The sequence below is a fragment of the Mangifera indica genome, chromosome 8, assembly GCF_011075055.1.
Source record: "Mangifera indica cultivar Alphonso chromosome 8, CATAS_Mindica_2.1, whole genome shotgun sequence".
NCBI lineage: Eukaryota > Viridiplantae > Streptophyta > Magnoliopsida > Sapindales > Anacardiaceae > Mangifera > Mangifera indica.
The window spans coordinates 18,094,602-18,166,690 of record NC_058144.1 but is presented as its reverse complement, the minus strand read 5'-3'; the positions used below and the strand labels follow the sequence as shown (position 1 = coordinate 18,166,690).

General features: G+C 30.1%; 6 protein-coding genes, 1 long non-coding RNA gene and 1 pseudogene across 9 annotated transcripts; 5 read left to right on the top strand and 3 right to left on the bottom strand.

Annotated features, from left to right (window-relative positions):
• Positions 1-28,738: 28,738 nt before the first annotated feature.
• LOC123224044 (probable transcription factor At4g00390) lies at positions 28,739-29,218 on the bottom strand. Its single transcript, XM_044647521.1, has one exon. The coding sequence runs from the start codon at positions 29,216-29,218 to the stop codon at positions 28,739-28,741; it is 480 nt and encodes a 159-aa protein (XP_044503456.1).
• A 10,900-nt stretch (positions 29,219-40,118) lies between these two features.
• On the top strand, positions 40,119-46,883 carry LOC123222772 (lysine-specific demethylase JMJ25-like). Of its 3 annotated transcripts, XM_044645724.1 has the most exons (10): positions 40,119-40,249; positions 40,338-40,401; positions 40,496-41,246; positions 41,962-42,291; positions 43,208-43,516; positions 43,739-43,811; positions 43,889-43,974; positions 44,056-44,175; positions 44,267-44,371; positions 46,743-46,883. In XM_044645724.1, exons 1-9 carry the CDS (start codon positions 40,126-40,128, stop codon positions 44,330-44,332), a joined length of 1,923 nt encoding a protein of 640 aa, XP_044501659.1. In that variant the 5' UTR covers positions 40,119-40,125; the 3' UTR covers positions 44,333-44,371; positions 46,743-46,883. The 3 variants fall into 3 exon arrangements, with proteins under 3 accessions (XP_044501659.1, XP_044501658.1, XP_044501660.1); XM_044645723.1 differs by lacking the exon at positions 46,743-46,883 and having other exon boundaries at positions 44,267-44,516; XM_044645725.1 differs by lacking the exons at positions 40,338-40,401; positions 46,743-46,883 and having other exon boundaries at positions 40,120-40,249; positions 44,267-44,516.
• LOC123224043 lies at positions 45,525-46,127 on the top strand. Its single transcript, XM_044647520.1, has one exon. It carries the CDS (start codon positions 45,525-45,527, stop codon positions 46,125-46,127), a length of 603 nt encoding a protein of 200 aa, XP_044503455.1.
• Positions 46,884-53,265: 6,382 nt separating the features above from the next.
• Positions 53,266-53,911, top strand: LOC123222774. The gene is made up of 4 exons (XR_006503713.1): positions 53,266-53,344; positions 53,572-53,644; positions 53,718-53,803; positions 53,885-53,911. It is a non-coding gene; the product is annotated as an uncharacterized LOC123222774 (long non-coding RNA).
• A 2,235-nt stretch (positions 53,912-56,146) lies between these two features.
• On the top strand, positions 56,147-56,842 carry LOC123224042 (probable transcription factor At1g61730). The gene has a single exon (XM_044647519.1). It carries the CDS (start codon positions 56,147-56,149, stop codon positions 56,840-56,842), a length of 696 nt encoding a protein of 231 aa, XP_044503454.1.
• Positions 56,843-58,789: 1,947 nt separating this feature from the next.
• On the bottom strand, positions 58,790-59,341 carry LOC123224041 (STOREKEEPER protein-like). The gene has a single exon (XM_044647518.1). The coding sequence runs from the start codon at positions 59,339-59,341 to the stop codon at positions 58,790-58,792; it is 552 nt and encodes a 183-aa protein (XP_044503453.1).
• A 1,262-nt stretch (positions 59,342-60,603) lies between these two features.
• On the bottom strand, positions 60,604-61,757 carry LOC123224040. The gene is made up of 3 exons (XM_044647516.1): positions 61,357-61,757; positions 60,899-61,256; positions 60,604-60,660 (listed from the first exon to the last, which is right to left on the bottom strand). The coding sequence occupies exons 1-3, from the start codon at positions 61,755-61,757 to the stop codon at positions 60,604-60,606; spliced, it is 816 nt and encodes a 271-aa protein (XP_044503451.1).
• A 5,457-nt stretch (positions 61,758-67,214) lies between these two features.
• LOC123224039 lies at positions 67,215-68,642 on the top strand (annotated as a pseudogene).
• Positions 68,643-72,089: the final 3,447 nt, after the last annotated feature.

Below are 72,089 nucleotides of genomic sequence, written 5' to 3'. Positions count from 1 at the left end.
CCGATCGATCGAATTGTGCATTTTCTGGAAAACCAAAATGGCTAGTCTTTGTGCACAATGGTAACTTTCCTTATTTTCCCCTATATAAACCCAATCAAATTCGTTCGAAAAGAACTTTTGCCACCAAAAACTTTCAAATATTTGAGAGCAAATTAGTTTTGAGCTATTCACTTGCAAATTCTCTTCTCTAATCAAAACTCTTGCTCATATACTTTGTAATTTCATTTGTATTGGGTTGTACTAAGCTTAACTTACATATACATTCTTTGAGAGAGAGAAAACTTTGAATTCATACTAAAATTCGTACTATAAAAGAGTGAGGTTCACTCTTGGAGAGATTAGAAAATTTCTAGTGAGAGAAATTAAGCTTTAACACTTGTGAAGGCTAATAGCACATTGGAAGCTATTTTGTTGTGAAGAAAAGCTTGGTTGAGTTTTTGGTCACCCAAAGATTAGTAGAATACTCCAAGGGAGAAAGCTTGGAGGAGTGGACGTAGGTCAGGTTAAGCCAAACCACTATATATCAAGTGTTTGGTTTTCTCTTCCCTTTAATTCATACTTTATATTATGTTATTTTGATTGTATTGATTATTTGAAATATTTTTTTTATTCTCATAAATTGGATTAAAAATAGGCAATATTCATTGATTTGAATAAATTGTTTTAATTCTCTAATTTGGTAAAGTTTGTTTTAAATTACCTAATTCACCCCCCTCTTAGGTCATTCGATCCTACACTTAAGTCATGCAAAATTTGAGGGGGCTTGGTCATGTTGTAAACCAATTCGACCCTTTTAACATGTTTAGCCTTAGAAATTTTGTGAGAAATGTTTCTGATGGATATTAGCCAATAATGACAAACTTTAAAGATTTTAGAGAAAATTTAAAAAGTTTATCATTCAAAGTATAAGTTTTCTTAGTTTTAATGAAAGAAATAATAATTTATTCTTAAACTCTTAAAATTAATACTTATGACAATCAAATATTTATTCTCTCATTATTTTTTTCTCATTGAAATATATTATTTTTGTAATGTTAGACCTATATAGTCTATCTAGGGTTAGATTCGAACTGATCTTATTTAACCCAAAATAAGCCAACCTTAAACAAGCTCGAGCTTGCGAGTTAAAAATTTTGATACAAAATGACTTCGTTTTGACCAATATGTATTAAAACGACGTCTTTTTAATAATAAGTTAGTTAAAAGTTCAAGCTTTGTCACAATAAATATTGTTATAATAACAATTTTACATTAATTTATTTGTCATATTAATTGTATATTGACAATATGTTTTATCACGTTATTTATTTTATTTTACTTTAAAATTTCTCTCCTCTGTATATAAACAAGTCTTATCATGACAACATCAATATCATCATTTTAACTATATTTTCGCAACTTAATATGACAAATCATCTTGTCATAACATGTTTTCAACAACACAGTTTAGTCATTGTCTTATATACCGTGACTACCTAAGTTTTTGTTATAATATATATTGCCATAATGACAATAAATTTTGTCACATTACCATTATTATTATTATTATTTTGCCCTACAATTTCCCTCCTTTACTAATAAAACATGTCTTATCATAATAACATTGATTTTGTTACTTTAATTTTATTGTCATGACTAAGTTTGACGACTAAGTAGTGTCTTAGATTTAATAAAGTGCAACTGTTCATAACTTCATATGGAATGAATTAGACCAAAATAGAAATATAAAGATCAATGGAAGCATATTTTTTGTTCATGGTAAGGTTCAATATATTGGTAGTAATGAGGTCAACTTGTTTTATGAGATCAAGTTAGTTTTATCCAAGACTTTTTATGTGAATGAACTTGAAGATATATCATTTACTCTTGGTGTTAAGATCCACTATGATAGGACTCATGGATTTACTAACTTATCTTAAATGTATACTTGAAGTGTATGGATTATGAAACTCGACATGCAAAATTGCAAGGCAAGTTGTGTTCCAGTTATGAATTGAGATAAGCTCGACATCAAACATTAAGTAAAGAATAACGTTGAAAGGGAATTCATGTGAAATGTCCCTTATGATGGTGTTATTTAAAGCTTGATGAATGCACAAATAACTTTTGCATTTAAGATTCTCAATTTATAGCTCCCAAATTCAAGTTTTGTTATTGGGTTATGGTTTAAAAGGTAATAAGATGCCTACAAAAGATCAAGGTTTTGGTGGTTGTAAAGATAAGCTAAAGTTTATTTTTGGATATAATATTATACTCGCTAAATGGGCTATATTTGGAAAAATATTAAGTAGTCATTTGTCGTAGCATCAACTATAGACATTCAGTTTATAGCTTACAATGGGGTAGCTTTTCAGGCGTATGGTTGATAGATTACTTAGTTGACCTATTTAATATAGATTTTATCTACCATAATAGCAATGCAATTAGGTAAAAGACTACTAGTCGATTGAGACATACAAGATAAAATATGTTACAGTCAAGAACCTCATAAAGAAATGAGACATTAGGCTGAAGTACAAAATACAAAGTTAATAAAAGTTAAGCCCCTAACTAAAAGAATAAGACTTATAGCCCATAAAGTCATGTTGAAAATATAAGGGTATTTAAGTTCCCTTGATATCTATGGTTAGTGGGAGGTTTTATTATTATTCTTTTTATTGACATATATATTTATATTTTGATTATGATCATATTGACATACTTGTTTGTTAATGGATGCATGTGCATACACATGATTAAGGTACAACATATATCTCAAGATAAGGTTCTCTTAAGTATAACAATTGTCTATGTATATTTCACGAGTCTCAAGCAAGGTTGAAATATACAAGTTTTGTTGAAAGCAAAAAGATTTTTCTTGTTTCTTTTGAAATATAAGGTTAAAGAGAAATCATAGAGAGGACTGAAATGGACATATCACATGTTTGTGATTATTTTGTTGGATGTTATTTCTGCCACACTCCCAAATTTGATTCGTATTGATTATTAGTAATTGTGATAAAAAACAATCTTATGTTGATAAAGGACATAAGTAATGTCTTGGTTCGTTATTGATGATCATATTAATTGGATTGTTTATTAAAGTATATTTTATCTTTGAACTATTTTATTTTCTAAAATAATAGCCATTTAAAGTTAAAAATATTAATTACCCAAAAGTCAAAAAAATTGTTTTCTTTTTTCTTAAAATAAAATAAAAATAATTAATGTTGTTCAAGTGAGAGAATGTTAGAAATTTCTTGATATGGGCTAACATTAATTATGATTTTGGTTTAATAAAATCAGGTAATTGAATAATCCAATACCATTTATAGATGGGTTTGAGTGATCAATAAGAATAGATCAATACACTTAAAAGTTCCGATCTGAATGGATAGCATAAGTGTGGGGCTTAAGATTTATTGGATCTTAATATAAGGTCAATTAACCTACTATAAATTGCCTAAGTCTCTACTCCAAAACTTAATACAGAATAACTGTAGTATAGCTTACCCAAGTTGTCATTCTGGAGGTTTCTAGAGTAGAAGAATAAGTCACATCAAGAGATGATCTCAGCAGAGAATTTCAAGTGATTTCCACAAGTTTTTTGAATTCAATTTGCATAGTGGTCCAGGTGTTTCTAAAACTTTAAGGATAGATTCTGTAGATTATAATTGATTTATTTATTTATTCAAGTTTATGTAAATATATCTTACAAAGTAATCAATGTTGAATATGTTCCCAGTCATTGATATTCTTACCAAGCCATTGTCGACTAGTAGATTTGTGATGCTTAAAAAGAAGTTGAATATTAGTCAATATAATAGTATTGTCTTTTCAGAAGATAGTAATGAGGGAAGAAGTTTTTCTTTTCTGTGTTGAATGTTCAGAAGTAGTTTAATTGTATGCTGATGTAAGTTTTGAAATGTTGTTTAGTTATCATTGTAAGATGAGATTGCATTTTAAATTGAGTGATGTTCGGGTAAGCAGTATGACTATGTATGCCCTTTTTTCCCATATTCTTCTATACAAACTAGTTTGAAGGAGGATGTGAAAAATATAAGAAAACAAAAGATAAAAAACATTTTTATTAAAAATGTTATGGATTATGTATCTGCATGAAACCCTCCCCCAAACTTAATTAATTATAAAATGTTACAATTGTTGGTGTTAAGACTTGAATGAGGTTTTTAAGTAGTATTGGAATAAGAATACAAGCTTGACATTCTATCTTCAAGTATTAGGAAGGATAATAAATTGGAAACTTTTTTTTTATTTTTTAATTTAAAAAATATATAAGTTGTTTATTTATTTTCATTCACAAATATATTGTATTCAATTAAAATTAATTGGAAAGAGCTTACCTTCCCAATGCAACCTCATGATCATGGCTTCCCGTCTTCTTTATATGTTTGGTTAAGTGTTGGTATTTGGAGTTGTGGAGCAAAGGTAAGCAATCTTGTATTTGCCATTTTATATGCTTTCAATTGATTCTGATGAAATAAAGTTTTCTTTAATTATCTTGGGTTTTATCTTCTATGGTGACCTACTATTCAAGACTTGAATTTTTACCATTTTTGTCATTTGTTTTCTATCTATCAATTAGTAGTTAGGATTTTTTTTTTTGGGTACGTTTACCCATTATCTAAATTTATATTTGAAGTTTTTCAGGTTAGGGAGAATTGTGTTTTATTATCACCATTCTAACTTATTGCTATTTCTATACACATTGATATCATTTTCGATTTAAGTTTGTATTGTACATTTTGTGTACTTCCAGGAAAGGCTAGTCCTCATTCATGGCACCAACGAAGAGGTCTTCTCAGGAAAATGAAGAAGATATAAAAGAAATATACAGGGAAGTCACATCTAAAGAGGATGAAGAAGATCAAGAATATAAACCCAGTGAGGCATTTGGAAGGTTTTGGAGTGAGGAGCAAGAGAGAGCCATCTTGAAGAGCATCATCAGACTCTCAGTGGAAAGGGGGGTTGACTATTCTTCTAGTATGGTATACTTGTTTAATTATATGAAAAGATTACTCAGAGGAAATTTTACTTTACATCAACTAAACGATAAATTACACAAAATGAAAAGAAAGTTCAAGGATAATCTAAACAAGGACAAGTCCAGTTTTAGTAGGCATGAGAAGAAGTTGTTTAGGCTTTCCAAAAGAATATAGGGAGCTGCTTCAATTGTTTGTGCTTCTGTTGAAAGCTTCAGCTGTCCAATTAAGCCATATTCCTATGTTAATGGCGAAGCAATGGATTTCGTTGGAGAAGTAAATGAGAGATTGAAGCTTGACGACGACTTTATTGCCCTTCAACTTTTTCAGTTGGAGATTAACATGAAAAAAGCACGAGTAATCCAAGGGACAACAATGGATATGAAAAAAGCAATTAATATGTTGCAGTTGGAGCTTATCATTAAGAAGGCACAATTCATCCAAAAGCATCTCAGAATGGTGTTAGATGTTTACAAGTCTTATAATAATTAAGGCTATTGTTTTGGTAGTTTGTCAATGATGGAATTACTTTAAGAGATTCAATAAAGCTTATTTATGTTTTTGGAGTTTTCTAATAGTTAGTTCAATTTTGTTAGAATGGTGTAAAAAATCCATGCAACTTTGAGAAATTCATGCATACTTGTCAGGGCATCTTGCATCTTGCTAAATAAATACTAAATAGATAAATATAAATAATATAAAATAAATGACCATCTTATGAGAGACTTAATTAATTAAAAGAAGAACTTCGCATTCTTAAAAAAAACAACAAATCCATTACTAAAGATATGCAACAAATCAAGATCTATGCAAATAAGTTTGTAATGATAAATGCAACAATAGACAATAAAGATTTTGTGCTAAAAATCTTTTCTAGTCTTGATGATGATTATAAGGACTTGTAATGCATGTTCAAGAAACTATAATCACCTTTAATGAGTTGCATAAGAAACTCTTCAACCATGAAGCACATGTAAAGATTGAAGCACTAAAAAAAACAGAAGGCATATTATTTATACTTATGTCAACCTTTGCTAACCATGTCCAAAAATTCTTATCAAAACTATCGACATCAATCTCCTATCACCCTAAAAATACAAAGCAACTTCTCTTTTGCAAATCCATCAAACCGTTACTCACTCAGTTACCCACTGTCCTAAGTGCAGTTGCTTGAGTACGCATATATAAAGGGACAAAATCAAGAAATTATTGAAGTTCTAGAATTTCAATCAATTTGTCTTTGGCTAATCAATCATGTTCGAAGCCTGTGAATAATGGATCTTAATAGAATAAGATGAGATCAGATAACTCTGGTAGAACTTGAATATTGCTAATGTTGACAATAATTTCACTGTTTAACTTATGTTAGTGACATCTTTTTCATTGGAAAAAACCCAAGAAACTAAAAGCTATAATTGAAATAATTCCTATGGCGCCAATTTATGTGGTTGATTTTTTTGTATGTTTGTCGGATCTTAGAGGCAACAAAGCCTTCTTCATGTTTTTGGACTCCATTAAGGAATGTTGGATATAAAGGCTAAAACACTTTCTTATGTCTAGCTGTGATTATGCTTTAAAAATGGGTAAATTAGTAATTTTCTTTTAAATTAACAGAATATATTCACCAAACCTTGGGTGAGAAATAGTCTTTTGGCCTATTACTATTCTGAAAACATATGTTGAGCCCTACAAAGCATATACACATGCTAGGAAAAAAGACATCCAATCAAGCAGTAGGATTCCTCCTCAATTTCCCCTTGCAAAGATGTAATCTAGAAGGTTTAATTCTGCAAGATTGCCTCATCTCAATCCCCCTCCCCGTTATGGGGATGGTAAGGATTCCCTATCCCAACAGAAAAAAATCTCCTCCCCATACTCACGAGGAAAAACTCCCTTTCCTGTACTCTTTAAACACAACATAAATATATTAAATAATAAAATTAAGTAAAATTAAAACCAATTTACTATTTCAAATGTCATAAATATTATATATTAACCATCTTAATATGGCATAACAAAAACATAAATAAATTTTTAAAATATAAATAATCTAAAACTATAAAAATATATTAGTATTTTAAACAAATATATTAATATAATGGGATATGGATGGGGACAGGGGCGAGGAGGGGACACATATATCTTTGTCCCTGATTATAGAGATTTTTTTCATCCTTGTCCCTATTCTTGTCTTTATTTCTATTGGAGAATTTTTTTTCCGTTAGGGTCGAGGAGGGTCGAAAACCCTAAATTTGGAAAGAAATTGTCATCTTTAATATTGATTGTGTTGGGTTTGAAATGATATTGGATATTTTCTATTATCGTGTTGGACCTATTGCATTGGTTGAACTTAGCCTACTAAATTAGATTGGGCAATATTTAGCTTTATTTATTTCATGGAAAAGGTAAATATTCACGCCTAATTAGTAATATTATTAATGGTATCCCAACCAATCAAATGACAAGAAATGAAGATTTTTAGTTATATCGAGATGCTTGAAAAATGGAGCAGTAAAAAATTATCAAATTACTACTTGGTTTCACAATACTTGTGTTTTATTTATCAAACTTTAATTTTGACATCTTAAGACTACTAAAGAAGTATGAGATTTGCTTACTAAATGTTGTTACCCTACCAATATCATTTATTGGTTTTAGCTTTAAGATGTATTGAGATTTATTATCACTTTTTATTGTCATCATTTGATCAAAGCATTGTTTATCTTATTTTTGCACCTTCTATTGATCAAATTAATAGTCGATGTTGTCTTCACCGAGCTCATCCTCTAAGGCATGTTTATGACAAATTACAAAGTCAAGTTAACAAACTTTTTATCCTCTTAAGGTAATATTAGAATATTTCTTATTATTAATTTTTTTGTTATATATGATGTTATTTCTTTGTTTATTTGTAAGCTTAATGTATAAATTCAAGTTTGTATTAATACAAAAAATTTTATTCCATTTAATTATGAAGATCATTCATAAATGTACATCATGTTAATTTGGTTATTCAATTCAAATTATTTTGAAAGAGCATATTTAAGCGAAGTGATCCTATAAGAGTAGAAAAAGGCTTATTTTCCAATATTTGATTATGCAGTATAATGAAACTTAAGAGCTTGGAAATGGTGAGGCATTGGGAATGAATAAGGATACGCTTGCACCAAGATTTGGTGGTTGTATATTTTATCAGCTGTATTTGGATGAAAGCTATCCAGTTAAAATTTAAAGTTCCAATATATTAATTGAAGGTAATTGCATTGTGTGGAGACAGCTCATATTTGTCTACTAAACTAACAAAAAGAATATATATGTATATATATATATATATATATTAAAAATAAACAACCTTTTAAACTTCCAGGTGATAATATTTTGGAAACTGAATTTTCAACACATACGTAAAGGGTATATTTACCAACAATTGTTTGGTGATTCTTGTTCTTCTTTGAATCTGTAATTTCAAGCATATATTATTTATATAGTTATTATTTTCTGGATTGATTTTGTCTTTGACCTACGTAACTCCTCCTCCTCCTCCTCCTCCTCAGACTTTAACATTCATTATATCTTCTGATGAGTTATTGTTTCAATTAATCACAGAATGTCATTCATGGCATCCGAATCAGAAGGGCATATGAACCACACCAAAGAGACAAAGCAATCACAAGCAGCAAGTAAAAGAGTGTGGACCCAACTGCCCTTGGCCACATAACTCTTTTTTTTTAACTTTATCAAACAGTCATTTTCCAATGATTATTCCAAACGCCAACTTGTCAAAAAATTGAAGAGCTTGAAGAAAAAATTTCAGAGTAATTTTGTCAAAGGTAAGGCCATTGCTACTCCACATCAAAACAAACTGTTTGAGCTTTCACTTAGCTTATGGGGAAGCAATAAAGATAATTGTACGAGTGGGAAGGAGGTTTCAAAAAGTATTTGTAAAAAGCTAAATATTGGGTTGGGAAAGAATGTCGTTAGGGAAGTGATTAAACATAAAGGAGAAGGTAAAATGTTAGAGTTGTTGCAGCAATGGAAAGAAGTTGAAGAAATGGAATTGGAACTGAGCTTGAAGAGGGCAGAGTTGGTGATGTTTGAAACTCATATTATGTTAGATGTGTATAAGAAATCTCCATCTATGCTCTGATTTTGTTATTCAAATTGCTTGTTTTTATTTTATGCTTAAATTAGTTCCATGAAGATTGTCATTTGATATTTTTATATACATATATATTTGCCGGAAGAAGTAGTGTCATTTCAAGGGAACTCAATTACAAAATAAGCAAATTTTAAGTATTATTATTTATAGAGTAAATAACATTTTCTCACCCAAAATCAAGCTTATTAAAAAAAAAAAAAAAAACTAATAGTGTTAAGGTAAAATAGTAATTTTACTATTCATTAATTTTGAAAAAATAGAAATCTAATTTTCAAATAACTTTCAAATATTTTAAAAATGATAATTCAAACCTTAAAAGGATTAAAAACTCATAAATCAATCTTTAAAATTTTTTCAAGCCCCATGTATTATCATAATAATATTATAGACCCAATAGTTTATTATTGTATTCTGTTTAATTCTGTAGGGGTGCAATTGTCATTTTATAAGTTATTAAGGGCATATTCAATTTTAAAAATTTCAAAAATATCCCTAAAATTTTTATGAATTTTTTTAAAATCTCCTAACTTTTTTTAACACCCTTATTAATTTCAAAAATTATAATTTGCTCCAAATATACAATTATGTGTCATTAAGAGACTCTCCATCTATAGGAGGAAAGAAAGAAAGAAACTTGCGAGGGTGAAAAGCAGGAGAAATAAATGGGTTCATATATAGATTAATCATTGAAATCTTTTCAAACCTTTATATATTTTGAAAATGTTATTATAGACCCAATGGTTTGTTACACTACTAATTTGTTGCTAACTATTAAATTTTGGGGTGTAACAATCAATTTTGAAACTATTGAGAGTTGCATTGAATTTTTAAAATATCAAAAACACCTCAAAATTTTTTCAAATTTTTCAAAGAAAAACCTAGAATATGTAATTAACACCTTTAATATTTATAAAAATTAGAGTTTTCCCCAAACATAAGATTATATATCATTGACATTTCTATTCATGGGGTGAAGGTTTAAAAAAAGGGAAATAAATGGGTTCTTATATTATTTGGTTATTAAAATATTTTTTTATTATTTTTTAATTTAGGGTTATATTATAATTTAGGGTGGAAAAAAGTAATTCACTCTTATTTCTAATTCATTTAAATTTTTAGTCACGTTTCTTAATAATGAATAAAGCAAAGCCCAATAAAATAAAAAAATGTGAATAAACAAATAAATAGAGAGAATTGGAAGCGTTCAATCAAGTTGATGTTGCATTTGGCATTGGGAATTGAATAAATATGGAATATAATATATTTATTTATTTATTAATGAAAAAAATTTATAAACTTAAATGGAGAAGACAGAAAGTTTATTACATTGAGAAATCAAAAGTAAATGCTTAATTTTTTATTATTTAAAAACTTCATTCGACTCTTATCATCCCAATGAATTTAATTTAATAGCTGTGTATAAATATAAATATAAATATAAATAATAAAATTAAAATTAAAATAAAATAAAATCTTTCAACGAAATAATAAGAAAATCAATCAACGAAATAAACACAACTTAAAAGTCTCTTGACATTTTACTTCAAATCAAACATATAAAAAAAAAAAAAAACTAAATTAAACCTTCAATGCAATGCAATGCAATGGTGAGACTTTTCTCTTAACTAAATTAATTTCATCTCATGATTTCATCGTAAGCCTCCAACAAAAACTTCGTCTGGCTCTTGACAATCTCCGCTCTCTTTAGGTTCAGCTTCATCTCCATTCTTTCGATCTCCCTCAACTTCATTTCATACTTTTTTTTATCCTTCTTCTTCATCACTTTCACTCCTTTCAACCTCACATTCTTTTCATAAAATTTCCTCATTCCTTCCAAGCATGTTTCACTTGTTACTTGAGCACTCACTAAACCACCCCATATTTGTTTCGACAAATTCAATATTCTCTTCTGATGGGTATCATCAGAAACTGAAACAATCTTAGCCGGTGACTTAATCAAAGTCTCTTTGTAATTGTTCCTCATTTCCATCAGTTTCTTCTGTAACTCATTTTGAGAAATATCAACGCCACTTTGTGTTCGTTTTATGAATGCATAGAAATCAGTCAAGTAGGCTGAAGGATTCAAACCTTGTGCGGAGAACTGGATCATTGCAATCAAGATAGAGATTTCTTGGTCTTCAGTCCAGGCTTTTTTGGTTTTCTCTGTAAGAATGTTGGGGGCTTCCATTGATGAATAAACTGGATGGGAGATGAGATGGGATAATAAGAGGGTATTATTTATTTATAGTTAGTTGTGCATGCATTGAATGGATAATTAAATTAATTAATAGACCATTCACATTCTATTCTAAATATAATTACAATAATATTATTTATTATTTATTACTTTACTACTAAAAGAGAAATATAAATAAATAATAAGGAAAATTACTTAATATAACATTAATTTTGCATTTAATTTTGTAATCTAAAATTTTGGAAAGAGTAAGGATGAAAACCATTTGTCGCATTTAATTTTGCATTAATTTTTAATGCTATTACTAATTTCATTTTGTATACAATTGGAATATAATTACTAACATTAATTAATATAAATAAATCAATACCTACTTTTCATATGGCTTAAACATTACCAAAAAAAAAATCCTTCTTAAAGCTTAAATTTTTTGTATAATGCTTATTAAAAATTCCAAAAATAAATAAATAAATATTCCTTTAATATTTAAGGATTGGTCCCATAACCTGCCCTTTCCCAAATTAATCCATAGTTGGTTAATCAATGTCATTGAAAATATAAAGAATGTGAGAATACTTAAAAAAAAAAATCATAATTTTATATATCATATAACATATTATTGAGATTCTCTCCCTATCCTTAAACGAACAAGGCCAAAGTACTATTTTATATCCAAGGTTTATTAAAATGACAAATTTACATCCTTAAAGATTAAAAAAGCTAGATTCTTACCCATCATATCATCCATTTTCATTAGAGAATTCTATGAAGTGAAATGATAAAATGGTCATTTTGCATAGATTTTCTTATTTTCTTTTTCTTTTTCAAAATGACATATGTTTAGAGGATGGATTTAATTTTTGAAAATGATAGAATTATTAATAAAAATTTTAGGGGTTTTTTTGAAATTCAAAAAATTTTTGATTGTTCTAAAAATTTTAATATATTCCTCAATAGATTTAAAAATGAAAATTAAACTCACAAAGATTTAAACAAAATACAATATTCTAAAATTGGTGGAGTTTTAATTTTATTAGGGGCCCTAAATGATAAATTTTAAATTAGTAAATATATATTGATAATTTGACATCTATATCTAGTTTTAATAACAATTTCATAATTTCAATGAAAGGGTAAAACAATCATTTATACAAAATTCAAACAAAATTCATTAACAAAAGTAGTGAATATTTTGAAATTTAACTTTTGAAAACTTAATGGGTGGGAAATAGTCATTTGGCCTATTGAATGTTGGTGTTGCGGAAATATTGTTGTCCGGGCTACCAAAGCAAGCTTGACTCATTCAAATGGGTGTCCATAAAAAAATTCAGACTCAAGCTTTAGGCCTAAGATTTTTTGTCTAGATCTAGTTTATTAAAATTTTTTGAAGTTCAAACTTATTTTAGGTCTATTTCTAACCCGTTTTATAACTTAAAAAACTTGCAAAAACACTCTTACAATTTCTAGTAGGTTTGAAAATATGACAAATATACCCTTAACTACAAAGAATTTTTTAACCCATCAGACCTGAACTTTAATTGAACAATCTCTGCAAAAGTTCAAGTTTGATAATTTAATAGACAATTTTTTTTTATTTAAGGTTGTCTAAGATTCAAATTTTGTTTAGTTTGAGACTAAATTTTTCAAATCAAACAATTTGACCTTAGACTAACCTTACTCGTCTGAATTGATAGTCTTATCTAATAGTTGTAAAAGGAGACAAAAAAGTTTATCAAGGTTGAAGATAAATAGACATAGATAGTTGTGCGCTAATAAATGAAACAATATTAACCTTTAACAATTAATTATAAATAAATTTCACTTAGTTCTCATACAACCATCAAATAATGTCGAAAAAAAGTATATATTCATGCAAAATCTTGTATTACATTCAAATTCTACATACATCCTTCTAGGAAAAAAAAACAATAAATTGACTTTACATTATCATATATAAAAGTTTATATCAAATCAATAAGACTAAATAACATTTCTGCATCAAGGTTTGAGCTAAAAATACTTTTTCACTCCTAACTCTAAGTTACTATAAATAATATTATTTTACCCAAAATCAAACTATGTTAAAAAAAAAGAGAAATTATATTAAATACCTTAAATTAAGGGGGTTTAAGAAAATTACCCAAAACAATTAGGTTTAAGAAAAATTACCCATAATAATTAGGTTTAAGCAAAATTACCCAAAACACTTAGATTTAAGTAAAAATCCCCCATTTTGTGAAATGTTCAAATTGCCCTTATAAAATAAACCAAGAATTTTATATATTTGTCTCATTATGTTTTCACAGTTTTACTGTACAAAATCAGAGAATTTTGCGTCTCCCATAGGTATCCCACAGGCCTTCCATGGGCGAAGTGATTTTCGTCGATTTTTTTGTTTTCTGATAACCAAAAATGGCAAAGAAGGTTAGTACATTTTCCTTACTCTTATTTGAATTAATTTATTATTAAGATTATTGAGATTTGAGGGAGATTTTGAGGTTTGAAATTTTAGGGTTCCAATTTTGAATAATACATAAATTATTTTGATTCTTAGTTGTTTTGGTTGAATTTCTTGAGGGGTTTTCTACTATAGAAAATGTAGATTTGATTTGTGTTGAAATTGAAGTCAGAAACGATGATTTTTTTGGCCGAAAAAGGGATTAGAATCATCGATGCTCCTGTCTATGGGACCAGTGGATCTCACAGACTGAATGAATTCTCCCATGGTCAGGACAATTTTAAATTCATCCATGATTATTTTGGAGGACAAAAGCTTAGGATTTATTTTTAAAGGTATTTTTAGTTTCGTTTTTGAATGATAATTTTAGAGATGATTTTATTTTTGTTCTAGAATGATAATTTTAGGAGATAAAATTTTGTCACCAAAGATATAGGATTTATTTTTAGGGATAATTTTAATTTCGTCCTAGAATGATAATTTTAGAGATAATCTTATTTTTGTTCCAAAATTATAACTTTAGATGACGAAATTATATTTTTGTCCCCAAAACTTAGAATTCATTTTTAGAAACAATTTTAGTCTGATGATGAATTTTACTAGACAAAAGTTTATTCGTCCCCAAAAACTTAGGATTTATTTTTGGTGACATTTTTTGTTTTGTCTCATAATGTTAATTATAAAAAATAATAATTTCGTCTCAAAATGATTATTTTAGAGAACAAAATCTTAATTCATCCCAAAAAACTAAAGACTTGTTTTTTAAAACATTTTCAATTTCATTCTAAAATGATATTTTAGGAGACAAAATTTTAATTTGGTCCTCATAACTAAATATTCATTTTATTTTATTTTATTTTTGTCTCAGAATTATAATTTTAGGGGATGAAATTCTAATATTATCTCCAAAAATATAGCATTTACTTTTAGGACAATTTTAATTTTGTTTTAGAGTGATAATTTTAGGGATAATTTTATTTTTGTCCTAAAATGATAATTTTAGAGGATGAAATTATATTTTTATTCTCAAAATTTAGAATTCATTTTTAAGGATAATTTTAGTTTTTTTCCAAAATGATAATTTTAGGGGATGAAATTAAAATTTCATTCCAAAAATCTTATGATTTATTTTTAACGATATTTTAGTCTCATCCCAAGATAATGATTTTACGGACGACTTTATTTTTGTCCTAAAATGATAATTAATTTTGTCCTCAAAACTTATAATTCCTTTTTAGGGGCATTTTTAGTTTTGTCCAAAATGATAATTTTATGAATAATTATAATTATGTTCCAAAATGATAATTTAACACAACAAAATTTTAATTTCGTTTGCAAAAATTTAGGATTTATTTTTAGAAAATTTGAGTAAAATCATATCAAATTAATAATTTATTATTACCAACTAAATATAAAAATTATTTTGATATATATCAATTTTCTCAAATATAATAATAATAATAATAATAATTTACACAAGTAAACTTATTAAAATAAAATATTTTTAATGAAAATCTATTATTACTTTTAACAAAAGATTATCCCAAATAAATGATTTTGTCAAATTCTCTTCTTCTTGGTCTTTCCATTTTTTAGTTTTCGTTTGTGGTAACTAACTTTGTTTGCTTTGTCAAACCATTAAGATGGAGGAAAAGAAATGTTGCAGACAAGATTATATATAAAATTGATAGGAAAATGATTGTTTGATGAATGTATAAAATTGAGTCCTGTTGCCATGGGCAGTTGGGTCGAGTCCTTTTAGATTTGAAAAATGGATTGCAGTGTTTAGGATTGAAATCTCTTCATCCTCACTCCAAAAGGTCTTAGTTGATGAATGTTGCTTTGTCTTTTTGGTGGGGTTCATTTGGCCTTTTGATTCATCACCTTCCACATTGTCATGAGGCCTCTTTTCGAATGCCATCGATGATAATCTTTTTTAACCTGTAATCAATTGAAACAATAAAATGGTAAATCATTGAACTGAAAGTTATATATTCTTACTTACCATCAACAGAAAAATTATATAATAGAAAAGTTAACTATAAACAAATTAAAACGCTCACCCAACAGTAAATTCTTCCTCCTTGAAGATTCAGTTTCCAAAATATATAAAGCCCCAAGCAGAGAGGAGAAGAAGAAGAAGAAGCGTCACCCGGCAGGAAGCTTAAAGGTTGGACCATCTTTGCTACCTAATTAATTCATCAACATGCATCCATTTATTTATTAAATATATTTTTTCTTGATTCACTCAAAATTAATGCAACCCTAAACCCATCATCTTCTTCATCCATCACAAATCATTTCAATATATTGGAACTTCAAATTTTGATTGGTTAGGTTGCATGCAGATAAAGACTCCATTATTAATATTTGCAGGCTTTTGGGATGCTAAAAAATTATACAAAAACAAATCTTAATATTCTGCACCAAATCTTAATGCAAACATGTCCATTTCCAAGACTCTTTCATTTTATATATATATATATATATATATATATATATATATATATATATATATATTGGAAAATATGCCATTTTCTTAAATTTTATAGCTAGTGTAACTTCACTCAAATATGCTCTTTCAAAATAATTTGAATTGAATAACCAAACTAACGTGGACTTTATTTTGTTTATGAACGAACAAAATAATTAAACAACTTATAAAATATTTTTTAATAGAAAAATATTTTCCAATTCATTGTCCTTATTAGTCCTTGGAAATAAAAAGTTCAGCCTCAATGTATTACCTAAAGAAATAAAAAAGTGCATAAAGTCACAAAAATGCTTTGGAAATACTTGTTTTTCACTTATTTCCCAACCGAAACCGTACCCAGGTGACAATTTACCACCTTGAAGTAAAAAAGTGATATTTTCACTTTTCCTTTTTTTTTTTCAAAACTCAAATGTTATTTTTAACAACAAAATGATATTTTTGTTAGTTTATAAATATTATTAGATTAATATCATTTACACTCCTAAAATATAAATAAAGTTTATAATTTATCACTTAAACACTCTTATTCAATTAAAAATAAATAAAAAAACATAATCTTAACTTCGATTAGTCTCAAACTAATAACTATATCAATTACAATTAAATTTATGATTAAAAAATAAACCAAAATTATAATTGAATTATGCGTAATTAATCAAAATCGCACCATTTAGTTGAAACCGCACTATTCTGATGCTATTTTAACAAGAATTACATCCAAAATAATGTCATTCTTATGCATTTTTTTGTCAAAATCACTCTAATATGATGTGATTCCAACTAAACACATTGGCTTGGTGCAATTGAAGGGTCATCAATGATGAATGTCTACCAAAAATTGTTTGTAATAAAGTAAGGGGAAAATGCTATTTAATTTTAATAAATACTAAATATAATAAAGGGTATTTTTTTTTAGTATGTCTATTATAAAAATTAAAGAGTTTCACAAATGATACCTAACAAAAGGTGGGAATTCGACTTTAAAGATGATTTATTTATCATTTTTGTATAGTTCAGATGAAAAGTAGTCGTTCTCTCTTTTCAATTCTATGTCAAATGACTATTTCCTAACCATGGTTTGATTAAATGATAGATTTCCATCTGTTTTATTTGAAAAAGTCAATTCCCCACCTATTTGTCAAAATCAATTATTAATTTTAATAGTCAAAAAATATTTACGTTATTTTCTTCAAATATTATAATGGATGTGTATTATGGAGTGTCAATATTTAAAAAAAAAAAAACTCATTAAGAATAAATGCATAATTTTTTAAATCTTATTTAGGAAACTAGTATATTCACCCTATATATTTTAAAAATATAATTAATATAATCTTAATAATTTGTAATATAACATTTAAATCTCTTATTATATATTTTTAAGTGGGGAAATTAATTAAAATAAGAAAAATTATAAGCGTTTATATATTTTTAGGCCACCGTAGAAAAGTTTTACTAAAATAAGCAAACCATATTTTTTTTACCCATTTTACCTTTATGTTGAAAAACCAAATAAAATCCAAAGTCAATCACTTTCAAAGTTACTTTTGCCGAAAACGAAAAAGAGAAGGCCGAAATAAGAAATCTGAAAACACTGAGCAAGAATCACTGGCGAATATCCTAAAAGCAGTAGAAGCGGCACTGACAACGATAATATATCAACCAACAATGTCTTCACAGGTTAGTTATCATTTGTATTTATTTATTTGGTTTAATGTTGTTGATAAATTGATGATTCAGTGTAAATAATTTATTAAGATGGTTTAGTGTTGGGATGTATTGGATGAAAAAATTATTTTTGTTGAGAATGTGCATTAGTTGTGGTGGTTACGGTGGTGGGTAGGGTTTTTACAGTGAAACCCTAAAATCTGTCGATTTATGTATATATGTTTTTGAATGTTTTGAATGGTATAAAATGATGTAGTTTTGATGTTAATGGATGTCTGAAAGCACAGCCGTCGAAAGATGAAACCCACGCAAATTTGCAGAGCCACCGTGCAAACCGTGCAATCGCGCAAAGCGCACATACTGCACAAACCATGTCGACTGTGCAAACCACGCCAACTGCGCAAGGCGCGCATACACTGCGCAAACTGTCCGTTCCCAAACCGCGCTAATGCGCGCATAAACTGCGTAAACTGATTATCCACATGCATACACTGCGTAAACATCGCATAGATATTGTGCAAACATCATGCAAACCGCGCGCAAAGTAACGCAAAATGCTAATTACAGAATGTGAAATCTGCTTTATAACTATTTAAATTTAAGCTTTATTGAATGAAACTAAAAACATTTCATTTCATTTTAAACTCGATTTCACAAAAATTTCCAATTAATAATCAAGTGAGAGAGAGGCGATTTCATGATGTGCATGATTAGAGTTACCATTAATATTGGTAGTCACAAGGATACGGTGAAACATATTAGAGAGCATAAAATATTATTTAGACGAACGTGTTTTAGACGTTTTTTGGATCTTGAAATGCATGAATATAGTTCAACCCTATTACATAGTGTATTATTTCGACAAGTAAATAAGGGTGAGTTGGGAAAAGTGTTCTGGTTTTGATTAAATGGGGTCGATTATAGATTTAGTTCGATTGAGTTTGCTATGATTACTGGATTGAGGTTTAGTACAGAATCAGATATAATTGATTACATAACCATAGATTCTTTGAATTTTAGAAACAAATACTTTCGAATTGGTAAATCAGTGACTCATGGGGATTTAGGTAAAAATTTCATATCTAAGGCATGGGGAGACAATGATGAAGATGCGGTCAAAATAGTTGTATTATATCTGATACATTATGGATTATTGGGAGCAGAGAACCGAAGAGTGGTGTCAGAACATATAATGCAGTTAGTAGATGATTGGGACAGTTTCAATAGATTTCCATAGGGGACTATGGTTTGGAGGTTGACTGCAGAATCAATGAGTCGAAAAATGGAGAAACGATATGAAGAAGTTATGAATGAGCATCGAGCATACGATCCAGACATTCCAGTGCAAGGTTATGCATTGATGGGATTTACAGTTGCATTTTAGGTAACCTTATAAATAAATATGACTTATATTATTTACTTTTTTGGGTTGCATATTCATTTCATAAATTTTATCTTTATATAGGATGCAGATATGGATATATGAAACTCTCAGTAGCCTGAGGGGTTTCGTAGCTTGCAAGTCCAAAGATAGGATCCCTCGCATGTTGAGATGGAAGTCACTTGAGCGGCCGGGGTGGGATCTTGTGAACAGCATATTTGGAACTTTTTAGGTATGTTAATTTATTTTTTGACATAAAAAATCAAGTTAATTAGTTATATATAAAAAATTGATATATTTATTAAAATATTTGTTAGAATGTTGTCACTCTTGTCTTAATTCCATCTGTTGAGGAGAAGCAATCAGTTTGGTTTAGAGAGGTTATGGATTACATGGGGTACACAGATGAATTTGATGATAACTGTATCTCTATTCAATCTAGCGGTGCAATCCAATCTCCTCACCCCATACGTCAAAGCACACCTATACATAGTCCAAGCATGTCTGGATGGTCTCCACCACCGGTTACTAGATCAGAGTGTCGTTCCACACATAGAACATCAATGTCCCCTCGTGAAACGATAAGAAGATCCCCCGATGTTACACATACTGCACCCACATCTACTACTGAATATGTTCATATTGAGAAAATGCTACGTGGGTTTATGGAAACAGTGGAAGAACGTTTTAGACAATTTGAAGAGCGACAAACGTCCATTGAAACAAAAGTGTGTGAGATGCAACGTATGTTTCATGCCACCCTTGGATATGAGGTTAGTAAGTCCAAAAATCATTTGTTTAACATTTAAAATGTAACGATGATAATTATATTATAATAATCTTTCGTGATAACACAGGATGAGTCAGCGAAGGTCATTATTGAGGTCGCCCAGGATGATGATGTTTGTGCGCCTGATTATTATGAGGTGATCACTAAGCATAGACCTGTGGAGACACTATTTCAACCTCAGTCGAATACCCGAAGGACATTACGGGGAAGAATTATCAAGAAGGGGCAGATACTACTCAACCCTTTTACAGATCCTATGAGACAACATCGGGCACGGGAAGGGAACCAACCAACAAATATTGATTTTGACCAATGGTATGATAACGCCGACAATAATGACACAACATTAACTTATTTGCACGGGCCTTGTAAGAAGCTTGACTGGTAGGATGAGATTTGCACCGAAACGAAATGGCTAACGAATGATGTGACTAAGTTATCGATATATTTTTATATTATATTTGTACATTGTCATTACTATAAACAAAGTAATTATATGTTTATATTGTTTTTTTAGCATATGGATAGTTACTTGGTGATGTTGCCCATTCCTACCCAAATGCTAATTGGACATGTGTTGATGCGTTTTGGGATGGTTGGCTACCATGTATTTTACAGGATCGAGAAGTGGTTGATTGTGACAACCTTCAATGGCCTCGACTATTACTAGATCATATTGAAGGGATATGTCCACAGCTGTTAGAACAGGGAAGGGATATGAGATACGTTGCATAGGCGAGAGTTGACAAAGTAATTAAAAAGTTCAAAATTATATAATCAGTTACACATCTTTAATTAAGATTATGTTATATACTAACTTTTTGTTATTTCTTTTACAGGTGTACATTCTTATTAATTATGATTGTCAACATTGGGCGTATGGGGAAATTGACCTCAATGCATGGACTCTTACCGTTTAAACAAAAGGCCTTATGAAAAAATATCAGACAACCTCGACAAGAAAACACGCTTTATGTCATGATACTGCACCTTCAGACAACCTCGAAAGTACGTATCCCTGATCTTATGTCAGGAGGAGCGAGGAATATATGAAAAAATATCAGTGCATCCACTAAACAAAAGGCCTATCACCAGAGCAAACTCAAACGGGCTAAATCTCACATCAACCCCGCTAACCCTAAACCAAAACTCGTCTCTGGCAGAGGGCTGATGTAGCTGTCGTAGTAGAAATGCATGAACCAATATCCTAGAGAATTTAGTTTTAGATAAACGAATGAGATACCCGAAACATGTCCTCTCAAATAGTCATAACTGATCCGGGGTCAGTGTAGAAGTAATCCTAGATAATGCGATGCGTTGTGCACGACCTATCACATTTGCCCAGAAGTGTCTGGACTCATCGGGGATTCACAGCTGGCCTTCAACACGTTTTCTTTTGCGAGAAATATCCTGCAAAAATTTTAAAAATTCGTAAGACATTCATAAAAAGCAAATATGTAAACAAATGTAGTAATAAAAAAACATAGAAAGATGAAAAACAGAAAACAATCAAAAAGCAAATAACAAAATTTTAAAAATAAGATTTCAGTATCTTAAAACAGTGAAAATAAAAAAATGGAACTGAAATTCAAATTTTATACGTTGAAATACCTTAGAATGTCAATAATCGAAAAATCGTTTAGAAATCTTAAAAATTACTAGTCAATATATTCTAAAAGAGCGTAAATCAGAAATACAAAACTGAAATTCGAATTCTAAACGTTGAAATACCCTAGAATATCAACAAATGAAAAATTGTTCGAAAATATGAAAAATACGAGTTAATATATCCTAAAACAGTAAAATTCGAAAAAACGAAAATGAAATTCGAATTATATACGTTGAAATACCATAGAATGGTAACAATAAAAAAATCAGTCGAAAATTTGAAAAATTAAATGTTATATCCAAAAAGGACGAAAATCAAAAAAATAGAACTAAAATTTGAATTCTATACTTTGAAATATCTTAAAATGTCAATAAGCGAAAAATCGTTCGAAAATCTTCAAAATACGAGTCGATATATCCTAAAACAGTAAAATTCAAAAAAACGAAACTGAAATTCGAACTCTAAACGTTGAAATGCCCTAAAAGGTCAATAATTGAAAAATCGTTTAAAAATCTGGAAAATACGAGTCAATATATCTTGAAAGAGAGTAAATCAAAAAAACCAAACTGAAATTGGAACTCTAAACATTGAAATATCCTAAAAGGTCAATAATCAAAAAATCGTTTGAAAATCTGGAAAATACAAGTCGATATATCCTGAAAGAGCGTATATCGAAAAAACGAAACTAAAATTTGAATTTTGAACGTTGAAATACTCTAGAATGTCAACAATCGAAAAATCGTTCAAAAATCTGGAAAGTACGAGTCGATATATCCTGAAACTATGAAATTCGAAAAAACGAAAATAAAATTCGAATTCTACACGTTGAAATATCATAGAATGTTAACAATCGAAAAATTATTCAAAAATATTAAAATATAAATCGATATATCCTAAAAGAACGAAAATCAAAGAAACGGAACTGAAATTCGAATTATATACTTTGAAATACCTTAAAATGTTAATAATCAAAAAATTGTTCGAAAATCTTCAAAATACGATTCAATATATCTTAAAATGGTGAAATTCGAAAAAACGAAACTAAAATTCGAGTTCTAAACGTTGAAATACCCTAGAATGACAACAATCGAAAAATCGTTCAAAAATCTGGAAAATACGAGTCGATATATCATAAAACGGCAAAATTTGAAAAAACAAAAATGAAATTCGAATTCTATACGTTGAAATCACATAGAATGTGAACAATAAAAAAAAACGGAATTAAAAATCAAACTCTATCAGTTGAAATACGTAAGAATGCCACTAATGGAAAAAATAGTTCGAAAATCTGAAAAAATACGAGTCGATATATCATAAAACGTTGAAATTTGGAAAAACAAAATTGAAATTCAAAAATACGAGTCAATATATTTTATAAACGAGAAAATCGAAATATTGAGTGAAATTACGTTATTACATCGTAAAATATGTCCAAAAGGCACAAAAATCGAAAAACTGAATCTCAAATTCAAAAATTACATATTGAAAAACCCTAAAACAGAAAAAACGGATATAAAATTCGAAAACTACACGTTGAGAAACCCTATATGTGAAAAATATCAATTTACCCCCTGAGAAAATTTTTATTACAAACAGGTCTAATATTTATCCCTTACCCCCTCAGTAATTTTCGAATCTATTAGCGCCCCTGCAATTTCAAAAAAGAAAATTTTCCCCCCAACCCACAGTATTCACGGCAACAACCCACTGTCACATGACAAATTTCAGAAACACCTGTCGTGGACTAATCTCTAACGGCCAACTCCCTAATGTTTTAAAAAAACTACTTAACCCCCTAACCCATGGTCAATGTCTCCTGACTGTGGGAGTATTCGTCATGACCGTGGGATACACTGTTCCCACGGTCGGACTGTCGATTACTTTGGACGCATTTTTTGGCCAAAAATTTGTCATTTCGGCCTCTAATTTCAACATAAATCAAATCTACATAGGCTATAACCCAAAACCTCTCAACAAATTCAACGAAAACACCTAAGAATCAAAACATTTTAAGCATTGTTCAAAACTGAAACCCTAAAGTTTCAAACCGTAAAATCTCTCTCAAATCTCAATAATATGACAATAACTTGATTCAAACAAGATTAAGGAAGATATATTAACCTTCTTTACCATTTTCGATTGTCGGAAAGCACGAAAATCGTTGAAAATCTATTTGACCGTGGGACAGTGGAAAGAGCACGATTTATCTATTGATTTGCATAGTGAACCGTGGAAGTTTACCATGGGAAATATGAAAATTTTCCTTGTTTATATATAGGGGCAGTTTGGTCATTTCACAAAAGTTGGGCATTTTTGCTTTAACCTGATTATTTTGGGCAATTTTGTTAGACCCCCTTAATTTTGGCCTTTTATTATAATTTCCCCTTTAAAAAAATCGTAATTTTATATATCATATAACATAGTTGGCCAAAGTACGTTTTACATCCAAGGTTTATTAAAATGTCAAATTTACATCCTTAAAGATTCAAAAAGCTAGATTCCTACCCATTATATCATCTATTTTCATTAGAGAATTCTATGAAGTGAAATGATAAAATGGTCATTTTGCATAGATTTTTTAATTTTATTTTTCTCTTTCAAAATGACATATGTTTAGAGGATGAATTTAATTTTTGAAAATGATAGAATTATTAATAAAAATTTTAGGGGTCTTTTTGAAATTCAAAAAACTTTAAATTGTTCTAAAAATTTTAAAATTTTAATATATTCCTCAATAGATTCAAAAATGAAAATTAAACTCGTAAAGATTTAAACAAAATACAATATTCTAAAGTTGGTGGCGTTTTAATTTTATTAGGGGTCCTAAATGATAAATTTTAAATTAGTAAATATATATTGGTAATTTGACATTTATATCTAGTATTAATAACAATTTCATAACTTCAATGAAAAGGTAAAACAATCATTTATACAAAATTCATTAATAAAAGTAGTTAATATTCGGAAATTTAACTTTTGAAAACTTAATGGGTGGGAAATAGTCGTTTGGCCTATTGAATGTTGGTGTTGTGGAAATATTGGTGCCTAGAGTTGTCAATCAGGCCTACCAAAGTAAGGTTGACTTATTCAAATTGATGCTCGTAAAAAAAATTCAGACTCAAGCTTTAGGCCAAAGATTTTTTGTTTAGATCTAGTTCATTAAAATTTTTTGTAGTTCAAGCTTGTTTTAGGTCTATTTCTAACCCATTTTATAACTTAAAAAACTTTGCAAAAACACCCTTAGAATTTCTAGAAGGTTTGAAAACATGACAAATATGCCCTTAACTACAAAGAATTTTTGAACCCCTTAGGCCTAAACCTGAACAATCTCTATTAAAGTTCAAGTTTAATAATTTAATAGACAATTTTTTTTATTTAAGGTCGCCCAAGATTCAAATTCTGTTTAGCTTGAAACTAAATTTTTCAAACCAAACAATTTGACCTTAGACTTACCTTACTCGTCTGAATTGATAGTCCTATCTGATAGTTGTAAAGGGAGAGAAAAAGGTTGATCAAAGTTGAAGATAAATAGACATAGATAGTTGTGCATTAATAAGTGAAACAATATTAACAATTAACAATTAATTATAAATAAATTTGACTTAGTTCTCATACAACCATCAAATAATGTCGAAAAAAAGTATATATTCATGCAAAATCTCGTGTTACATTCAAATTCTACATACATCATTCAAGTTAAAAAACAATAAATTGACTTTATATTATCATATATAAAAGTTTATATCAAATTAATAAGACTAAATAACATTTCTGCATCCAAGGTTTGAGCTAAAAATACTTTTTCACTCCTAACTCTAAATTACTATAAATAATATTATTTTACCCAAAATCAAACCATGTTAAAAAAAAAAAAGAAATTATATTAAATGCCCTAAATTAAGAGGGTCTAAGCAAAATTACCTAAAACAATTAGGTTTAAGCAAAAATGCCCCCTTTTGTGAAATGACCAAACTGCCCTTATAAATAAACCAAGAATTTTACATATTTTTCTCATTATTTTCCCATGGTTTCATTGTACAAAATCAGAGAATTTCGCGTCTCCCATGGGTATCCAATAGGCCTTCCATTAGCGAAGGGATTTTCATCGATTTTCGTGTTTTTTAATGATCGAAAATGATAAAGAAGGTTAGTACATTTTTCTTACTCTTGTTTGAATTAATTGATTGTTAAGATTATTGAGATTTGAGGGAGATTTTGAGGTTTGAAATTTTAGGATTCCAATTTTAAGCAATGCATAAAATGTTTTGATTCTTGGTTGTTTTGGTTTAATTTCTTGAGAGGTTTTGTGTTATAGAATATGTAGATTTGATTTATGTTGAAATTAGACTCAGAAACGACGATTTTTGGGCCGAAAAAGGGATTAGACTCATTGGCGCTCCTGTCCGTGGGAATAATGGATCCCATGGACAGAATGAATTCTCCCATGGTCAAGAGGTCAAGAGAGATCGACCATGGATTAGGGGGAAATAGTTTTTTCAAAATATTAGGGAGTTGGGGAAGAGGCTTTGTTTCAGTGGGTTTATATTCTTCATCATCTTCCTCTTCTTGAGATGTGTCTTCTTCTTCTTCCCAATGAGAACGAACCGTTTCTTTGGTGCCATAAATGAGGTGATTAGAACTTATTATGGGGAGATAAAAAGATTGATTTAAGGTTAGAGAGAGATATAATTATGTATTTGGAATAATATTTCAAAGAAATATTATGCTAATTGATTCACTTTTAATAATATTTCAAAGGCCGAAAAGAAATGTATTTGGAAGCATGTGATGATGTGCATGAATGTATTTAATCTACTTATTCAATGAAAAGATTGAGATACCCATGATTCTTAATAAATCCTTTAAAAAAAAAAAAAAAAAACCCTTGATAGGTGACATCTACAATTCTACAAGTATGATCAAAGAGTTCATACACTATATTTTTTTGTCAAATAAAATTTTTCCCATAAAAATATTAAGAAAACTTACGAAGGCCATAATAATTTCTTTTGGGTTAATGTAAGTAAACTTGTGAATTGTGTTTACATATACAAACATAAGATAGAAAACTCAAAATTTTTACAAGTTCCACAACGTTAATGAAATTCTAGGAAGAATAAGAACACTTGAAAATATCGTTTTATTCAATTAAAAAGACCGAACTTGGTTTTTATCTATTGATGAAATTGAACTCTCAAAATTTTTTTATTAAAATAATTAAACTTTTAGATTTTCCTATAAAGAGACTCAATCTTTAGTATTTTTTATTGAAGTTACTGAAAAACACAATCATAAACTTTTTATTTTGTCTTGTTTTAGAAAGATTAGTTTGGTACCTTTAATAAAAAACTATAAACATGTTCACTATAACAAATATTTAATTGAGAGATGAAATATTTATGGACAATTTTAAATTCATCCATGATTATTTTAGAGGACAAAAGCTTAGGATTTATTTTTAAAAGCATTTTTAGTTTCATTTTAGAATGATAATTTTAGAGATAATTTTATTTTTGTCCCAGAATAATAATTTTAGGGGATAAAATTTTGTTACCGAAGACATAGGATTTATTTTTAGGGACAATTTTAATTTCGTCCCAGAATGATAATTTTAGAGATAATTTTATTTTTGTTCTAAAATTATAACTTTAGAAGCTTTACTAGACAAAAGTTTATTCATCCCCCAAAAACTTAGGATTTATTTTTTGTGACATTTTTCGTTTTGTCTCATAATGTTACTTATAAAAAAAAAATTTGATTTTGTCTCAAAATGATTATTTTAGAGGACAAAATCTTAATTCATCCCAAAAAACTAAAGATTTATTTTTTAAAACATTTTCAGTTTCATTCTAAAATGATAGTTTAAGAGACAAAATTTTAATTTGGTCCTCATAACTAAAGATTTATTTTATTTTATTTTATTTTTGTCTCAGAATTATAATTTTAGGGGATGAAATTCTAATATTATCTCCAAAAATGTAGCATTTACTTTTAGGACAATTTTAATTTTGTTTCAGAGTGATCATTTCAGGGATAATTTTATTTTTGTCCTAAAATGATAATTTTAGATGATGAAATTATATTTTTATTCCCAAAACTTAGAATTCATTTTTAAAGACAACTTTAGTTTTTTTCCAAAATGATAATTTTAGGGGATGAAATAAAATCTTATGAAAATATAATAATTTTACGGACGATTTTATTTTTGTCCTAAAATGATAATTAATTTCGTCTTCAAAACTTATGATTCCTTTTTAGGGGTATTTTTGGTTTTGTCCAAAATGATAATTTTAGGAATAATTATAATTATGTTCCAAAATGATAATTTAACACAACAAAATTTTAATTTCGTCTACAAAAAATTTAGGATTTATTTTTAGGAAATTTGAGTGAAATCATATCAGATTAATAATTTATTATTATCAACTAAATATAAAAATTATTTTGATATATATCAATTTTCTCAAATATAATAATAATTTACACAAGTAAACTTATTAAAATAAAATATTTTAATGAAAATCTATTATTACTTTTAACAAAAGATTATCCCAAATAAATGATTTTGTCAAATCCTCTTCTTCTTGGTCTTATCATTTTTTAGTTTTCATTTGTAGTAACTAACTTGTTTGCTTTGTCAAACCATTAAGATGGAGGAAGAGAAATGCGGCAGACAAGATTACATATGGTATTACTTAACTCTTAAATTTCCTCTATGTTTGTTTTGTAATAAGTTAGTGCTTCAAAATACCCAAAACTACACTTGACACAAAGGACCCCCCCTTGTAAAGCTCAATTGGTATTTCTTTCTTTTATATATATTTACACGTTTTTGGGGTCTTTCTTTGTATTTGATGATTGTTCATTATTAAGTTAAAAAATGAAATAAGTGAGAAATAATGAAATAAGTGAATATGTTAAATGAAAAATAAAATCAAAGTTTTAATTTAATGACCGTAAAAGTGCTTAAAGAAGAAAGTGAAAACACATCATCTGAGTTTCAAACATCACAAACTCTTCCCTCTTCTTCAACTTCACTACCAATTTGAGTTGCGTCTTGGACCTCTTCATTGGCAGTAGCAGGAGTATCTTTGCTTATGCTTTTGCTTCCCCATAAGTTGAGAGAAAGCTCAAACACTTTGTTTTGATGTGGATCTGAAAAGGCCTTTGATTCGACAACATTTCTTTCGAAATTTTTCTTTAGGCTTTTCAATTTTTTGCGAACTTGGCGTTTGGAAAAATCATGATAGGAAAATGATTGTTTGATGAATGTATAAAATTGAGTCCTGTTGCCATGGGCAGTTGGGTCGAGTCCTTTTAGATTTGAAAATTGGATTGCAGTGTTTAGGATTGAAATCTCTTCATCCTCACTCCAAAAGGTCTTAGTTGATGAGTGTTGCTTTGTCTTTTTGGTGGGGTTCATTTGGCCTTTTGATTCATCACCTTCCACACTATCATGAGGCCTCTTTTCGTACTCCATCAATGATAATCTTTTTTAACCTATAATCAATTGAAACAATAAAATGGTAAATCATTGAACTAAAAATTATATATTCTTACTTACCATCAACAGAAAAATGATATGATATAAAAGTTAACTATAAACAAATTAAAACGCTTACCCAAAAGTAAATTCTTCCTCCTTGAAGATTTAGTTTCCACAATATATAAAGCCCCAAGCAGAGAGAAGAAGAAGAAGAAGAAGAAGCGTCACCCCGGCGGGAAGCTTAAAGGTTGGACCAACTTTGCCACCTTATTAATTCATCAACATGCATCCGTTTATTTATTAAATATATTTTTTTCTTGATTCACTCAAAATTAATGCAACCCTAAACCCATCATCTTCTTCATCCATCACAAATCATTTCAATATACTGGGAACCTGAAATTTTGATTGGATAGGTTTCATGCAGATAAAAGACTCCATTATTAATATTTGCAGGCTTTTTGGATGCTCAAAAATTATACAAAAACAAAATCTTAATATTTTGCACCAAATCTTAAGGCAAACATGTCCATTTGCAGACTCTTTCATTATATTTATATATATATATATATATATATATATATATATATATATCCAATAATCAAATATATAATGGAAAATAAGCCTTTTTCTTAAATTTTATAGCTAGTGTAACTTCACTCAAATATGCTCTTTCAAAATAGGGAAATTAAAATAATTGCCCCAAAGATTAAGGGGCAAAACAAAATTACCCCTAAATTTTAACATTAAACAAAACTGCCCCAAAATTGCGAAGAGGCGAAAATGCCCCTCCACTCAAAATCGTCATAACCACGCGCACCACCGCCAAACACACGAAAACAAACAAATTTGAACACACGTTTCGCGCACTTGGCAACTCTGATTTCATCCGGTGCTTTTTTCGACGTTTCCGACGATGACGATGGACAAAAAGGTTAGTAAAACAACCCTTGTCATCTCTTTATGTATTTCATTTCACGATTTGAGCTATTTGATGTGAAATTTGGGTGTTTAGCGTTAGGGTTCGAATTTGAAATTTTCGAAGAAAATGCTTGATTGTTTGTTGATTTTGATGAATTATGTTAGGGTTTTTATGTTAGATTAGGTGTAGAGTTGACTGCTGTTGAAATGGAGTTTGAAAAATGAAGTTTGGAAGGTGAAATGTGGCCACACGAATTTGACAGTCACCACGCGAATGGGCCAGTGACCAAACGAATTCATGTGGTCATAATTCGTGTAGACGGGGAGGTGTTTTGCACTTTTCAAACTTCGTGGACTACACGTAATCGTGTGGTTAGGGGTGAAACTGCGCTTTTTCATCGTGTGGTAGGGCATAGTAGAAATTGGAAAACTTTGTGGACTCGCATAATTACGGTCAAACCCCCGAATTCATGCGGTTGACTCACGAATTCGAGCAGTTGATGCGCGAATTCGCGTGGTGGGGGCAAATTGTGATTTTCCAGAGTTATCCAACATGCGTTTCCTCTGGTTGGAATCAGGGGGGCAGAATGTGATTTTATTAAATTTTAGGGTTTTTTTGATAATTTTCATATGGGATCAAATTGAAATTTAACCATCTTAAGGTTTTTTGACGTGTAGAATTCGAATTTGATATCTGTTTTTTCGAATAAGGCCTCTATGTATAAAATTGAATAATTTATTCCCTAAAATTTATATAAATTTAATATAATTGTAATTTAATTTTCATACAGGGAGCTATACAAAAGAGAAAAAGAGACGAAAGCAAAGATGAACTGCGATTTCCTCTCGAAAAACACTTCAAGGCTCAAGTTACTACACGTGGATATAGAGATATTGGAGCCGTGATAAAAAAATTATTAACAGAGAGACCATTACAAATGTTTCGACATACATGTTTCGGACACTTCCTAGATTTGAAGGATAGTCGATTTAGTGGGGTCCTAATACATTCCTTCATCCTTTGAGCGGTAAATAAGGTGACTTCGGGAGAGGAGTTATGGTTTCAGGTTAATGACGTGAATGTCAGATTCAGTGCATATGAGTTTGCTATTATGATAGGTCTTCGATTCAGTTATCTGGTAGATATTGACCTTTACATTCCATCGAAGGCCACAGATCAGATCTTCCAAACATATTTTCACAGGTGTAAATCAGTTACATATGCTTATATGAGTCGTGTTTTCCTGCAGAGATCGTGGGGGGAGGATGACATTGATGTAGTGAAGTTAGCACCATTGTTTGAGGTTGTTAGGGAGTGACTTGAGAAAAACAATTCCCCAGAAGATATTACAATTAACTGATCATCTTGATGGGTTCAATGCATACCCGTGGGGAGTACGAGTGTGGCAGATGACATATCGCTCTATATGCGATAACATCTCCCGAATTTCTATGGATTCCGGTCCGAAAAAGAAAAAGGAAAACCAGCTTAAGTAGTATGGCATCATGGGATTTCTATTAGCATTTCAGGTAATTATGGTACTTATTAATTCAAACAAAAAATGAATGTTTAAAATAAAATTAGTTTAATATGATTGTAAACATATACAATAATCGATTTATATTGATATTGCAGTTTTGGATTTATGAGACGCTGGACTCGTTATTTCAATGGGTAGAGGAGTTGTCGTATGTGGGAGCTGCCTGGATGTTGAGATGGCACACGAAGGACATTCTGGGATGAGATTCTATCTCAGCTATCTTCACTGGAGATACAGTAAGTACTAATTTATTAAGCATTAACATATATTCTGAATATAACAATAATGAATACTGAAAATAAATATTTTGTAGGATGATGTTAATTTTTCATTAGATTTATCTCCGGTTGAGAGAGATGCAGAGTGGTATGAGGATATTGTCCGATATATAGGGGCGTCGGATAGTCGATCTTCTTCGACGTCAGGAAATGTACCATCGAGTCCTCATGATGTTAGTTCTTCGATCATTGCTCCTTCTCTTTTTGATGCTTGTGTTCAGCCTCCTCCCACGTGCCCTATTAGCGACCCTATCGAGGAGCACATATCATCAGATCCCGTGCTTAGGCCCCTTACCACCGAGGACATATCACCGGATCCCGTGCCTATGCCTCCTACCACTGAGCAGATATCAAATGATCCTCCTGTCACTGTACTAGATTTCTCCATTCATCACTTCGATGTTGCATTGGCTCGATGGGGAAATCTTATCTTAGCTCGACTTACTGGGTTAGATGCTAGGATGGAGGATAGGTTTAGTCGCATTGAGGGTAGGATGACTCTCGTGGAGGATAGATTGAGTCGTATAGTGGATGCAACGACTCGTACAAAGGCCGGACGATCTCATCACCATACAAATATTGTCGGACAGGTAAACAAGTTAATACTTTACAAGATATTTCATCTATTTATATACGAAATCATCTATAACCTTATAATAATTGTACATGCTATTATAGTCTTCTCGGGATGATGGTGACAGACTATCAACAGGGCCTCTTACATTCCCATCTCCATCTGTTATTGATGTGAGTGTTAACTATTTCGAGTGTTTTAAAAATGTTACTTTTGAAATAAATTTTAATCTGTTAAAATTATTACAGAGTTAGTTGTTTGATGAGAGACCATCTTGAGAAGATCAGATATTGCCTTTTGATATCGGTGATTATATATCATCGCATGAGGTCTTCTCGATGGCACCTTCTACGATGGTTCAGGTAATTATAACATCCTTTTTAAATTAATGTTATATCTGGATTCTTTGATTATACATCTAATAATCCTGTTAAATATAACTCTTCAATTAATCAATATTAATTGCTACTACTGATACAGGATGTTAGGGACGATAGATCACTTCACATGAGGTCTTCTCCGTCTACACCTTCTGTGATTATTTCAGTTAGTATAACATGGATATACAATATTTTATCTTATTTACACATCTGTGGTCTAATTTTCTCAAAACTTGTTATTATCAATATTATGCAAGCAGCCTGACATTTCTGCGGTTGTACCAATTGCGGATACCATTGTGCTGTCTGTTTCGACATTAGAGGTACGTACATTGTATAATGAAAACTTTGTTGTTTTTTTGTTCAATATTTTGATTTCATAATATTAAATGTTAATGTTGTCATAGGATATTGGCGATGTCGATCGATCACCAGATGCGGATGCTCTAGTATCAAGTTAGGAGGAGGTTGAGGTGAAGTGTCAGAAATTTCATGTATTAATTGTTGCATTTGTTAAGTTCAACAGTGGTTTACACTTTCTTTCCTATTACAATAGGATCTTCGTTTGGTCTATCTCAACACTCCAAGCAAAGGAAAACAGGTGATCAATATTGTCTCCCAGGATGATGAGGTCACTGATGATGTTGTTCAAATCTCTGTACACGAAGGCCAAGAGTAGGTAATTGAATATTTAAGAAATTTAATAACTACAATCGAAATAATTTATTATCCCATTTAGTCAATTCATGTTTTTGAATACAACCGGTCTCGAAAGAAAATACATTCGATATAGCTTCACTTGCGGATTCTCCAGCTATGACTCCAGCGATGCAGAAGGTATTAAAAAGTTTAGATTTTTAATAAATTTTGTAAGTTCGGTTGGAATAATTTATTATTCATTTGACCTAACGTATCATTTGTTTTGGTGTAGTATTTTCGCACAGTTCGTGGTAGGATTGTTAAGAAAGGACCCCTGATTCATAGTCCATACACGAATCCTCTAAAACCACGGGGCCAACGAATGAAACAGTCTGTGCAGTTATCGAGAACCAAACGTGAGGAGGTATTCAAGAAGTGGTATGTAAAGCCAAACTTGTTCGAGAAACGTCATGTGTATGACATAGGTGAGAGGACCAAAATTGCATTTTGGGGTACACTCATGAACACCTCCAGATGGTTGTCTGACGAGGTGAGTTTACTTTAACAAATGAATTTCGTATTTTGGTTAGAATCCTTTTATGGCCTGATGACGTTATATCTTCTGTTTGTTTAGCATATTGATTCGTTTTTGGGGTTATTACGTCGACACCAGTATGATGATACTACGAATGTTCGACAGAATTGGATGACGGTTTTGAGTTGTTTTGTTGGACACATCCCTCATGAGTATGCGGCCTAGACGAGAGATCCGAATAGCTACCAATTCCCTCCACTCTTTACACGTATGATGGATACAGATTACCCACCTGAGTTGCATTTGCAACCTTGGGGTATGATCGATGAGATTAGTAATCGAATCTCAAGTACATTTCGAAGAATAATCGATTAAGATCTAACTACAATTATATCAACGTGTGCAGGTTTTTATCCCAATAAACTTTAAAAATGCTCATTGGGTAGCAGGGGTTTTGGATTTGAAGGAGTGGAAGATTACGGTTTACGACTCCTTACAGAGTTTCACAGTTGACCCGGAGCTATTTTGGCGAAAGATGTTGGGATATACGTCGATGATGCCATATTTGCTAGCTGCGACATCATTTTGGGCCGTTTCGCATTGGAGTCCACAGGATGATCCATTTGCATTGCATAGGGTGGTGGATATACCACAGCAGACACCCCTATCAAGTGACTGTGGGGTGTTCATGTTATGATACATTGAGTGTTTAGCACTTCACCGCTCGTTATGCTTTGAGGGGGAGGACTCGTTACACCTGCGCATTCATTTAGACACGCAGTTATATTTTCAGGATATTGATTGACGATTATTTTATATGTTATTTGTATTTGTATATATGTTTATTTATTTATTTGTATATATATTTATCCATATATTGATTCATCCATTTGCATTTGCATTTGATATAGTTACCGAAAGCGACAAATATAATGAAAAAAAAACGACATAAAAAGATAATATCCGCAGTAACAATCACAAACATTAGAGTTACAAAAACAAGTAAAAAAACAACATTTATATTAAAATTAACATCCACGAACATTAGAGTTATAAAAACAAGTAAAAAAACAACATTTATATTAAAATTAACAAGTACAATTAACAAGTGCAATTATTTCCTAGCTTTCTTCTTTCTTCCTGAACTTGATGGTACAAAACTAGGTACTGGAATAAGGTTTCTGCAATTCTGTCTTATATGTCCAGGTTGATGACATCAGCTACAGATAAGTTGTTCAACAACCTCTCTTTGAGAAGGACGTCTGTTTTTATTTGCGGGACGACCTGCACGACGACGATGCACATACGGTGGGTGGATAACAGTTGCCTCCTTCGGATGAAGCCACTCTGACTGATTTCCTAATGAATTGACTGCGTCTGCATAAACTGTATGATAAAAAGCTATGTTGTAGTATGAATGCACCCATTGAATGTCAGTTGTGAGCTTCATATATCTGGCTAGTGTAACTTCACTCAAATATGCTCTTTCAAAATAATTTGAATTCAATAACCAAACTAATGTGGACTTTATTTTATTTATGAACGAACAAAATAATTAAACAACTTATAAAATATTTTTTAATAGAAAAAAATTTACCAATTAATTGTCCTTATTAGTCCTTGGAAATAGAAAGTTCAGCCTCAATGTATTACCTAAAGAAATAAAAAAGTGCACAAAGTCACAAAAATGCTTTGGAAATGCTTGTTTTTCACTTATTCCCCCACCGAAACTGTACCCAGGAGACAATTTACCACCTTGATTGAAGTAAAAAAGTAATATTTTCCCTTTTGTTTTTTGTTTTTTGTTTTTTTTTTCAAAACTCAAATATTATTTTTAACAATAAAATGATATTTTTGTTAGTTTATAAATATTATTAGATTAATATTATTTACACTCCTAAAATATAAATAAAGTTTATAATTTATCACTTAAACACTCTTATTCAATTTAAAAAAATAAAAAACCTAACCCTAACTTCGATTAATCTCAAACTAATAACTGCATCAATTACAATTAAATTTATGATTAAAAAATAAATCAAAATCACAATTGAATTATGCGCAATTAATCAAAATCGCACCATCTAGTTGGAACCACATTATTCTGATGCGATTTTAACAAGAATTACATCGAAAATAATGTCATTCTTATGCACTTTTTGTCAAAATCAATCTAATATGATGTGATTCCAACTAAACGCATTGGCTTGGTGCGATTAAAGGGTCATTGATGATGAATGTCTCCCAAAAATTGTTTGTAATAAAGTAAGGGGAAAATGCTATTTAATTTTAATAAATACTAAATATAATAAAAGGTATTTTTTTTAAGTATGTCTATTATAAAAATTAAAGAGTTTCACAAATGATACCTAACAAAAGGTGGGAATTCGACTTTAAGGGTGATTTATATCATTTTTGTATAGTTCAGATGAAAAATAGTCGTTCTCTCTTTTCAATTATATGTCAAATGACTATTTTCTAGTCAAGGTTTGATCAAATGATGGATTCCCACCCGTTTTATTTGAAAAAGTCTATTTCCCACCTATCTGTCAAAATCAATTATTAATTTTAACAATTAAAAAATATTTATGTCATTTTCTCCAAATATTATAATGGATGTATATTATGAAGTGTCAATATTATTTTTTTTTAAAACTCATTAAGAATAAATGCATAGTTTTTTAATCTTATTTAGGAAACTACTATATTCACCCTATATATTTTAAAAATATAATTAATATAATCTTAATAATTTGTAATATAATATTTACATCTCTTATTATATATTTTTAAGTGCAACAATCAATTTTGAAACTATTGAATGACATATTGAAATTTTAAAAATTTTGAAAACACCCCAAACTTTTTTTCAAAATTCAAAAGAACCTTTAAAATTTCATTAACACTTTTAAGATTTTCAAAATTATAATGTACCATCATTAATACTTTTATCTAAATTTGTATCAATATTTTTTTATTATTTTTAATTAAAATTTATGTAAATTAGAGCATAAAACAATTTAATAAAAATTTCGAAACAAAGAGTTATTTAGCTTGAAAGTTTTTATGTCTTTTAAGTAATTTTATACAAAAATATTAACAAATTGTCAAAAAAAATTTAACAAATAGAAATTATTATTTCATTAAACTTTAGGTGAGAAATTCTCATATATGATCTAAAATTATAATTAAAGTTTTATCAAAAAATAATAATATATATATATATATTTTTGATATATAATTTATTTATACAGATAATATATCATTATATAAGAAGGTGTTGCGTTATAATTTAATTCTACACTTCTGCATGCATTCTTACACAACAGGAAATGACTCAAATTAATATCATTTTTTCAAAAAAAATAAAAACTTTCATGTGCTTATCCCACAATATTTATTGATTCTGGATATACAGTATGACCCACAACCCAATGCCACCAAAACCACTTGAGTAGGATTTGCCTTGTCTTTCTCATATCAAAATTTACCTTACCAAAGCCACTGAGCTTAACTTGTCTTTTCATTCTCTCTGTTTTAATGGCTGGAATGCTTCCCATCCCACCGGATGATCTCCGTTGCCGTAGACGTGGCGGCAAAACATGGCGTTGCAGTGGATGGAGAATACACAACAAGTCCCTTTGTGAGTTTCACTTTCTTAAACGATGCGACGTTAAGCAAGGAACATCACATGGCCATGTTCAATCATCAGAAAGGAGGAATGGAAATCGAAAGTTTAAAAGATGCCATCAATGTAACCGGATTGACGAAAGAGTTGTGGAATGCCGCAAATGCAGACGCAAATACTATTGCCTTTCATGCATCCAGACACGGTACCATTTCATTCTTTTTTTAGCACCCACTGTATATTGGTTTAATTCTTCTTTATATTAAAAAGTAGTAGTCTTTGTACAAATATTTACAATGTTCTTGGTCTAAGTATCTCTCGGCAGAGAAATTAAGATTATGACTAGTACAAGGATCTTATTTCATGCTAAATTTTTATTTGAAATTTTTTAACCCAACAAAAAATCTTCAAAAAATGTCATGACAATAGCAAGAGCTAAAATATTGTTAATTTCTTGTTTGATTGAATCATATTTTTGGTAATGCATACAGGTACTCATCAGTGACAGAGGAAGCTATTGCAGAATGTTGCCCATTTTGCAGTGGAAATTGCAACTGCAAAGCATGTTCATGCCAGAATCAAATAGTTAATTATAATTGTATTGTTAAATCAATTTCTGTGCTGATACTTTGCCTCTTATCATTTTACTTTTATTTAATTATCTTTCTTGTGATTCATTGTAGGGTACTGGCAATGTTGAAGTTGAAATGCAAGTAAGTAGAGGGGAAGGAAAGTTTCAATGCAAAGAGAAATCTGATGATGAAGAGAACTACAATGGAAAAACAGTTAATTTCGATTTGTTTTAAGTTCAATTAATCATTGCTACCTTGTATCACTAACTTATCCTTGTGATTGATTATAGGATACCAGCAATATTGAAGTTGAAATGCAACTGAATGTAGAGCAAAAGTTTGAAGGCAAAGACAACAATGATGCTGAAATTGAGATGTTTGCAAGGAGGACAAATAGCAAGCGACGGAGGATAAGCAGCAAGCTGCCAAGGACAGACGGGCAGCATAGTCAAGCACCAGTGAAATCTAATTATTGCCACCAATGCCACCGAAGTCATAAGAGGGTGGTGAATTGCCTAAGATGCCAACGCAAACGTTATTGCGTCACTTGCATCTCGAAATGGTATGCGTGCATCTTTACACTATGGAAGCAGTTCGTTTGAATGTCGAATTGATTGTTTTAGTTAACAAAAAATGCCTAAGGTAACAACACATATCTTTTTTATTTTGTCTCCTTTTATAAATTTGCTTTGTTAACATATAGAACAGTATTAAAACATAAATATTTTAGATAAAAGTCTCTGGGTTTCCATTTGATTTCAATTTTTTTATGAATAAATTTGTAAGAAATCAAATAGTTAGCATATGTAATATTTTTGGCAAGTTTAGTAATTTTATTCAAATTCCCTGTAATAGCCTTGTTATAAAAGAAATAATAACAATCAAATGTAATTTAAATTTTGATCATTTATACAAATATAGACAGAAGAAGATTAAAACTCAAAATAGTTGAGATTCAATAAATTATAAAAGATTAGTGAATTCTAATTTTTTAATAATAATAGTGAATATAATTTTTTTGAGTAGTTGTCATAGCATGGGCTAGGTTTTTATAATAGTTTCTTAATAAATTTTATCAACTATATATTTATTTGTATATATACTAAAAATAATGTTGTTTATTTTTTTAATTACTTTTTATTATTTCTTTAGAATAATTTTGATATAGTAAAGTAATTGACAAATAGAAATCCTAGAGAAGTTTCTCTAGTAATGCAAATTTAAATATAGGCTTGGTTTCATCATGTTAGTTATAAATGGCTAGAAATGAGAATTTAGAAGTTTAAGAGTTTTGTGGTTAATTTTCTTTATCTATTTATATGCTTATGGTGTGATATTAATCAGAATTTTTTAACCTCTTTACTATTGGACTAACAAACATACAAAAAGCAATATTCTGAATTTCAATTAGTAGTTATAAAATTTGGGCCTTCTTTGTGGAAATAATAGTGTCAAAATTATTTGGACTGGAACAATTTCTTTTTACTAATTTTTTATTTAAAAAGTCATTTCAATTTCTTTTGTTTGAAGTTTTTCTTGAAATTTTTAGGCCTTATCGTTGAATTACTTGCTCTTTTGACTTCCTATGGATGAATGTTATTATTGCTATTAATGCTTTGTTCTACTGAATATAGGTACCCAACTATGTCGGAGGATGCTATAGAAGAGGCATGCCCATTTTGTCGAGGAAACTGCAATTGCATTGCATGTTTGCGTAGGAATAAAATAGTTAAGATTAGTTTTTGCCGAAGCATTTCATACCTGATATGATAGTGTTCTGAGTTTTAATTAGTTATCCTTGTGATATCATTGTAGGATGCCAGGAATGTAAATATGCCAACAAGTAAAGAAGAAAGGTCTCAACATTTTATGTATATGGTGGATCTTTTATATCCATTCTTCAAAAAGTTTTACCATGAGCAAATGAGAGAAAAAGAGATAGAGGCCAAAAATAGAGGTAGCCATTCATAACAATGTGATTAAAGTATGCACTTCATTTTAAACTTATATTTAAGCTACTATATTTCATATGCCTCTGTTGGCAGAATTAAAACTGTCGGAGATAGAAATACAACAATCTGTGTTTGAGATTAATGAGCGTGTGTATTGGTAACTCCAATTTCCTTATTTTAAAAGAACTTTTTAATGATCGATTGTGCAATTTTCTTGTTTATTTTTATTCTATTTTTCTTTTTGTTTGCAGCAACAATTGTAAAACCTCCATAGCTGACTACCACAGGAGCTGCCCAAAATGCTCATTTGAATTATGTATTTCCTGTTGCCAAGAAATTCGCAATGGTTGTTTGCAAGGCGGACATAAACTGACCATGAAACATGTCGATTGGGGGAAAGGTTATCTACATGGAGGCGAACCTCTCTTGCTCCCCTCGGTTAAGAAAAGTTCATCAAGGAACCAGACTAAGTTAATCTCGAGGAAACGTATGAGACTAATGGCTGAATGGAAAGTAAATGAAAATGGTGACATCCCTTGTCCGGTGGAAAAGTTAGGTGGTTGTGGATATGAGCGACTGGAGTTAAAATGCCTATTTTCAAATAGATTGCTGTCGAAGTTAAGGAAGAAAGTTAAAAAATTGATGAAAATCCATAAAATGATGGACGAAACTCAGGGTTCGAAGAATACCAGTTCAGGCTCCAATGCAGCTGGCGAGATTGATTCATGTAACAAGAAATTAAGGAAAGCAGCTTGTCGGGAAGGTTCGGTTGCTAATTTTCTATACTGCCCTTCAGTTGATGATATCAATCAACAAGGTTTAGAGTGTTTTAAGTACCATTGGGTTAAAGGAGAGCCGATTATTGTTACAAATTCTTTAGAAATGACCTCTGGCTTGAGTTGGGAGCCAATGGTAATGTCACGTGCTTTTTGTGCCGCATCGCATGCTAAAGGCTCCTCAAATTTGGTGTTTAGAACCATTGATTGTCTTGATTTGTGTGAGGTATTTTCCTTTAGATCATTTTAATTTTAACTATTGTCATTCTCATGATAAATATATTAATGATATCTAAATTTGTTATTTGCTGCCTCAATATTGTTTTACCCAAGTGTAAATTCGGTTGACTAGTATTGTGCAATGAAAAGAATTGATGGTTGACATAATGCTACTCCATACAGAAATACAAATTGATTGACTGTCTGAAAGATGATAATATTGTACTCACTGGCTTCAGATAAAGTATTTTTCAAAGTACTCTATTGCAGGCATTAACAACTAATTACATTTGCATGTGAAAATTAAAAATAGTTAAGTATGAAATAATTACATGTGACTTCAATGGTTTTTTATATAATCAAATGGTTAAATATGAGACCTGATTATGACTTTGCTAATAGCATTTGAGTGCTATCAGGAAACTTTCCTGGGATTATTATGATGGAATCCTTTTTTGGTTGGATTATGTTGTCTTTCCTCAATTCTCTCACCTTTATTGTGAAATAATTATTTTCCTTTTATCATCCATAGTCTTGTGCTTCCTTGTTTATATTGCTTTATGTAACATCATCATTAAAAGTCAGTATCTCTATGTGTACTATTCATATCTAAACGTAGAAAAGAAGAAAAAAAGGAATAATGAGAAACATTTTTTTTTTCACATTTATGTGGTATTTGTCATTTGTTTAATAGATGACATTGATGATCAATGCCTCTGCAGGTTGAAATAAATATTCACCAATTTTTCAAAGGGTATCTGGAGGGCCGTGAGCACTCAAATGGTTGGCCACAAATCCTCAAGCTCAAAGATTGGCCCCCATCTAAGCATTTTGAGGAGTGTTTACCACGCCATGGTGCAGAATTTTTAAGTGCCTTGCCATATGCTGAATATACACATCCTTACTATGGCATTCTCAATATTGCAACAAAGCTGCCTCCAGATATGTTGAAACCAGATTTAGGGCCAAAAGCTTTTATAGCATATGGATTTGGTGAAGAGCTTGGACGTGGAGACTCTGTGACCAAGCTGCATTATGACATGACAGATGCGGTATGTAGTGTTTACTGAAACTGATGATTTTCCATTTATTTGAAAAACTCTGATTTATCTTTTAGCTTAGAAATGTGATGTTGTCTGAAAAAGGCAATATATATTATTGAATTTATTTTTTTACTTAAGCTTAGCCACTTGAATATAGAACAGTTACATCAAGCAAAAATTTAATCTTACATTTTTATCTTGGAGGTGAATTAAGCTAAGAATTGAATGAGAAAGCCAATGATTATGTTGTCCATTTTAATATTCACTAGGTATTTGTTTTTTTATTTTTATGATAAATTCTATCGATCGATGGACCAAAATTGTAGACAATGCTTTCTATATGTGTGAGTGAATAAGTTTTACAAGTGAAAGTTTTAAACATCAGAAGAAGTTAATCTTCAGCTATTCAGCTCGTGTTTCCAAGGTAGTTTTTGAAAAAATGACTTTATCTTCTTTAAAATCATAATTTGCTGCATTTTAATTATAAAAAATGATTCTTGATGATGACACAATGGTTAAGAGCAAACATGTAACTTAGATTGATGATGGTCACTGAAGTGAGATATGAATGTGAAACCACTTGATTAAAATTAACATATAGTGATTGAAGTAAATAAAGGTATCATTAAGGTAATTCACTGAGTGATATCTAAAGCTAGTTATTGGTTAAAGATGGCTTTCTTATTATCAATTTCTTCTTAAATTTTATCTCTTTTGTAATGTATGTTCTGGATAGGACGTCAGTCCATATATTTTAGTTTTTTAAATGTGGTTGGTGAGTTTGTTACTATGTAGTATAGGTTTGTCAAGGAAAAAGTTACGCTTGGGCCTTAGAAGTTGGGAACCTTTGATTGATTAAATTGTGATTTGTCATGCTCTTTATTTGATTTCTAATTAACTATTTGGTTGGTTTTGCATAACTCAGGTGAATATTTTGATGCATACTGCGGATGTTATTCCGAGTTCTGAACAGCTTGCTAAAATAGAAAATTTGAAGAAATTGCATGATGCTCAAAACCAAAGAGAGTTGTTGGAACTTGAGCATGAAAGACAACAAAAGGAATGTCCCTCAGAAAGGTTTAGGTCTGAATTTTTTGATCCTTTAACAATGGAGGCTTCAGATGGTGGTGCTCTTTGGGATATTTTCCGGCGGGAGGATGTGCCAAAACTTGAGGAATATCTTAAGCTTCATCACAAGGAGTTCAGGGATGTTTATTGTTCTCCAGTAGAACAGGTATAAATTTTTGTAATTCTTTTTGCAGCTACTCTACATATTTAAATTATGGGCTTTCAGAGATTATAAAGAGATGAAGAATTATTTATTATGGGCATAAATGTGAGACGAATGTGGTAAATAATTAAAGTTTCAGATTTTGTATTGTGGATGGTACAGATAACATGATAATTAGGATATTGAACCTAGGATACTGATACTTGACTTGCCTATTTGTTATAGGTTGTGCACCCGATTCATGATCAAACATTCTACTTGACGAAGCATCATAAGAGAAAGCTGAAAGAGGAATATGGTTTGTTTAAGTTGATGTTAGATACTTAGAATTATGGCAGAGTAAGTAGCTTTGTTTTTTTTTTTTTTTTAATGCAGGCATAGAGCCTTGGAGTTTTGTTCAGAAAGTTGGAGAGGCAGTCCTTATACCGGCTGGATGTCCCCATCAAGTGAGAAATCTGAAGGTGTGTGTGTAAATCCTTGATGTTACAATTTTATTTTGGTAAGTTTTGTTGGTTTGATAGGGTTTAGGGTTTTGTTTGCAGTCATGCATAAAAGTTGCACTAGACTTTGTATCTCCTGAAAGTATGAAAGAATGCATGCGGCTATCTAAAGAGTTTCGCGCCCTTCCTCATAAGCATAAGGCTAAGCAGGAGAAACTAGAGGTATGTTGTTGATAGAGATTTGTGGTTTTATGCACTTGAATTAAGTATAATATCCTAATTTTTAATTTGTTTTTATTAAATATTAAAATAGGTGATGAAAATGTGTATTTATGGTTTAAGTAATGCTGTGCAAGAATTGGAGAAACTCAATGAATGAGTTTAGGTTAGGGAAAGGAGGAACAAGCAGAGGAAGAAGGTATGGTAGATTTTTTGATATGACATTTGGATTTTTATTTACCAACAATTCTTGTATTTTTTACATGCAATGGTGAAGGTTTAAGGCGTGTATGAATTCTAATTACCCACATGGCATGCCTTGGAATTAAGTTTAGTTTGTATGAGAAGAGAGAATACCTCCAACACTCCTAATTACAAGTATGCTCACTCTTTCGGTTTACAAGAAAACATTGATACCATAAGCCAATGTTGAATTTTTAGATGATGATTACATTTGCTTTATCCTAAAATAACAATTTCAATAATCAATTAACAATAGCTTTCCAACAAAATTAATCTTTTTTCTTTATAAATAAAACATAATAATCCCTATAATACAGACAAAAATCCCAACAAGAATAATCTCCTTAAAATTTATGGATGATAAGGTAAGAATCAATTTGCCATCAGACTCTTTGATAAGAATTTAGGTCAAATGAATCCTAAAAAGAGAGCCCTTTAATTAGGGTTCGCAATAATAATAATAATAATAATAATAATATCAATATTATAAGAAGATGAGAAACATGTATGTATACATATTTTTAGTGTTGATGTTTATGTTCCAGATCCAGAGTTTATAATTAATTTTTATTTGTTTTTGGAATTCAACATCCATTTCAACGAATACTTTAATTATAATGAGTCTATAAATTCAATTAAATGAACGAAACTGTTTCACTTCCCTAATTAATTAATTTAGAGAAGTGGAAACACTTCATTCTTTTCTTTTGAAGAAATACAAATTATCTCTAGATACGTGTAGCCTCCTTCCTTGTCTATATATTTATAATTAATTTTTATTTGTTTTTCGAATTCAACTTCCAATGAATACTTTAATTATAATGAGTTGATCTTCTATGTCTATAACTTAAATGAATGAATGAATGAATTTTCCAACTGTTTCACTTCCCTAATTAATTTGGAGAAGTGAAACAGTTTATTCTTTTCTTTTCGAGAAATAAAAATTATCTCTATATATGTATGTGTAGCCTTCTCTATATATAAATATATCAATCACACACTTCAATTCTTACTTACTAGTTAGTTATCAACTATCAAGAATGACAACAACAAATGGCATGCAAAAGCAAATTTTTTCACCGGAAGATGATGAAAAAGCTTTGGAGAATATGGTGGTAGAAGACAGTTATAATAGTGAAGACGAATGTGATAAGGCAAAGTCACAGAAGCCCTTCGAGGAAGAATCATCTGAGAGAATTTGGAATGAAGATGAAGAAATTGCAATTTTAAAAATTGCAATCAAATTTTGGCATGAGAGAGAAGTTGACCCTGCCACCCAAGAGAGAGATTTTTTTGTTTTTTTGCAGGAAACACAACAATTAATAGGTGAATTTAGTAAAGATGAAGTGACAACAAAATTAAGGTTGATGAAGGAAGAATACGAAAGCAATTTGATTAAAGGTAAGAGTTGTCGTCATGCAAATAAAATATTAGAGTATTGTGAGAATATATGGGGTGGTGAGAATAATGTAGAGGAGATATTACTTATCAATAAAAAATATATTGGATTAGGAGAGAATATTGTTAAGGAAGCCATGAAATATATTGAAGAAAGTAAAAGGATTGAGTTGATGCAACAATGGAAACAAGTTCAAGCCTTGGAATTTGAAATTCTCAAAAAGAGGGCTGCATTGGTAGAATATCAGACAAAATTGATGTTAGAGGAAGCAAATAAGCGAATGAAGAAAACACTAGCTCCATCATCAACCTGAACCAAATAAGGGAATGAAGAAAATATTTATTGGAATATTACTCTCAAGGAAGGGGAAGGTTTTATTTGTTTTGTTAGCGAAATCTGTTGATTTACTTACTTTATCAACTTGAAGAAAATTACTGTAATGTTTAATTTGTTTGCCTAAAAAAAAAAATGAATGTTGAAAGACTAATTAAATGACTTGAATGAGATTTTGAAATGGCATACATTGGAACACGTAACAAGAAAGTATTTTTAAAGCATTATGCAACTTTTGATTTCTCTAGGCTCAACTTTCTGTCTTCTTTAAGCAGTAATAAGGATAATTATTATTAATTGGAAAGAGCTTAATTACGTTCCCAATGCAATGCAACCTCAAGCTTTGCCATCTTCTTAATAATTTATATATATATATGTTGGCCGATTGTTGATAATTCTGAAATACCCATTGATTGTAGTTGTGGAGCAAAGGTAAGCAATCTGGCATTTACTACTTGTAAAGTTTTCTTTCTTGTATGGTGATTTGTTTATTTATATTGTTATCGAGATGGACTTGAAGAAAAATTTGGTTTGCATAAAGGAGATAAAACAGTTTAACATTGACAACTCAGGCATAGATGAATCTGTTTTGAAGGAATTGTATGAAGTTATTGCAGCAAGTAAGAAGGCCGAGATTGAGAGCAAATTAAGGGAAATCAAAATCATGGAGATGGAGCTTAATATTTACAAGGCTGAAGTGGTTCAATATCAGACTAAATTGATCTTAGATGTTTACAGAAACCATTGTAAGTAAGTAGCTAGCTAGCTAGTGAGGGAACAAGTTATATGTGGCTACTATTTTATATATCATTTAAAATTATCTATCTATGTGGATGGAATCCATATCCATCTATAATTTTGAGTAACTTGCCCGTGTTCATCGTGAATGGCCATTTCTCATCTATGCCTAGCTAAAATAATGCCATCAAACTTCTGGAATTTTGGTTATGAATGCTGGAATTGCAAGTTGTAAATAATTCTCAAATTGAAGTTGTGCTTCTAATTTGATTAAAATGAATATGTTTGTGTAGCTTTATCATATTAACTTAGCAACTGTAATATTTTATATTCAGACTGTGCCTTAGATATTTATTCCACAGGATCTGGATCAAGAGACCTGGTCAATTGAATACTGCTGCACAACAGCTGGTATTTTGCTTATGCAATCTCAATCCTTGGTGTTTAAAACTTAGTGTTATGAGTAGTAAATACCATTACATGGTGAACATACTAGCCTTTTCCTGTGCACATTTAGGCTTGGGTCCGGTAGTTTGGGAAATTACACTGAAATGCAAAGTCATATATGCCACGCTTTAGAGACGCTGCAAACCTCTAATTTCGCCAAAAAGTTATAAAAAAAGATATTTGGTGGCAAAGCTCTTCGATCAATGGCTTGCCACTGCACATTTGACGACATTGCTTGGCTTGTGAGGGATTGAAAAACTAAATATTTGCAAATTTGTACCAGTGCTTTGATAAAGGAGTTGACCACCTGTGGCTAGCTAAGAAAGCATACATTGATTGTCAAAAATTTGTCATGTTGGCCAATAAAATCACCTTTCACCTGAGTGTATTGTGCATACAAACTACTGTTATTGTTGGAGGATATGTGTGTTGGATTTTTGGATCCCTATACTAACAATCTTTAGCAACGAAAACTTGTATGATAATAAAACTTTGACCACAAAAACCTTATCCCTAAACTCTAGGGGTTGTTATATATATAATTGAAAGAATGTAATAATGTAAACTTGCATTTGGAGACTCCTTCATATAAAGATCTTCTCCAAATTTGTCTCAAGCGCTTCCATAGCTTCTAAAACATTAGAAGGGCCTTTATTCGTCTACACGATGGCAACCACGAACATACATTTGTGTGAATGTTGGTTTAGGGCGCTTGTTATTGCAAAAGGAGAAGATGTCTAGGAGCATTATCATTCATGGGTTTGTAAAAATGTTTCAATTTATATGAGACATTTTGATGACCGTAATCCCTTCTCTATATATTGCACCCCATGACTTAAAGTATTTGCAGTTTTGGCCTATTTCTTTATTATATATTAATTCAGCTTATTAATGTCTTTAATATTCATTCCTATTTATTATGCCACATTATTAGAGATCTAAATTGACCACTTTTAGGGTGACCCAAGGTGATTCACTCTATGCATTTACACCTTAATCTAACTTCCAATAATTGCATTCCAACCCTCAAACTTATGGATTATTATTGTTTGACCCCAAATATATTAATCATATATATTTAGGTCCAATAATGCGTAAGACATCGATCTATCATAATATGATTAGATTCATATTTACTTATTAATAAAGCTCACGATGTTTGAGTGCGATTCATTCTATATACAATAAATTCATTACCTTTTAATTATGACTATTAATCTTCTATTGTATATGACTCATAGGTTTTCTATTGTATTAGCAATGCATAAATTCGTGATCAATCTATAATCAGTCAGTTGTTTATTCACAAACCATGAGTGACTCCTAGAAGTACGTTATGGTTACCCTACTAATAAAGAATCAATAGAAAACTAATGTTAACCTTTCAATGGTACAGTTATTATGCATTCAAGTCATTTCATCAATCGATATTTTGTCAAGGTTAAGACATAAAAGTAGTGTCTACTTTATATTATCCTTGATATTAATGATACATCTCGTCTAATAAAAGATTTCCCCATTGAGTTAATGTAACATCCAAGGGTGACAGAGTAATGGGGGGCATTCCTACGGCATTGATAGTAGTGAAGGGCACGTTTGGGGGCGCAAGCGATATGCACTCGATCATGAGGGTATGTTTGGGGCATCAACAGTAATGGGGGGCGTGCTTGAGGACGTGGACGATATGTGCTCAATTATAGGGGGGCATGCCTAGGTCATCAATAGGTGAGATGATGGGAGAAGCGATATCACGAGGAGTAGATGCTCTATCTCCTAATGAGGAGAATGACGAGAAGAAAGACTGTAGAGCCAACATTCCCATGTACCCAACAACATCGACATACCATAATGTGGCCTCATTATTTTTTACAGGCACGATGGGAAATTGACGTCATCCTGTTCATTAAAATATATCAATAAAAATTTTTTGCAAGTTGATTACTAAATTAATTAAGCAATAAATTAATTGATTAAGAATTATTAGCCACATCACCATTGAATATTTGTTCCATATGACTCCATCTTGGGATTTCTATTGTCTGCCATCGAAACATGCAAGAACACATATAATAATCAAAACATTCCACTCAGACAACTAATGTGTCTAGTGTCTCATATATCCGAAACTACAATATCAACATTAATGTTCAAATTCCACAAATTACCACTATAGTAAATATTTTTTTTTAGCTATCAAAAAAAGTATAAACAATGATACACTTGGAATGTAAGTGGGAACCCATAGATTTCATACTTCTCCATATTTTTTGATGTATTGGAGCATAATCTCTCAATGGACTTGCACATAGAGTGGTGGGTCATCTTTCATACCTGTACACCCTACAGGGAAGAATTGAATCAGTCTAAGCAATCAACCAACTAGAGATACTTTTTTTCATTTGTCATTCCCCAGTAACGCCATATGAAGATAATACAATATTGCCAATATTGACAATGTTGGTACAAGTCCCACCTATACACAGTAACCATGTACATTATATGGGAGGAATAATTCACACCCATACATGTACATGCACAACTCACACAAGATGTCTTTTGGTCAATGCATATATTCCCTAATCAATTCCTAATGCTTTTTGGCATTCAACCTAAAATCATAGGATCACAACATCAATCAATCCTATCATCTGCTTACTTTGAATATCAAATTAGGTAATGTAGGATTTGAGTCAATCCAACTTAATTCCTCATATTTAGTATCAAATTTCATTGTACTTTATGTTATTGAGTCAAAATTACATAGTTTGATCATTTTGGCTTGTTTATACTTAATATGGGACAACAAAGTGCATAAAATATACACCAGAATTTTGCAGAATTCAGCTGATGAATTGGAAAATTCGGTCAACCTGATTTGTCAAAATTCGGTCGACCTAATTTCAAAATTCGGTCGATCGTTTACTACAGTATTCTGCAATGTATAAGGGCAAATGTTTCTCCACTTTTTACATCATGTTTCTTCAACTTTTTTTTTATCAAATTGGTTCCTAACATATTTTCTACACTTTCTAACCAAAATTCTCTTTCAAAAACATCATAGTTCACCTAAATTTTCAACAAAATCTCTAAAGACTTTAGACCTTAAAAATTTGAATTTTGCTCTAATTCATCCAAAATTCAGTTTTTGTCTTAAAATACCTTTTTTGGTCATCCTTTTTGGATTTCAACTATACCATTGGATTTCTCTCACCATTTTAAACTTGGGTGTGTATTCAATTTCAAATGTGTGAATGTTCATATAGATTTATATTTTTGCCCTTGTACATACATTCGAAGCCATGGTGCATTTCATCACATTTTATTGCACTCAATATGGCATTTATACTTCTTCTCTATTTTCCATTTGAAAACTTACTCTTGTGCTTCATTTTATTTAAGTTGATAATTATGTGATTTGTTTGTGCATAGTTAAGCACTTATTAGTTTATGTAATATATTCATGTATTTTACATGAACTTACACTTTATATTGTCTAAGCATTAGTACTCTTACTTGGATGATTATGATTGTTTGGATTTTTTTTCATTGGTTTAGCCTTGATAATCATATCTTCTATGTATGTGTTAAGGTATTTTAGTCTTCCTTTACCTTATTGGATATATACCTTGCATTTTTCTAGATTATTACACCTTTAGCCTTTAGGATTATTACACTAAGGTTCCAAAATACAATAAAATATATTTTAGGTCCATATATCCTTATAAGATTCTAGATTTTCCATCCAAAATCAGAACCAAACTCAACTTAGACAATCCTCATGCCTCTAGAATTCATCAACTCTTTTTATGTGTGACCTATAGGCTCCTCACTAAATCAGTAGTGTTCAAATTCGCATTAGGCTTTCGATCTGACATCCGTGTGGACATATATCAAGATTGACTTTTAGCAAAACATCATGACTACTCGATTAGTAGAGGTCAACATGTGACTTGTTTTAACTTGTCAATGATATAGTTAATCGTACAATTTGATTTTTTCATCATATGATAACTCTTTAAAGCTAAGGTGCAAATTAAGTGTCTCCCTTAAGATTCCATGAATTACATAGATTGATTTTTGTCAATGACTAGATAATATTAAATCGAGCATCAATTTAATCTTACTCTCACCACAGATTTAATTGGTCATTAACATCCATCAAAAGACCCTAATTGAGATATCGGCTTTCATGCTCGAGAGTGACAAATCCTTTATTAATCCATCAAAGTCTTTATACAGATCTCGATATGGTCAATCACTACCTGTCTAACAATCTTTCGATCAGACTACGTTAGACTGATGTCAAACCATATCAATCCTTATATAAGATGGTTCGGTGACCTTAATTCCAAAGATCACATGTATCTTTTCGTATAGGTGTACAAGATGGTCCAACAACCTCAAATCTAAGGATTATAGACCTATCCAACAAGTAAAATTTATACAATAATGTTTATCAATAAAAACAAAACATCCATCCAAAAAGGAGTATCATTGATAGTAACTTTCCATATCTCAGTGTGGCCTAGAATTATTTATCAGGTTATTAAAAATTAACAACATTTTTAGGGGGTTATATGAAATTAGCCAACACCTTAAACACTAAACAATATAGCGAACAAATTCTATATGAACAAAAATGCCCCCTATATATAAATCAATTTTTTAGTCCATTATTGCCATTTTCAAAATTTCAGTGTAGTTTTTATCACAATTCTAACCAAGAAACTGATTGAAATTTGTCCATATTCAACTTTCAAACCTTATAAGACATATTTGTCATCTATCTTCTTTATCTTCTCAATCGTGTTTCTCAACCATATTTTTGGGTTTATTGTTTGAGATTAGTGTTTTTGGTTTAGTGATGGGATTGCTTTTGTGATTAAGTTGTGAATTTTTTTGGGTTCATTAAGTTTTGAATCTATTTGTAATAGATTGAGTGGATCTGCATGGGTTTAGGGTTTAAATTGATGAATTTTGGCTCAAAAATGAAGTTCAATGTATAGGTACTTTGAATTTTGTACAATATTTAACAGATTTGTTAAACTTTGAAAAGGGGGTAAGTGATAAATTTATTAGCTAAGAAGTGTTGTAATTTGTCTACATAATGTTGAGATGTCTAAAATAAAATTTTATAGCTAAGAAGTTTTGGGGTGTATATGCAACATTTATAACCTAGGAGTGCTAAAAAATCTTCCCACTAATGTTTACGCTGTTTGCAAGAAATCTTTTGGTTTTTTCTAAATAAAGTTTAGCTTGAAGAGAATAAATTAACAATGTATAGGATGTTTGGTAGCGTAAGTGCTAGGTATTAAGCAGTTTGAAGGATTTTTGATATTTTATATTTTAAAGGAAGAAAATTTGAAAATTTCTTTATTTTCTTACTTTTTAATGATTTATCATAATTTTTTGGATAAAATTTGAATTTATTTATCCTGTTAATGTTATTAACTATTTTTTATTATCAATTTCTTCTTAAATCTTATCTCTTTTGTAATGTATGTTCTGGATAGGACATCAGTCCATATATTTTAGTTTTTTAAACGTGGTTGGTGAGTTTGTTTCTATGCAGTAAAAGTTTGTCAAGAAAAAAGTTACACTTGGGCCTTAGAAGTTGGGAACCTTTGATTGATTAAATTGTGATTTGTCATGCTCTTTGTTTGTTTTTGTAATTAACTATTTGGTTGGTTTTGCATAATTCAGGTGAATATTTTGATGCATACCGCGGATGTTATCCCGAGTTCTGAACAGCTTGCTAAAATAGAAAATTTGAAGAAATTGCATGATGCTCAAAACCAAAGAGAGTTGTTGGAACTTGAGCATGAAAGACAACAAAAGGAATGTCCCTCAGAAAGGTTTAGGTCTAAGTTTTTTGACCCTTTAACAATAGAGGCTTCAGATGGTGGTGCTCTTTGGGATATTTTCCGGCGGTTGGATGTGCCGAAACTTGAGGAATATCTTAAGCTTCATCACAAGGAGTTCAGGGATGTTTATTGTTCTCCAGTAGAACAGGTATAAATTTTTTTTGTAATTCTTTTTATAGCTACTCTACATATTTAAATTATGGGCTTTCAGAGATTATAAAGAAATGAAGAATTATTTATTATGGTCATAAATGTGAGACGAATGTGGTAAATAATTAAAGTTTCATATTTTGTATTGTGGATGGTAGAGATAACATGATAATTAGGATATTGAACCAAGGATACTGATACTTGACTTGCCTATTTGTCATATAGGTTGTGCACCCGATTCATGATCAAACATTCTACTTGACGAAGCATCATAAGAGAAAGCTGAAAGAGGAATTTGGTTGGTTTAAGTTGATGTTAATTACTTAGAATTATGGCAGAGTAAGTAGCTTTGTTTTTTTTTTTAAATGCAGGCATAGAGCCTTGGAGTTTTGTTCAGAAAGTTGGAGAGGCAGTCCTTATACCGGCTGGATGTCCCCATCAAGTGAGAAATCTGAAGGTGTGTGTGTAAATCCTTGATGATACAATTTTATTTTGGTAAGTTTTGTTGGTTTGATAGGGTTTAGGGTTTTGTTTGCAGTCATGTATAAAAGTTGCACTTGACTTTGCATCACCTGAAAGTATGAAAGAATGCATGCGGCTATCTAAAGAGTTTCGCGCCCTTCCTCATAAGCATAAGGCTAAGCAGGACAAACTAGAGGTATGTTGATAGATGTTTGTGGTGTTATGCAATTGAATTAAGTATAATATCCTAATTTTTTATTTGTTTTTATTAAATATTAAAATAGGTAATGAAAATGTGTATTTATGGTTTAAGTAATGTTGTACAAGAATTGGAGAAACTCAATGAATGAGTTTAGGTTAGGGAAAGGAAGAACAAGGAGAGGAAGGTATGGTAGATTTTTTGATATGACACTTGGGATTTTTATTTACCAACAATTCTTGTATTTTTTACAAGCAATGGTGGAAGGTTTAAGGCGTGTATGAATTATGCTTACTCTTTCTTTCGGCTTATCACCAATAACCCAGAGGTTTACCATAAGCCAATGTTGAATTTTATAAACTAGATGATGATTAACAATGGCTATCCAACAAAATCTTTTTTTCTTTATAAATAAATAAATAATCTATACACACAAAACATAATCCATTCACACACAAAAATCTCCACTGATTAAAGGGTTACACGCCTCCTTAAAATTTATTGATGATAAGATAAGAATCAATTAATTTGCCATCAGACTCTTTGATAAGAATTTAGGTCAAATGAATGGTAAAAAGAGAGCCCTTTAATTAGGGTTTGCAATAATAATAATAATAATATCAATATTATAAGAAGATGAGAAACATGTATGTATACATATTTATGTTTTAAACTTGAATTTAATGCTGCTACCGGTTACAATATGATAATTAGAGTTACCAAAGTTCTTCTCGTAGCTTTCCAACATCTCCATCCTGAAATGCAAATGTAAATGTTTATTAATAATTACTACTTAATTATTAATAATTATCATTTATTTATTTATTTAAGATTAAATTTACCAATACACTAGACACTGGAATGGTGCATAGTTATCATAAATTTCTTTCACATATTTATCAACTGTTTTCGAGTTACAACTCTCTCTTGAATGTATCTGAGAAGACAATTAGATTAATTAATTAATTAATTAGTTTCTACAATTAATCAAAAATGCCCTAGAGATCCCTAGTCAGGAAAAGAGCCAAGCAGAAGCTTGGGGATAGGCATCTGACACGCCAGTTTTGAAAGCCAAGCAAAAAGTCAAACTATCGAGAGTTTGAGGTAATATTAGAATAATTTTAGAATATTTCTTATTATTGATTTCCTTGTTATATATGATGTTATTTCTTTGTTTATTCATAAGCTTAATGTATAAATTCAAGCTTGTATTAATACACAAAGTTTTTTTCCATTCAAATATGAAGATCATTCATAAATGGACTGTATATTAATTAGGTTATTCAATTGAAATTATTTTGAAAGAGCATATTTGAGCGAAGTCATCCTATAAGATTAGAAAAAGGCTTATTTTCCAATATTTGATTATTCAGTATAATGAAACTTTAAGAGCTTGGAAATGGTGAGGCATTAGGAATGAATAAGGATTTTGTGCTTGTATATTTCACCAGCTGTATTTGAATGAAAGCTATCCAATTGAAATTTAAAGTTCCAATAAATTAATTGAAAGTAATTGCATGGTCGGAGACAGCTCATATTTGTTTAATTTTGGGGTGGTGGATTATAAACTGATAAAAAGACTATAAATATAAATATATATATTAATTTATTAAAAATAAACAAACTTTTAAACTTCCGGGTGATAATAATTACCCATCAGATTGCTTCTTCATCTTCTTCTTCTTCTTCTCCTTCTTCATATATTTTGGCAACTGAATTTTCATCTTCATCTTCATCTTCATCTTCTTCTTCTTCTTCTTCTTCTTCTTCGTCATATATTTTGGCAACTGAATTTTCAACATATAAGTAAAGGGTATATTTACCAACAGAAGTTTGGTGAGTCTTTCTCTTCTTTGAATTTGTAATTTCACGCATATATAGTATTTTTATAGTTATTATTTAGTTATTAAAAATGAACAACGTTTTATGAATGCATAGAAATCAGTCAAGTAGGCAGAAATCAGTCAACGTTTTATGAACGTTATATTTGAAGTTTTTTAGGTTGGGGAGAATTGTGTTTTATTTTGACCATTCTAACTTATTGCTATCTCTATACACATATTGACATTATTTTCTACTTAAGTTTGTACTTTGTTTCTGTACATTTCATTAACTTCCAGCAAAGGCTAATCCTCATTTATGGCACCAACGAAGAGGTCTTCTTGGGAATATGAAGAAGATATAAAAGAAATATACAGGGAAGTCACATCTGAAGAGGATGAAGAATATGAAGAATATAAACCCAGTGAGGCATTTGGAAGGTTTTGGAGTGAGGAGCAAGAGATAGCCATCTTGAGGGGCGTCATCAGACTCTCAGTGGAAAGGGGGGTTGACTATTCTTCCAGTATGGTATACTTCTTTAATTATATGAAAAGATTACTCAAAGGAAATTTTACTTTACATCAACTAAAGGATAAATTACACAAAATGAAAAGAAAGTTCAAGGATAATCTAAACAAGGACAAGTCCAGTTTTAGTAGGCATGAGAAGAAGTTGTTTAGGCTTTCCAAAAGAATATGGGGAGCTGCTTCAATTGTTTGTGCTTCTGTTGAAAGCTTCAGCTGTCCAATTAAGCTATATTCCTGTGTTAATGGCGAAGCAATGGATTTGGTTGGAGAAGTAGATGAGAGATTGAAGCTTGACGGCGACTTTATTGCCCTTCAACTTTTTCAATTGGAGATTAACATGAAAAAAGCACAAGTAATCCAAGGGACAACAATGTATATGAAAAAGGCAATTAATATGTTGCAGTTGGAGCTTATCGTTAAGAAGACACAATTCGTCCAAAAGCATCTCAGTATGGTGTTAGATGTTTACAAGTCTTATAATAATTAAGGCTATTGTTTTGGTAGTTTGTCAATGATGAAATTACTTTAAGAGATTCAGTAATGCTTATTTATGTTTTTAGAGTTTTCTAATAGTTAGTTCGATTTTATTAGAACGGTGTAAAAAATCCTTACAACTTTGAGAAATTCATGCATATTTGTCATGGCATCTTGCATCTTGCTAAATAGATACTAAATAGATAAGTATAAATAATATGAAATAGACAATTATCTTGTGAGAGACTTAACCAATTAAAAAAAGAACTTTGCATTTTTAACAAAAGTAACAAATTAATCATCAAATATATGCAACAAATCAAGATCTATACAAATAAACTTGTAATGATAAATGCAATAATAGACAATAAAGATTTTGTGTTAAAAATCCTTTCTAGTCTTGATGATGATTATAAGGACTTGTAATGCATGTTCAAGAAACTATAATCACCTTTAATGAGTTGCATATGAAACTCATCAACCATGAAGCACACGTAAAGATTGAAGCACAAACAAAAAAAAAAAGGCATATTATTTATTTATACTTATGTCAACCTCTACTAGCCATGTCCAAAAATTATTATCAAAACTATCGACATCAATCTTCTCACCATAACCAAACTAGCTTATCACCCTAAAGACATAAGCAACTTCTTTTTTGCAAATTCATCAAACCACTACTCACTGAGTTACCCACTACCCTAAGTGCAGTTGCTTGAGTAAGCAAATATAAAGAGACGAAATCCTCTTAAGGTAATATTAGAATATTTCTTATTATTAATTTCCTTGTTATATATTATGTTATTTCTTTGTTTATTTGTAAGCTTAATGTATAAATTCAAGCTTGTATTAACACAAAAAATTTTATTCCATTTGATTATGAAGATCACTCATAAATGTACTCCATGTTAATTTGGTTATTCAATTCAAATTATTTTGAAAGAGCATATTTAAGCGAAGTGATCCTATAAGATTAGAAAAAGGCTTATTTTCCAATATTTGATTATGCAGTATAATGAAACTTAAGAGCTTGGAAATGGTGAGGCATTGGGAATGAATAAGGATACGCTTGCACCAAGATTTGGTGGTTGTGTATTTTATCAGCTGTAGTTGGATGAAAGCTATCCAGTTAAAATTTAAAGTTCCAATATATTAATTGAAAGTAATCGCATGGTGTGGAGACAGCTCATATTTGTTTTACTTTTGGGGTGGAGGATTATAAACTAACAACAAAAAGAATATATATATATATATATTAAAAACAAACAAACAACCTTTTAAACTTCCGGGTGATAATAATTATCCGGCAGATTTGCTTCTTCTTCTTCTCCTTCTTCTCCTCTATATATTTTGGAAATACGTAAAGGGTATATTTACCAACAGTAGTTTGGTGATTCCTGTTCTTGTTTGAATCTGTAATCTCAAGCATATATATAGAAATTTCTGGATTGATTTAAATTTTAAGTCATGTTTCTTAATAATGAATAAAGCCGCAAAGCCCAATAAAATAAAAAAATGTGAATAAACAAATAAATAGAGAGAATTGGAAGCGTTCTATCAAGTTGATGTTGCATTTGGCATTGGGAATTGAATAAATATGGAATATAATATATTTATTTATTTGTTAATGAAAAAAATTATAAACTTAAATGGAGAAGACAGAAAGTTTATTACATCAAGAAATCAAAAGTAAATGCTTAATTTCTTATTATTTAAAAACTTCATTCGACTCTTATCATCCCAATGAATTTAATTTAATAGCTGTGTATAAATATAAACATAAATAATAAAATAAAATCTTTCAACGAAATAATAAGAAAATCAATCAATGAAACAAACACAACTTAAAAGTCTCTTGACATTTTACTTCAAATCAAACATATAAAAAAAAAAAAAACTAAATTAAACCTTCAATGCAATGCAATGCAATGGTGAGACTTTTCTCTTAACTAAATTTATTTCATCTCATGATTTCATCGTAAGTCTCCAACAAAAACTTCGTCTGGCTCTTGACAATCTCCGCTCTCTTTAGGTTCAGCTTCATCTCCATTCTTTCAATCTCCCTCAACTTCATTTCATACTTTTTTTTATCCTTCTTCTTCATCATTTTCACTCGACCCAGCCTCACATTCTTTTCATAAAATATCCTCATTCCTTTCAAGCAAGTTTTACTTGTTACTTGAGCACTCACTAAACCACCCCATATTTGTTTCGACAAATTCAATATTCTCTTCTGATGGGTATCATCAGAAACTGAAACAATCTCAGCTGGTGACTTAATCAAAGTCTCTTTGTAATTGTTCCTCATTTCCATCAGTTTCTTCTGCAACTCATTTTGAGAAATATCAACGCCACTTTGTGTTCGTTTTATGAATGCATAGAAATCAGTCAAGTAGGCTGAAGGATTCAAACCTTGTGCGGAGAACTGGATCACTGCAGTCAAGATAGAGATTTCTTGGTCTTCAGTCCAGGCTTTTTTGGTTTTCTCTGTAAGAATGTTGGGGCCTTCCATTGATGAATAAACTAGATGGGAGATGGGATGGGATATTAAGAGGGTATTATATATAGTTAGTTGTGCATGCATTGAATGGATAATTAAATTAATTAATGGACCATTCACCATTCTATTCTAGATATAATTACAATAATATTTATTATTTATTATTTATTACTTTACTACTAAAAGAGAAATATAAATAAATAAATAATAAGGAAAATTACTTAATATAACATTAATTTTGCATTTAATTTTGTAATCTAAAATTTTGGAAAGAGTAAGGATAAAAACCATTTGTCGCATTTAATTTTGCATTAATTTTTAATGCTATTACTAATTTCATTTTGTATACAACTGGAATATAATTACTAACATTAATTAATATAAATAAATCAATACCTACTTTTCATATGGCTTAAACATTACAAAAAAAATCCTTCGTAAAGCTTAAATTTTTTGTATAATGCTTATTAAAAATTCCAAAAATAAATAAATATTCCTTTAATATTTAAGGATTAGTCCCATAAATAAATCTGATCCCTACCCTTACCCAAATTAATCCATAGTTGGTCAATTAATGTCACTAAAAATGCTAGAATCAATTAAAATTTTGAGAAGAGGAGAAAGAAGATAAACTGAAAATACTGTGTTTATTTTGTTTTTTGATTTCATAAAATGTAGAGTTATATAAACAATATAAATAAAAAAAATCAACATAATGTCCTAAGAAATAGCAATTAAATTCTTTGAAAAATAACAACTAAAAACCCACTAACAACCCATGATTAACTAAATACATGGTCTACCCACTTATATAATAAAAGCCCATTTTCTCCTATTTATACTCTACCACTAACAGTTTTGACTTGATTTAATAATATCAGTGCCTCCTTTAAACCAAGTCAGAGAGATTAGCCATTCCAAGTGTCTGCTTCAATTTGATAAATAACTCCGTCTTTAATGGCTTTGTAAAGATATCTGCAACTTGGCAACCAATTGGACAATATTCTATGTTGATTTGTTTTTCTGCAACCAACTCTCGAATTTTGTAATACTTGATATCTATATGCTTGCAACGACCATGAAAAACTGGATTCTTTGATAATGCAATTGTTGATTTGTTATCACAAAAAATAGGTGTAGGTGTGTCTTGTTTGTGCTGCAGAATTTCCAAAATTTTTCTCAACCAAATTGCTTGAGTAGCACAAAAAATGTATGTAAATATTTATGTTTTAAACTTGAATTTAATGCTACCGGTCACAATATGATAACTAGAGTTATATAAGTCGCTCAGCTTCCCAAAATTCTTTTCGTAGCTTTCCAACATCTCCATCCTGAAATGCAAATGTAAATGTTTATTAATAATTACTACTTAATTATTAATAATTATCATTTATTTATTTAAGATTAAATTTACCAATACACTAGACACTGGAATGGTGCATAGTTATCATAAATTTCTTTCACATATTTATCAACTGTTTTCGAGTTACAACTCTCTCTTGAATGTATCTGAAAAGACAATTAGATTAATTAATTAATAATAAAAATAATTAATCCGAACCAACCTACCTCTTTCAAATGCCTGACTGTTTCCGAATCTGATGGAACCTTGTTATAAAAACCAATGCAAAACATGATATTGGCACACACAAAAGGACCAAATCCTCTATTCTTCTTCAATGCTTTGTAAAGTGGCTTCCACGAAACATGTTCTTCATATTCGTTTATATTGATTTTCCCCAGCTCAATATTTTTGGCAAATTGAAGAATAGTTCGTGCTCTATATCCCAGCTTGCATCGTTTTTTCAAGACATGTTCATTCAAGCTGGCTATTTGTTTTGAGGTTGGGAAATTCCCCAATGAATTAGGAAATAATTCAGCTTCAACTTGGCATAGAGCCCTTGCCATTCTCAATGTTCGCTGCCACCTGTGTATACCCAAATTAATAGTTATGCTAATATAATTAATATATATATGTAACAAACCAAATGATAAATAAATAAACAAACAAACAAACTTGGTCTTACGTTGTATTACAGAGCAGAATTGATTTGATAATATCTTCAAAGAGAGAAGGCGAGCGAAAAAGTCGACCAAATCCTCTATTTTTTGCTTCTGCATGAATTGCATGGAACTCTCTTAAATCCATCTCATCTTTCTGAGAAATCCTTAGCATTCTTGCTACTTGTTTAACTATGCTTTGCTCATCTTCTAATGAAACTTTATCATAAACATCAACAGCAAGGAAGTCTTCGCCTGAAGGATGTGAAATTGATACATTAACGGAATGTGCAGAGTCTGCAAGTCGTAAAGGACGTTGTAAAGTTTTTGTTGAAGGATTCCAACTATTTGGAGCCATCATAAAAAATCCATGGTTGCAAATCGCCTTCTCTAGATTAAAGTTTGGTAAGCAGTCTCCCAATGGCATTCGTAAGGAGAAACTTTTTTGCATGTTTATTTAGTTAATATGCAAAAAAGAAGAATTATTTAGTGTTGATGTTTTTATGTTCCAGATTCAGAGTTTATAATTAATTTTTATTTGTTTTTGGAATTCAAATCCAACGAATACTTTAATTATAATGAGTTGATCCATGTCTATAAATTAAATTAATGGAACTGTTTCACTTCCCTAATTAATTTAGAGAAGTGAAACAGTTTATTTTTTTCTTTTCTTTTCAAGAAATAAAAAGTATCTCTACTCTACATATATGTAGGTAGCCTTGTCTATATATAAATAAATATATTAATCACAAACTTTAATTCTTACTAGATAATTTAGTTACGTTTAATTTTATTTATGGATTTGATTTTAAACCTAAACCTAGAGTTTGTTGAATGTTTAATTTGTTTGCGTAAAAATGAATGTTGAAAGAATAATTAAATGAGATTTTGAAATGGCATACATTGGAACACGTAACAAGAAAGTATTTTTAAAGCATTATGCAACTTTTGATTTCTCTAGGCTCAACTTTCTGTCTTCTTTAAGCAGTAATAAGGATAATTATTATTAATTGGAAAGAGCTTAATTACCTTCCCAATGCAATGCAACCTCAAGCTTTGCCATCTTCTTAATAATTTATATATATATATATATATATATATATATATATATATATATATATATATGTTGGCTGATTGTTGATAATTCTGAAATACCCATTGATTGGAGTTGTGGAGCAAAGGTAATCAATCTGGCATTTACTACTTGTAAAGTTTTCTTTCTTGTATATTTATATTATTATCGTCATTTCTTTAATTTCAAGGGAGGGATGGACTTGAAGAAAAATTTGGTTTACATAAAGGAGATAAAACAGTTTAACTCTGACAACTCAGGCATAGATGAATCTGTTTTGAAGGAATTGTATGAAGTTATTGCAGCAAGTAAGAAGGCCGAGATTGAGAGCAAATTAAGGGAAATCAAAATCATGGAGATGGAGCTTAATATTTACAAGGCTCAAGTGGTTCAATATCAAACTAAATTGATCTTAGATGTTTACAGAAACCATTGTAAGTAAGTAGCTAGCTAGGGAACAAGTTATATGTGGCCACTATTTTATATATCATTTAAAATTATCTATCTATGTGGCGAAGGAATCCATCTATAATTTTGAGTAACTTGCCCGTGTTCATGGTGAATGGCCATTTCTTATCTATGCCTAGCTACAATAACGCTTGAGTCAGTCCAGCAGTTTGGGAAATTATACTGAAATGCCAAGTCATATGCCACGCTTTAGAGACGCTGCAAACCCATCAGTAGTTCCCTTGAAGTCAATGGTTCACTTGAGTAGTAAAATATAGTCACAAGTATTCCTCGTGAAATCTATCAAATCGATTGATACTATAAAATTATACACATTATTATTAAGTAAAGATTATTTATTCAAATATATAAATATCATTATAGGAAAATTAAAGTAAATGACTATTTTGTCCCTCTTTAAGTAAAAATGTCCACTTTTCTTATTCGTAACAAAAATATCCTAAATATTTTTTATAATACCAAAACTACCTTTCACCACTTTTATATAAACCCCTCACTTATATATATTTTTCATATTATTCAAACACTCACTCTCACTCTTATTTTAACTTAATATTTGATATTGCAAGTTTGTTTGAAGGAAAAAAATTCGTATTTATAAATTTGAATTGAAAAAAAAATCAATTCTTAAGAAAAATATATTTATACGAATCTTAACTCAAAACTTAATTTTATTTGTTAAATCTAGTTCGTATTTTATGTAAAAAGGGCATTTAGAGATTTGATAATAATTTAGCGGTTAAACAAAAATTAAAAAAAATATGAAAAACATTTTGATATTAAATAATGCATGAAGGTTTTAAATCAAATATTAGGAATAAATAGATCAATTTCAATACAAGACAATATATGAAAGTGTTGAATAAATTACTAAAAAATTATAGTGAGTTAAATAAAATATTAAAAAATATGAGAGATATTTTAATATTAAATATTATAAGATGGTTTAAATAAAAAACTCCCTTTTTTCCCCTATCGCGAAGTATTGCAAAGGTTATATACTATTTAAGAACTCGTTTTTTCCCCTTATCATGAAAACCCGAAAACCCAACGCTGCCACATTTTTCGATTCAAAATGCATTTTTGACTCCAATTTCAACATCAAACAAATTTATGTCTATTATAAAACAGAAACCCTCAAGAAATTAATCCAAAATATGCAAAAAGTGACTCATAAAATGGATTGTTCATACCAAAAATTGTAACTTTAAAATGTGAAAAATCTTTATCGAATCAATGAAATATCAACACCAAAATGATTAAAAGTTGATAATGAATGATTTACTAACCTTGTTGGGCATTTAAAATTATGTAATCATATAATGATTCACATCAAATATATATTTATTTGTGTATTCAAGATGAATACGTATAGTTTTACTGTTTTTTAAATATAAAAAAAAACTTTTATTAATTTTTATTCAATAAAACTATATGTATATATTTCTTATATACAATTTGAGTATACAGATAATTTATTGTTATATGATTAGATGAATTTAAATTAAAAGTAAAATTATATTTAATTACTTGATAATATATTATCTATATACTCAAATTATACACAAACAAATAAATATACATAACATTGTTATTTTTATCTATTCAAGAAAATATTTGTTATTATATTATATATTAACTATTAATTGGTTTTAATAATGACATCACGCTAAACACGTGGTTTGATGTAATACACACACACACACACACACATGGGATATTAATTAAAATAGGCAAAAAATTTTCCGCTTATACCTTTTTAGGCAAACGTACAGTAGTTTTACTTTTATAAGCAAATTTTTTTGTAACTCCAAAAATACCCTTTCAGCCCTGTATACGTAGGCACTGGAAGAAAGGTTTGAGTGCGTGGGTGCGTGCGGAGTGCGCGCGGAGTATGTGGGTGCATGCGGAGTGCGTGGGTGCGTACGGAGTGCGCGCAGAGTGCGTGAGTGCGTGGTGCGCGTGGTGCGTGCAGTGCGCAGTGCACAAACAGTGAGTGTACAGTGCGCGCACAGTGCGTATGCAGTGCATGCACTGTACATATTATATATATATATAATATTATATTATTATATATATTTATTATATTATAATATTATATATAATATATAATAATATAATATATATATTTAAAAATTATTATTATTATTATTTATATATATTATATTAAATATTATAATATTTAATATATATATTTATTTATTATATTTTTTTATATTATTTAATATATATATATACATATATATATATATATATATATATATACATATATATTTAAAAAAAAGGGTGCGCGCACTGCACGCACTGCGCGCGCACCCTCACACTTTGTTTATATATATTAATCAGGGTGCGCGCACTGCTCACGCACCACACGCACTGCGCGCACCGCACGCACGCACCGCGCGCACTCTGCACGCACTCACGCACTCAAGTTTTCCTTCCAGCGCCTACGTATACAGGGCTGAGAGGGTATTTTTGGAGTTATAAAAAGTTTTGCTTATAAAAATAAAATTACTATGCGTTTGCCTAAAAAGGTATAAGCGGAAAAATTTTTGCCTATTTTAATTATTATCCCCACACACACACACACACACACACACATATATATATATATATATATATATATATATATCACTAACACATGCAGCATTTACAATTTAAAAGAAGAAGAGCAGTGCCAATTTGATAGGCCCAATATCATAACACATGTGGCCGTTTGGCCGTGCTCTCAGCTCATTTAGCGTCAAATGAAATTGGCTCTAACCGCGAAACATTACTCGGGCCATGGTACCTCTCAGCTCAGTCAACTGTCGCTCCACCGCCCAATCTCAAGGGCGAGTTGACAATTGTGGACGACAGAAATCAAATTAACGTCTCTGAGGAAGGCACTGTTAAAACCGCTGATTTAAAGAAGGTTCTTATTTTACAACAACCACAACAATGATAGTACTTTTAGATAATTATTTCAATTTTTTATTTTTACTTATTTTAATTTCCATACATATTTGTACAGGTAAGAATGACAAAGGAAGCTATATGATCCAGGCAGGGTATTTAAACACAGCACCTGTACTAGATCTAGCAGTTCATCTTAACGGAGTATTAATTCGATTTTTGTATCATAGACTTTAAACCCTAACCCAATTTAAATTATAATTGGATTTTGTATCAACACTTTTCACCTTAACCCAACTTTTTAATATTCGAATTGACTTGACTTAACCTAAATAAACTCAAAATTATCTATTATTTTCACTTTTCAAAGTACCTTTATCGTTTTAATTTCCTCACTAAATTACTCAAATATACTATTAATAAAACACATAAAATAACATTTTATTTTATTAACAAATGATCTAAAATTTATATAACTTTTAAAACATATCAATACTTTGACTTACTAAATTAAATTTTTGTTACTTAGTAATAAAATAGAATATTTAAATAAAAATAAAAATAATAAAAATAATTATAATTATACAAAGATATAATTATATATAATCAGTAAATATTTCAAATTTTTACTATAAAGATACAATATATAATTATAAGAGTAAAAACTTAAAAAAAAACATCTTTAATTTAACTAACTAAACCAAATTCTTACTACTTAATAATAAAATAAAAATATTTAAATTAAAAAATAATAAGAGTAATTATAATTATATAAAGATACAACTATATGCAATTTATTAAGATTTTAATTGTTGTTGATATTGTCGTTTAATATTTTTATAATTTATTCCTAATAAATTATATTAAAGTAACATTTCTCTAAAATATTTGAGTTGATTCGTGTCATATCGGGGTATTTTCTTGTGAACCTGAATACTATTTTATTTGATTTCATGTTAGGTTGACCCGGAATAAATTTTGTGTCAAAAATCTCAACCCTAACCCTATGTTTTTCGTATCATGTTGTATCGGATTAGCAAATCATGTTAAAAATTGTCAGCTTTAACCTGTACGGTCATTGATTTGTATATTGATGGACACAAGAGAATTTTAAGATATAAGAGTTATCGTATTGAGGAATTGACTAAATCTAGTACATTCGTTGAAGTTGCTTATCTTTTCATGAGTTTCTTCTTCATCTTTTTCACCTATGTTAAGTTTGGTAAAGAAATTGAGTTTGTTTAATTAAGTAATTTGGATGTTGAGTATATGCCATATAGTGATGGAATTCCTTACTTTCTGAAGTTATCAACCTCTTAAATGAATTTTGGTATCTTAATTTCTGTTAAGTATAGCATTAATCAATAGAATACCTTAGTTTTTATATGGATTTTGGCATCTTTAATTTATGCTGAGTGACCTTTATAGGGCATGAATTTTTAATGATTCATGCCCTATAAATCAAAACAAGTGAGAGACAAACAAATAGCTCGTGTTCTTGGCAGGGTTTGCTCATTCAATCTTCCTTCTTTTATTTTGCCTTTCATTAAACTGAAGCCACATCCATCACTTGATTTTTTTTCAGCACTTTTCACTCATTATCAATGTTGTCAATGGCAGGAAGGCCTCCAATTCTGCCTTCCAGCAATCTTTCTTGTGCAGAAAACTTCCTGTTCATGCTTGACTCTTTATGCGTTCTCCATTTGTTTGAGGTTTTTCTTTTAAAACTACTTTATATTGGTTAACTGTACATATTCAATTTATAATGCTTTAGAATGTTATGCAATTATGGCTTCTGATTCAAATACATAAGTATTTTCATTTAAGGATTTGTGGGGCCACCTTAAAACTAAGTAAGATTCCTCCAAAAAACTTGTAGGGGCAATAGAGCTTATAAACCGAATCCTCGCCTAGCACGTGTGCTTGATGTTCTCTTCATGCTGCATGCTGAACATGAAATGAATTGCTCTACAGCTGCTGCTTGTCATCTTGCATCAAGGTAGGCACTATAGAACTCAAACTCAAATGAAATGAATCAGTCTTAAATTCTTCTTTTGTACTTTCTGCTTTTGTTTGCAGTGGTGTTGATGTACATACTGCTTTTGCTTGAGCTGTTGGAGCCCTATATGGTCCTCTTCATGGTGGAGCAAATGAGGCAAGCATATATTTTTTTTTCATCTTCATAATAAATTTCAGACTAAGAAGCAGAAGTCCTGCAGTTTATACCCTTGAAATGAACGGCAAAAGAAGTATGCTACATTTATAAGGAGTTAAAGTTGCTATTTCCTCTCTTGCCTTTTTCTTTAATGCCCTTTGCCTTTTTGGTTGTAATAGGCTGTGCTTAAGATGCTGATTGAGATAGGTAATATTGACAATATTCCTGAGTTTATCGAAGGTGAGAAGAACAGGTAATTGTTGCATTTTGTCAATATCTGTCTATCTGCTGAGCACATGCATATTTCAATAGCCTGCTTCAATTTCAATATATACTGGAAATTTTCTTTTCTTGTTCTTCTAATATCTTATATGAATTCTTTTCTTCAAAAAGAGGAAGATGTCTGGTTTTGTGCACCATGTATATAAAAACTATGGTCCCAGAGCAAGGGTTATTAGGAAACCAGCAGAGGAAGTATTTTCCATTATTGGCCGGGATCCTCTTATTGAGGTGTTTTTCTGCTTTCCATATATACTTGTGCCGTTACTTCACACACACACAAAGGTTTTGAGTGAGAGGGTTTTTCTTTTCCCACCCTCTCCTCAAAAAGGTAGCTTTATGTTGTGTACTTGACCCTGTGGAGTTGTTTTCTGCAGGAGCTGGATCCCTCCGGAGAAGATGTCGATTGCTATGCACCTGTTATGTATATTATATTTGTGTAAAAGGGCTGTGTTCTGCTAATTGTGGAATAAATGTAAAAGCCAGAATTATATAAATAAATTTAGGGAAATTATATTAAATGGCCAAAATTAAGGGGGTTTAAGCGAAATTGCCCAAAACAATAAGGTTTAAGCAAAAATGTCTGATTTTTGTGCAATGACGAAACTGCCCCTATATATAAACAAGGAAATTTTCATATTTCTCACAGTAATTTTCTATGGTTTCACTGTGCAAATTCAAGAAATTTTCCCTTCCCACGGTCATCTCACGGGCGAAGAGATTTTCGTGTTTTCTAGTGACCGAAAATGGTAAAGAAGGTTAGTACATCTTCCCTATTCTTGTTTGAATCAAGTTATTGTTCATATTATTGAGATTTGAGGGAGATTTTGCAGTTTCAAAGTTTAGGGTTTCGATTTTGAATAATGCTTAAAATGTTTTGATTTTTGGTTGTTTTTGTTGAATTTCTTGAGGGGTTTTGTGTTATAGCCTATGTAGATTTGATTTGTGTTGAAATTGGAGGCCAAAATGGCGAATTTTTAGCCAAAAAATGGGTTCGAAGTGATCGGCGCTCTGATCGTGGGAACAATGGATCCCACGGTCAAGACGAAATCTCCCATGGTCAGGAGAGTTTGACTGTGGGTTAGGGGGTGAAGTAGCGTTTTCAAAATATTAGGGAGCTAGGGGAGAACAGTTAGTCCACGGGGGTGTTTCTAAAATTTACCACGAGACAGTGGGCTAATGCCGTGAAAACCGTGGGGGGGGGAATTTACTTTTTTGAAACTGCAGGGGTGCTAATAGATTAGAAAATTGCTGAGGGGGTAAGGGATAAATATTGGACTTGTTATAGTAGAAATTTTCTGAGGGGGTAAATTGATATTTTTCATATCTAGGTTTCTCGACGTGTAGATTTTGAATTTTATATCTGTTTTTTCTGTTTTAGGGTTTTTCGATACGTAGTTTTCGAATTTTACATTCGGTTTTTCTATTTTTGTGTTTTTTTGGCACATTTTACGATATACTAACATAATTTCAGCTCAACATTTCGGTTTTTCGTTTATAGGATATATCGATTCGTATTTTTAAATTTCAGATTCGTTTTTCTGAATTTCGTCGTTTTATGATATATTGACTCGTATTTTTCATATTTCTGAACAATTTTCCGATTGGTGACATTCTAACGTATTTCAACTTATAGAATTTGAATTTGAATTTCGTTTTTTTCGATTTTCGCTGTTTTAGGATAAATCGACTTGTATTTTCAAGATTTTCGAACGATTTTTCGATTATTGACATTCTAAGGTATTTCAATGTACAGAATTCGAATTTCAGTTTCATTTTTTTGATTTTCACCTTTTTAGGATAAACTGACTAGTATTTTAAAGATTTTTGAGCGATTTTTTTATTATTGACATTGTAAGGTATTTCAACATATAGAATTCAAATTTTAGTTCTATTTTTTCGAATTTTACCATTTTAGGATATCTTAACTCGTATTTTTCAGATTTTCGAACGATTTTTTAATTATTGACATTCTAAGGTATTTTAATGTATAAAATTCGAATTTCAGTTTTGTTTTTTCGAATTTCACCGTTTTAAGATATATCGATTTGTATTTTTCATATTTTTGAACGATTTTTTCATTGTTGACATTCAAAGGTATTTCAACGTTTAGAATTTGAATTTTAGTTTCGTTTTTTGTGAATTTCACTGTTTTAGGATATATGGACTCGTATTTTACAGATTTTCGAATGATTTTTTGATTATTGACATTCTAGGGTATTTCAACATTTAGAATTCGAATTTCAGTTTCATTTTTTTGTTTTTCATCGTTTTATGATATGTCGACTCGTATTTTCTAGATTTTTGATCGATTTTTCTATAATTGACATTCTAAGGTATTTCAACGTATAAAATTCGAATTTCAGTTTCGTTTTTTCAAATTCCACAATTTCAGGATATTTTGACTTGTATTTTCCAGATTTTCGAATGATTTTTTGATTATTGACATTCTAAGGTATTTCAATATATAAAATTTAAATTTCAGTTATGTTTTCTCAAATTTCACCGTTTTAAGATATATTGACTTGTAATTTTCAAATTTTTGAACGACTTTTTGATTGTTAACTTTCTAGGGTATTTAAACGTTTAGAATTCGAATATCAATTATTTTTTTTTTATTTTCACCGTTTTATCATAATGAAATCCTATTTTTTAAATTTTGTCATTTTTTTTCAACATTACTACATTTGTGGTTACTTGTTTGTTTTTTATGAATGTCTTACGAATTTTTAAACTTTTTGTAGGATATTTCTCGTAAAAGAAAAAGTTTTGAAGGTGCGCTGGGAATTCCCGATGAGTCTAGACACTTTCGAGCAGATGCTGAACTCTTTTTTTAACTTGGCCACATAACTCTTTTTTTTAACTTTATCAAACAGTCATTTTCCAATGATTATTCCAAACGCCAACTTGTCAAAAAATTGAAGAGCTTGAAGAAAAAATTTCAGAGTAATTTTGTCAAAGGTAAGGCCATTGCTACTCCACATCAAAACAAACTGTTTGAGCTTTCACTTAGCTTATGGGGAAGCAATAAAGATAATTGTACGAGTGGGAAGGAGGTTTCAAAAATTATTTGTAAAAAGCTAAATATTGGGTTGGGAAAGAATGTCGTTAGGGAAGTGATTAAACATAAAGGAGAAGGTAAAATGTTAGAGTTGTTGCAGCAATGGAAAGAAGTTGAAGAAATGGAATTGGAACTGAGCTTGAAGAGGGCAGAGTTGGTGATGTTTGAAACTCATATTATGTTAGATGTGTATAAGAAATCTCCATCTATGCTCTGATTTTGTTATTCAAATTGCTTGTTTTTATTTTATGCTTAAATTAGTTCCATGAAGATTGTCATTTGATATTTTTATATACATATATATTTGCCGGAAGAAGTAGTGTCATTTCAAGGGAACTCAATTACAAAATAAGCAAATTTTAAATATTATTATTTATAGAGTAAATAACATTTTCTCACCCAAAATCAAGCTTATTAAAAAAAAAAAAAAACTAATAGTGTTAAGGTAAAATAGTAATTTTACTATTCATTAATTTTGAAAAAATAGAAATCTAATTTTCAAATAACTTTCAAATATTTTAAAAATGATAATTCAAACCTTAAAAGGATTAAAAACTCATAAATCAATCTTTAAAATTTTTTCAAGCCCCATGTATTATCATAATAATATTATAGACCCAATAGTTTATTATTGTATTCTGTTTAATTCTGTAGGGGTGCAATTGTCATTTTATAAGTTATTAAGGGCATATTCAATTTTAAAAATTTCAAAAATATCCCTAAAATTTTTATGAATTTTTTTAAAATCTCCTAACTTTTTTTAACACCCTTATTAATTTCAAAAATTATAATTTGCTCCAAATATACAATTATGTGTCATTAAGAGACT

What these genes read in the sequence shown, in the direction of transcription:
- LOC123224040 (XM_044647516.1), bottom strand. Translation starts at nt 61,757, where the DNA reads ATGCCATTGGGAGACTGCTTACCAAACTTTAATCTAGAGAAGGCGATT. An exon ending in ATTCTGCTCTGTAATACAAC is followed by an intron (nt 61,257 to 61,356) that starts GTAAGACCAAGT and finishes GGGTATACACAG; the next exon opens with GTGGCAGCGAACATTGAGAA. An exon ending in CAGTCAGGCATTTGAAAGAG is followed by an intron (nt 60,661 to 60,898) that starts GTAGGTTGGTTC and finishes TTTGCATTTCAG; the next exon opens with GATGGAGATGTTGGAAAGCT.
- LOC123224044 (XM_044647521.1), bottom strand. Translation starts at nt 29,218, where the DNA reads ATGGAGTACGAAAAGAGGCCTCATGATAGTGTGGAAGGTGATGAATCA.
- LOC123224042 (XM_044647519.1), top strand. Translation starts at nt 56,147, where the DNA reads ATGGCACCAACGAAGAGGTCTTCTTGGGAATATGAAGAAGATATAAAA.
- LOC123222772 (XM_044645724.1), top strand. Translation starts at nt 40,126, where the DNA reads ATGCCAACAAGTAAAGAAGAAAGGTCTCAACATTTTATGTATATGGTG. An exon ending in ATTAATGAGCGTGTGTATTG is followed by an intron (nt 40,402 to 40,495) that starts GTAACTCCAATT and finishes TTTTGTTTGCAG; the next exon opens with CAACAATTGTAAAACCTCCA. An exon ending in ATTATGACATGACAGATGCG is followed by an intron (nt 42,292 to 43,207) that starts GTATGTAGTGTT and finishes TGCATAACTCAG; the next exon opens with GTGAATATTTTGATGCATAC.
- LOC123224041 (XM_044647518.1), bottom strand. Translation starts at nt 59,341, where the DNA reads ATGGAAGGCCCCAACATTCTTACAGAGAAAACCAAAAAAGCCTGGACT.
- LOC123224043 (XM_044647520.1), top strand. Translation starts at nt 45,525, where the DNA reads ATGGTGGTAGAAGACAGTTATAATAGTGAAGACGAATGTGATAAGGCA.